This window comes from Streptopelia decaocto (genome assembly GCF_964273445.1).
Source record: "Streptopelia decaocto genome assembly, chromosome: 1".
NCBI lineage: Eukaryota > Metazoa > Chordata > Aves > Columbiformes > Columbidae > Streptopelia > Streptopelia decaocto.
Window position 1 is genome coordinate 84,104,912 of NC_138663.1, and position 70,309 is coordinate 84,175,220.

The 70,309-nt window shown below is 45.0% G+C and overlaps 4 protein-coding genes and 1 long non-coding RNA gene across 9 annotated transcripts in view; 2 read left to right on the plus strand and 3 right to left on the minus strand.

Annotated features, from left to right (window-relative positions):
* LOC309436710 overlaps positions 1–1,706 on the minus strand; it is a 17,864-nt gene extending 16,158 nt beyond the window's left edge. Inside the window, exon 1 of one of the 2 annotated variants that reach the window (XR_014183391.1) lies at positions 1,485–1,706. This is a non-coding gene — a long non-coding RNA (uncharacterized lncRNA). Of the gene's footprint in view, positions 695–1,484 lie in introns of those variants that run through there. The other variant, XR_014183392.1, reaches the window with a different exon arrangement.
* A 5,447-nt stretch (positions 1,707–7,153) lies between these two features.
* LOC309452946 (uncharacterized protein) lies at positions 7,154–19,121 on the minus strand (the record flags this gene model as incomplete). Its single annotated transcript, XM_082076050.1, has 6 exons — positions 14,383–19,121; positions 14,039–14,265; positions 13,572–13,683; positions 10,966–11,062; positions 9,644–9,812; positions 7,154–7,548 (listed from the first exon to the last, which is right to left on the minus strand). Exons 1-6 carry the CDS (start codon positions 14,463–14,465, stop codon positions 7,154–7,156), a joined length of 1,083 nt encoding a protein of 360 aa, XP_081932176.1. The 5' UTR covers positions 14,466–19,121.
* Positions 19,122–22,647: 3,526 nt separating this feature from the next.
* Positions 22,648–42,306, minus strand: LOC309436672 (oxidized low-density lipoprotein receptor 1-like). 4 transcript variants are annotated; one of them, XM_082046036.1, is made up of 7 exons: positions 41,681–42,306; positions 28,186–28,590; positions 26,605–26,703; positions 26,126–26,275; positions 24,590–24,741; positions 23,913–24,031; positions 22,648–23,645 (listed from the first exon to the last, which is right to left on the minus strand). In XM_082046036.1, the coding sequence occupies exons 2-7, from the start codon at positions 28,271–28,273 to the stop codon at positions 23,483–23,485; spliced, it is 771 nt and encodes a 256-aa protein (XP_081902162.1). In that variant the 5' UTR covers positions 28,274–28,590; positions 41,681–42,306; the 3' UTR covers positions 22,648–23,482. The 4 variants fall into 4 exon arrangements, with proteins under 4 accessions (XP_081902162.1, XP_081902161.1, XP_081902160.1 ...); XM_082046035.1 differs by lacking the exon at positions 41,681–42,306 and adding an exon at positions 33,729–35,653; XM_082046034.1 differs by lacking the exon at positions 41,681–42,306 and adding an exon at positions 29,008–29,117.
* TMEM52B (transmembrane protein 52B) lies at positions 32,246–35,772 on the plus strand. The gene is made up of 5 exons (XM_082046134.1): positions 32,246–32,322; positions 32,942–32,985; positions 33,920–33,958; positions 34,900–35,066; positions 35,516–35,772. Exons 1-5 carry the CDS (start codon positions 32,290–32,292, stop codon positions 35,764–35,766), a joined length of 534 nt encoding a protein of 177 aa, XP_081902260.1. The 5' UTR covers positions 32,246–32,289; the 3' UTR covers positions 35,767–35,772.
* Positions 42,307–45,515: 3,209 nt separating the features above from the next.
* On the plus strand, positions 45,516–54,847 carry GABARAPL1 (GABA type A receptor associated protein like 1). Its single transcript, XM_082047182.1, has 4 exons — positions 45,516–45,794; positions 49,533–49,611; positions 50,584–50,702; positions 52,123–54,847. The coding sequence occupies exons 1-4, from the start codon at positions 45,705–45,707 to the stop codon at positions 52,186–52,188; spliced, it is 354 nt and encodes a 117-aa protein (XP_081903308.1). The 5' UTR covers positions 45,516–45,704; the 3' UTR covers positions 52,189–54,847.
* Positions 54,848–70,309: the final 15,462 nt, after the last annotated feature.

The window sequence follows — 70,309 nt, forward strand, 5'->3', positions numbered from 1 at the left end:
TTTGCCTCATCAGCACGGCCTCCACTCTGTCAGCGAGAAAGGGGCTTTGTCCTCTTGAAAGATCCACAGGTTTTGCCAAAATGCAAAAAGCGCTTTGCAGCCTCTTCACAAAGTATGTTTAGTGCAGGGGTGTCAAACTCATTTGTAGCAAATGCAATTTTAGGACTGTATAAATGGAGGAGTAGTCACATTTCTAGACTCCTAAAATTACGTTTGGCCCTTTGAAGGCAACCGCGAGGCTGATGTGTCCCCCAGGGAAAATGAGTTTGACACCACGGCTTAGAGGAAAACAAGTTTGCTGTGAAGACAGTCAACAGATCTAATGGTAGTTAAGTCTTTCCTACAGCATCCTTTCAGCACGCAACATAGTTGAGTTAATATAATGTTAATATGCACAATTATGACAATAATCACAGCACAGGATAGCAGCTGAAACCAAATCTCATTATAGAAGCATGTGACATAAGAAATTCAAGGTCTTAGTCCTGCATCTACTTGGTGACTACAAAACCTCTCCCACTGACTGGCAAGTCACCTGGATCTCTTAGTCTTCTCCTACTCCAAGTGTTTTGACAAATACACAAACTGGGACAAAAGTGTCCTTCACTGGATGCCTGACTCATTTTCCACAGATCAGGGGCAACAGAACTGCTGGTAAATTCATTTTCCGTTTTCCCTCTCAGAAAAGAGATGTCACGACATGTAGCCAGCAAGTACTTGCTGAAATCTCAGAGCCACATATGAGGAAACCTGTGCATATTTAAAAAAAAAAAAGAAAAAAAAAAGGAGGTCTTCCCCACCTTTACCGGTCAATGCACAAAAAGGACATGTGAACATTGGTGAAGATGGGCTGTGAGATATTATGTGTAAGGTAATAATGTGTAATAAGCTCTGCACTTGACTCCTATAACTCAGCTCGCACTGGCACAGCCCCTTGCACTCACTGGCACTGAGCAGAGGGCAGCAGGCACACGCACCCTGCAGACCTTCGATGAGAACTGGCAGCCACAGCTCTCGTTTCACTCCTTCACAACTGCCCGTCAAAGAATTGATTAGACAAAACCGACCCCAAGCTTGTCTCATGAACAGCAGGAGAAAGAACTAAATACCTCAGCTGGAAAATAATTCTGGAAAATAAGCTCTCCAGCAGCCATTTCTTGAAATAATTTCAAAACCAGAGGCTTTTGGTTTTGGTTTTTGTTTCTTTTTGCTTGGTTTGTTGGTTGGATTTGTTCGTCTGGTTTTGTTAGGTTTGGGGTTTTTTGTTTTGTTTCAATTAGAGCAGGTGAGAAGCTCAAGCACGATTCAAGAGAGAGTACAAAGAACTCTCTGCAGCCTTAAAATGCTGTCATACTGGCCTCGTATGGCAAACAACATACACAGCTAAGACCAACACACTATTTCAGAAGAGTTATTACATGCATGCAGCATAATAGATACCATATAAGAGTAGACAAATAGAGTTAAGCATTAGTTCCTGTTACCTGTAATATGAATGGGTCACTAAGATTAGCAGAGCTTCGATGAACCACTCCTGCCAGCACGTGGTGACATTGTAGGCATCCTGAAGAGCTTCTCTAGTCTCGCTGTCTAAGACTGGAATTTAAGAATTATTAACAAAAAACCCCCGTCAAACAGCAAAAGCAGCTGTTGTATTAGCTACCAGTCTGAGCAGAAGCCCAAGTCGTTGACCAGTTTTTCACATCTGTTTCACAAACAACTACAAATAAATCACAGCTCCTATGCACTTGAAGAATCTGCACCTGTCTTGTCTTCGCTTTCCCAGAGCAAAGAGCACACCCCCCTCCCCTCTTCCCCCCTTCCTGCCCCTCTGCACACCACCTCCAGCCCCGCTACAACCCCACCTGCCCCCCGCCCAAACACATCCCCCCCACCCCCACCCCGCCCCTCGCCTGACAGAGCCCAAGACCTCCCGCTGCTGACAGCTACCTGCTCGGGGCCTGGGAGCAAGCGTCACCCAAATGGCACAACCGGCCCAGGCCCACCCACGGGAGACTCTGGGGCGCAAACCAGATGCAAACTCTTCCTTCCTTCCTTCCTTCCTTCCTTCCTTCCTTCCTTCCTTCCTTCCTTCCTTCCGTTTGTCCGTCCTTCCGTCCTTCCTGCCATCCCTCCTGGGCCCTAAGTGTCACCTCCCTCACCCACTTGTTGGGTTTTATTCTGAAAAAGAAAAGAGTGGTTTAAAATCTGGGCTCAGGTGTGTTGAAGACGGACAGCGTCAGCGACTTTCCCCTGGGGACAGAGTGCAAGGTTAGTGGCAACGTGTTTGGTTCTCACTTCAAAGCTTTTCTTTCGACACCTAGGTGAGAAGCAGAAGCCAAAGGTTCTGCCAAGGATGGGCACTGTCGAGCAGAAGACATCTGCAGAGGCAAGCCCGGAGGACGGCGCTCCTAAGCAGAGGAAGGGCCTTGTCGCAAGCTGCGTTTGAACATGCCGGTTGGTGCTGCTGGACTGGATTCCTTCCAGGGCACAGTCCCCCAGGGATCCGTACAGAGACTTGGCCACACCGGTCACTTGAGGAGGGTGACAGACGGTAAGCGCACAAATCATCTGGAGTCACAGCCAGGGTCCTGCTAGCGGTGAGGACAAGTGAACAGGGCTTGATCTTCTTGGTTTTTCGGCATCCTGCCTCTTGCCTTCTGCCCGGGGTGGACTAGGTGCCACTGCCTCTGCGGACTTGCTCTGGCTGGGACGGGGTTGACTGTTGGTGGTGGCAGCCGGCCTAGCACCGTGTTTGGCAGGGGTGGCTAAAGCGGTGTTGCTTACTGCAGCTGTGGTGTGGCTGTTGCTGCGAGTGCGGGCCTCCCGGAGCCGTGAGGTTGTCTCTTTTTCCTGCAGCGCTGAGGCTGGGGGTGTGCAAGAGGTTGGGAGGGTGGAGAGCAGGAGAGCGTCCGGGAAGTGGCCAAAGGGCCGTCCCCTGCTGTAGGCCAGCTGCGCCCACAGGCCCGGTGTTCCTTGCTGCTGCTGCTGCTGCTGCTGCTGCCTTTGTGGTGCAGGTCAGGGTTTCTGGGCGCATTGAAAACTGGAATTTCATTGAAAACTGGAATTTCTTGTGAGGCCAGGACCTCGGGCGGGCGTGAGATAAAACCTGAAGCAATAACTAAGTTAAGGCTGCTTCTCAGGCCATTTCATCTCCTAACCAACTTCCCCTGACACAAAAAGAGTTGCCCCTCTGATGTCCAGTAACATGTACTACAGCCACTTCTATTGGTGACAGCAGATTACGTAACACTTGTACCAACTGGTTCTTCATGAACCAATTCTTTACCCTTGCTGTTTATTAGACCCCATTCTTCCCAAATTTTCCCAAAGGTGTGCACTTCTCCAAATGCGTATCTAGAACCATTACGGATGGTACCTTCTTCTTCTTCTAACATTTGCAGTGCCTGATTGATGGCTTATAGCTGGCATGTTTGAGCTGACCAGTTATTAGGCAGCCTTCCCGTTTCTCTTATTTCACCACTCACACCTTCAACGATGGCACACCCATTGTGTCTTTTCCCCTGAATTACCCCTGAAGACCCATCTATGAAGAGGTGCAGCCCATTGCCACCTCCCCACAGGAAAGCAGCAGGGTTTAATTTCCTGCTTTCTCCCCCCAGAAGAGCAGTTGCTGCTGCAGCTTGCACACACTCTGGCCAACCTCGAGACACTGGGTCTAAGAGCTTAGATAAGTGTGCCACTGGTTCTCGCTTCCTCCCCAGCCCACTTGCTGCTGGAGCAGCGTGAGAGGCAGAACAGGCCTCCACTCTGTGCAAGCATTGCTCAGCAATAACAAAAACATCTCTGTATTATCAACACTGTTTTAAGCATCAATCAAAGACATAGTCCCATACTAGGTACCACAAAGAAAATTAACTCCAGCCCAGCCAAAACCAACACAAACTTCCAGGTAATACAATATCTTTCACATTTTCTCCTTGTCACCCCCCCAGGCAGTAACTGTGTTTCCACACCCAGAGCCTGTTAAAGGTTTCTCTCTAATATATAAGCTGGGGAATCTTCCACTAATATATTCCTTCCCCATATGCTTTTAATTCTTATTATCACAAACAGGAATTTATTCATAATTGTCTCTCCTTCCTCCCTGCTACCCCATTTATTACAACTCCGTCTTCAGTTCTGGATCTTTTTAGGGTAGAATTTAGAAGGGACAGGGGAGCTTCCGTTTCTGCTAAAAACTAGACCTCATTACCAATTACCACCATTACTTTACCAATTATATGCTCTTCTCCAATTTAAACACGTTTCCCACAAAAACAAACAAACCAAAAAACCAAAAAAACCCACCACAACACCAAAAACATTTTCAGCCCCTCTGATTTTCCAAAGTGTATTGAGTTTTCTTCCTTTAGTCATTTTCAACAGTTGCAGCCCTAGGGGTAAATATCCCAGATTTCCACAATAATAGCGTTCCATTTTCTCTCATTCTCTCACTTTTTTCACTGAGTTTGGTCTAAATCTTCTGTGTTTTTGTTTTGTTTTGTTCTTTTCCCTTCCAGTCTTTCACTTGCAACCAGTCAGTCTGCTTCAACTTTTCGCTTCTGTTCCCGACCATCATACACAAACATGACCACACTCAGAATTTCTGCAAATTCGTCCTGCCGACCTGGCACACGCTCTCTGAAGTACTTCCGTAGATCCACAAACACACTTGCTACCAGTCCACAAAGCTTTCCAAAAATCTTCCCCAGTCGGTGCTCCCCTGGCTTCTGTCTACATTCCTGCACTTCCGTTCAGTTTACCCTTATCTCCTCAAAAGCTTTTATCAGATTTTTAACCACTGTTTGGCAATTATCTCCATTTGTTTGATTATTATAATCTCAGTTAGAATCACCTTGGGCCCAGGTAGTCTCCCCCTGTCTGTGGGGTTAGTTCCACATTCTTTTAAATGATGTTTCTGGACAGACCAGCTCTCTCAGTAACAGGTTAACACCGGCTCAGAATGGATTATAGCCCCCCCCCCAAAATTAGAAAATAATGATGCTCATCGATCCCCATCTTCCCTTAAGAGTTTGATTTCCTCACATAATCAAATCCCCAGAGTGCCAGGGGGTGCATCCATGTAACACTGTAACACTGGAGGGCATTCACATGTACATCCCCCACTTCGCACTTCTTCCCCCACACACACATACACACCCACATCTGCTGCTGGCTGCGCTGCAAAATAACTTTAGCAATCCCAGGGTAAAGCCCAGCAAAAGCAGGAAGGACAACAAAGACGGTTGGGGAGGGAATCAAGAGGTGATACAGAGAGCAGAGACCAGCTCTGCAAGCACCTTAGTTAAATTACTCCCAACTGTGGCTAAAATTCTTTATCTAGGTTTTTATACTCGTTTTCGACCATCCTCTTTATGGTGGTCATATGCCAAATCACCCTATACGTACCAGTAATTCATTTGTCCAGGACATCTGTTTTCTAGGTGATTTTTAGTTACAATTTGCCAGTCTCCTCAATATAAGGTCATTGCATGCTTCTCTTGAAAAACTTGCTGTACCATAAATATTTTCCCGATTTTGCAATACCTCGGCCAAGGGCGTCCCCTTTTCTATGCCGAGTTTTATTTCCCATCACTAAGAAAATTCAGAGACACCCTTCCGTTGAGTCACGACGTTCAGAAGGAGCCCCTTGCTTTCTAATCTCCTTCAGAGAGGAGTTTAGGTGCGGCTGGATCCAATCCTAGTCTCAGACTTGGTCAACGGTTTATGTCTAAAGGATATTTTCCCATTCTCAAGAGAGACTCGAACACTGCTTTTATGTGCACTTTACACTGATCAGGCCACACACTTTGCACTCAAAAACATACTGCAGCAAGGGAGGGACTCGCACCCACCCTGGTGTGGAGGAAGATTTAAACGCCCCACAGTTTTTTTTACATACCAATTTAGATCTTTGCATAGCCAATTGTCAGTGGATCCGTATTTTGGCCAGAATATCACTCTCTCAAGGGCTATTTTTTCCAGACAAAACACAATACTTTATCATTTTCTATTTATCCTTCCTTTTTGTACATCACACGTTTCCCCGATACCTTAACATCCTCCCTAAAGGACTGTATGGAGGAATGTTACCGGTTTTCCTTTCTATTTCCCATTCGGAGTCCCGAGGCTTCTCCTTGCGCCTCGTCCCTCCTCTCAGAATGCCCCCGACCACCAAGGTAGTACTTAACAGTCTGATTTCTTACCTTGGTCCACGCACAAAGTCGCCCGCTCGCTCGTATCATGCTTCCCGCTTTTTCCTTGATCCTTTCGCCTATGGTTTGCAGGGATCCGCCTTCGTCCCTACAGCCCTGCAGTTTCTGTCTGTCCGTCCGTCCTGGAATCCCCACCGACCATCCAGAAGGCCACTGAAATCAACGGGGCGCGCCTTCCCGTCCTTTGGCGATAGGGACCCCCGAGATGACGACGTTGAGTCTCGGACGAGCCCCCAGACTTGTAGGAAACCATCATCTTGCCAACAGAATCGGCTCAGGCAGGATTTCTCAGCAAAGCATGTTTTATTAATGCTTTTGCGAAACGGGCCGTTCTACCTAAAAGTAGGCACACGCAATAGGGCAAAAAGCTTATACGCCCCCCCAAATGCCAGCTGCAAATTCCCTGCCCTGTGCCCCACGGGTTGGGTACTGCAGGCTTTCCGGACTGCCTGCCGCTTGCCTCAGTTTCCAGGATTCATTCATCTCATGCTAAGAAGGCCCTTCCCCTGCTGGATCTATTGCAAAGGTGGGTTCCTGGCTCTTGGGTTAGCCTTCCCTCTAGCTGCACTTGTTTTTGAAATGCAGGAATGAGTTTGCATTGCAGGATGAGTTGGAAGAGAGTTGGTTTGTGGGAAGGATTCCTAGTGTGCTGTGTGTCAATCCTTCCCCCCTGGCTGGGGTGAGGTGGCAGCTGGGTTGCAAAAGCAACATTGCTCCTTGAAGGGCTCCTTCCTTGCAGGGCTGCGGCAGAGGCGAGAGAGCGAGGCAGGTGTGCGGGGGGGCCGTGGGGGTTTGTCGGTGGGAAAAGCGGGGATCGAACCAGGGACCCATTTGACCAATCCGCGGGTCCGGCGCCCTGGCCGCTACGCCAGCGGGATCCCACGGCGGTAGAACGCACGGCGCCCCCTATAGGCCGCAGAGTGGCTGCGCGGCGGCTAAAGGCCGGGGGGGCGGTGGGCGGGGTGGGGCTGGAAGTGGGTGCCCTGCGGACCAGCGTCCCGCAACCTGGCCGCTCCTCTACCGCCATCCCCACCGCCGGGGGACGCCACAGTTCCCCCTACAAACCTCCGCCCGCCCGCTAAGCTCGGCCCATGCGGGGGGGCACCCACCGACTCGCTGCCTCCCACCACCACGCTACAACCCCCTCTGCCCCCCGCCCGAACACACACCCCCCACCCGCCCCTCGCCTGACAGAGCCCAAGACCTCCCGCTGCTGACAGCTCCCTGCTCGCGGCCTCAGCGGGCGCGCAGGCCGCTCTGCGGCCTATAGGGGGCGCCGTGCGTTCCACCGGCGTGGGATCACGCTGGTGTAGCGGCCAGGATGCCGGACCTGCGGATTGGTCAATCGCGTCCCCGGTAAGGGTCCCTGGTTCGATCCCCGGTTTTCCCACCGACAGACCCACCCCCCCACCCCCCCCCCCACGTCCCACCCACGCGCACCTGCCTCGCTCGCTCGCCTCTGCCTCAGCCCTGCAAGGAGCTTTTGAACGAGGAATGTTGTTTTTACAACTGATTTGGCACCTGAGCTCAGCGGGGGAAAGGATTGAGAGCCATCGGACTAGGAATCACAGAATCACACAAGGGATTGGAAGGGACCTCAGAAGATCATCTAGTCCAATCCCCCCGCCAGAGCAGGAACACTTACATGAGCTTACACAGGAATGTGTCCACGTGGGTTTTGAATGTCTCCAGAGAAGGAGACTCCTCAGTCTCCCTGGGCAGCCCGTTCCAGTGCTCTGTCAGCCTCACTGAGAAGTTGTTTCTTCTCCTATTTAAGTGGAACGTCCTGTGTTCCAGTTTGTACCCATTGCCCCATGTCTTATCATTGGTTGTCCCTGAGAAGAGCCTGGCTCCATCCTCGTGACACTCACCCTTTACATATTTATAAACATTAATGAGGTCACCCCTCAGTCTCCTCTTCTCCAAGCTAAAGAGACCCAGCTCCCTCAGCCTTTCCTCATTAGGGAGATGCTCCAGTCCCTTAATCAACTTCGTTGCCCTGCGCTGGAATCTCTCCAGCAGTTCCCTGTCCTTCTTGAACTGAGGGGCCCAGAACTGGACACAATATTTCAGATGCGGTCTCACCAGGGTAGAGTAGAGGGGCAGGAGAACCTCTTTCAACCTACTAACCGCCCCCCTTCTAATACACCCCAGGATGTCATTGGCCTTCTTGGCCACAAGGGCACAGTGCTGGCTCATGGTCATCCTGCTGTCCACCGGGACCCCCAGGTTCCTTTCACTGCTCTCTGACAGGTCATTCCCCAACTTATACTAGTACCTGGGGTTCTTCTTGCCCAGATGCAAGACTCTACACTTGCATTTGTTATATTTCATTAATGTTTTCCCCGCCCAACTCTCCAGCCTGTCCAGGTCTCGCTGGATGGCAGCACAGCCTTCTGGCGTGTCAGCCACTCCTCCCAGCTTGGTGTCATCAGCAAACTTGCTGACAGTCACTCTATTCCCTCATGCAAGTCATTGATGAATATATTGAATAGTACTGGTCCCAGTACCGACCCTTGAGGGACTCCACAGGCCTCCAAATAGACTCTGCCCCATTGATCACCACTCTCTGGCTTCTTTCCTTCAGCCAGTTCACAGTCCACATCACTACCCGATCGTCCAGACCACACTTCCTCAGTTTAGCTGTGAGGATGCTGTGGGAGACCGTGTCAAATGCTTCACTGAAATCAAGACAGACCACATCCACTGCTTTACCATCATCTGTCCACCTGGTTATGTCCTCATAAAAGTCTATGAGGTTGGTCAAGCACGACTTCCCTTTGGTGAAGCCATGTTGACTGCCCCTAATGACACTCTTATCCCTGATATGCCTTGAGATGGCACCAAGGATAAGTCGTTCCATCAGTTTCCCAGGGATGGAGGTGAGGCTGACCGGTCCGTAGTTACCCGGGTCCTCCTTCTTGCCCTTTTTGAAGACTGGAGTGACATTTGCTTTCCTCCAGTCCTCAGGCACCGCTCCCGTTTCCCATGACTTAGCAAAGATGATGGAGAGTGGCCTAGAAATGACCAGCCAGCTCCCTCAGCACCCACGGGTGCATCCCATCTGGACCCATGGATTTATGGATGTCCAGATTGCTTAATCGGTCCCTAACCCAGGCCCTCAGCCTTCCCTAGCCTGGAAGCACCAACACCCATGAAGGAGCGAGCTGTGGGCAATGTCCTGCTTTGCCTTCAGCGTCTCTCGCAATGTTAACTTGCAAATTTGTAGTGGGTGAGGGTGTGGAACTGCAAGCTGGGGATAACAGTTTTCCAGTGAACGTGAAGGAGAAGGACATTGAACTGCTGCCCATGCAAGCTGGTCTCAGAGGACACGTAGCAACTATTCACCTCACACCTGTCAATGCATTTGTTTAAAAAAAAAAAAAAACAGCCCAAAACCACTAAGGCAGGGCTATGTTTCTCACCTGCATAGATGTCGTCCTTTCCTGACTGGAACCTCTGGCCTCTTTGTGAAGCCTTTGGTTTCATTACTGGGTAGCGGAGGTTTGTTATCAGTCTTTGATTTGGCTTGTTGTAAGTGTATATTGAATCCTTCAATATTCTGAAGATCCTCTCTGGAACACCTTCAGAAGTCTGCAAAGAAAGGAAAGAAACACTTGTCTGCAGCTGCTCTTCACATGGAGTCCCCAAAAATGAAAGGAATGACAGGTTGCTTCTTGTTTCCCAAGGAGCTGTTTTGGAAGCAGATTGGGTGACAGAGTCTGGTACCAGCCTTTGGCCACCAGGGACACCTGCTTGGTGGTGTGCTCTAGGCCCTAAGTGTCACCTCCCTCACCCGCTTGATTTTTTTTTTTTTTTTGAACAGAGAAGAGCGGTTTAAAATCTGGGCTCAGGGGTGTGTTGCAGAGGGATGGCGTTACCGACTTCCCCCTGGCGTCAGAGCGCAATGTTCTCTAGGATATCTACTTTAGTCTTCTAGTGCACCACACGGGTGTGGATGTCAATGACTAAAGTCTGTGTTGAACTTGTATAAGGAAAAATGGAAAAAAAGAATAAGCCAATAAATGCCATCATTATTTTAAAGAAAGATGAGAAGGTCATTTTGCTTATGTCTCCAATAGAAAAGAACCACTGAACACTGACCCCCGTTCCTTCTCTACTCAGTGGGCAGAGCTGACAAGAGTTCCTCCTTCTCCTTCCCCCTCCTTTCTCCCAAGGTAAACAGTGTCACATTCAGTGCCATGTAGATTAATTTGCATTTCTGAATTGAACCATAACTCACCTTGGCACTGATTCAAGCAGAGAGAGGAACTGAGCAGCTCAGACATGGATGAGTATTCAAGGGTCCTGGCCTGACATCAACATCAGTGACATTTTCTTGATTTATCCTTTCATAGACTGAGATCTTTGTCGGCCAAAGTTCAGGCAGCTTACCAGAAATCCAACTACAGTCCTCACGTGTTAACAACATTTAGACTATCAAAGGAAGAATGCTCAAATTTTAAATTCATCCTTCGTTTGCAGAGAACAGCTGCAGAAACTGAATGCCTAACACAAGCTAGTGCAACAACACAGAAACGTCGAGAAGGAAAGAGAACACCCAACCGCCTGTTCTACTGGTTATTTTCTCCAGTACAGGAGAAACAACCACCAGCTCTGGAGAACAAACAGGTCAGGGCTATTGGTCCCACAAAAACGAGCATAAGAAATACTAAGGCAATTCCCCAGAGTCCAGTAACTCTCTTGCCCTCAAGCCAGGGTCGTGCCACAAAAACAAAACTCTTACCAAAGATTTTATCTTAGTTTGAACAGGTAAGTTGTGATGACGGAGATTCGCCAGGAGTCCTAAATATGGTATCATTACCTCATCTTCTGTGGTCTGACTGAAAACTCCAGGAAGTCAAACAAAGACTTTTAATTAAAGCATCCAGAAATTAGTTACCAGAATTTGGGGGTTGAGGGTGGGGTGCTTGGTGGACTCTACTTTGTTGCCGTGGGGGTGGGCAGGGGAGTGTGCTATTGTTTTGGTTTTTAACTAGACACCATTCTGCCAAGCCAAGCAAAATTCCGATTGCAATCCCCATAGTGTGGGCAGTTTTTAACTAAGCACATCTGGAAAATAAAAAAGTCTATCAGAGACCAGCACTATCAAAGGTCCTTTATTGCAGGTGCTTTTAAGAGTCACTAGATCTCGTACAAGGACCCTTGCACAAAAGGCATTTTAATGTAACATAAGTCTGTTCCTAATGACAAGCATGACTTTTCCCCTGGGTCTTCTCTTTGACAGCTCCCTGGGATATGCAGGTGGGCTAAGAGGCCAGTCACTGAAAGTCCCACAACCACTGCATTTGACAGGCTGTAACAACATGGTTTGCAAAGAAAAACCTCTGTTTACCTTGGAGGAAAAATGCCACAGCTCACTCTGGAGACCAGGTTAGTGCAATATGCTAATGGCCTTCAGAAAGTTTAGAAAATTAGCCAGGTGTTTCCCATGAGAGAAGATAACTGAGTGCACACTTACACATGATGCATTAGAAATGAAATTAATTCATTGACGTTGGCACCAGCACAAAAGACCTGAACATTGTAGGTTACCCTCTGCAGCAACTGGATACTCTGAGGAAATTCAAAGCTGTTCACATGTGTCTTTCCTATAGCATCTCACTGAAGAATGTTACCAGTTAGAAAGCTGAAAGGACAAATAAAAAGACATCACGACTGAATTAATTTTCAGACCCTGTGACGTTAACACAACAACTACACAAGCTGCTGTGAGCACACAGGGTCATGTCCTGACACTCCGAGGTACTTATTAAAAGCCCAAACAGATGGATAAGGTTTTCTTTTGACAGAGGCGTTACCTTTGTAGCCCATCCATTTCCCCCCTTTGCCTCATCAGCACGGCCTCCACTCTGTCAGCGAGAAAGGGGCTTTGTCCTCTTGAAAGATCCACAGGTTTTGCCAAAATGCAAAAAGCGCTTTGCAGCCTCTTCACAAAGTATGTTTAGTGCAGGGGTGTCAAACTCATTTGTAGCAAATGCAATTTTAGGACTGTATAAATGGAGGAGTAGTCACATTTCTAGACTCCTAAAATTACGTTTGGCCCTTTGAAGGCAACCGCGAGGCTGATGTGTCCCCCAGGGAAAATGAGTTTGACACCACGGCTTAGAGGAAAACAAGTTTGCTGTGAAGACAGTCAACAGATCTAATGGTAGTTAAGTCTTTCCTACAGCATCCTTTCAGCACGCAACATAGTTGAGTTAATATAATGTTAATATGCACAATTATGACAATAATCACAGCACAGGATAGCAGCTGAAACCAAATCTCATTATAGAAGCATGTGACATAAGAAATTCAAGGTCTTAGTCCTGCATCTACTTGGTGACTACAAAACCTCTCCCACTGACTGGCAAGTCACCTGGATCTCTTAGTCTTCTCCTACTCCAAGTGTTTTGACAAATACACAAACTGGGACAAAAGTGTCCTTCACTGGATGCCTGACTCATTTTCCACAGATCAGGGGCAACAGAACTGCTGGTAAATTCATTTTCCGTTTTCCCTCTCAGAAAAGAGATGTCACGACACGTAGCCAGCAAGTACTTGCTGAAATCTCAGAGCCACATATGAGGAAACCTGTGCATATTTAAAAAAAAAAAAGAAAAAAAAAAGGAGGTGTTCCCCACCTTTACCGGTCAATGCACAGAAAGGACATGTGAACATTGGTGAAGATGGGCTGTGAGATATTATGTGTAAGGTAATAATGTGTAATAAGCTCTGCACTTGACTCCTATAACTCAGCTCGCACTGGCACAGCCCCTTGCACTCACTGGCCCTGAGCAGAGGGCAGCAGGCACACGCACCCTGCAGACCTTCGATGAGAACTGGCAGCCACAGCTCTCGTTTCACTCCTTCACAACTGCCTGTCAAAGAATTGATTAGACAAAACCGACTCCAAGCTTGTCTCATGAACAGCAGGAGAAAGAACTAAATACCTCAGCTGGAAAATAATTCTGGAAAATAAGCTCTCCAGCAGCCATTTCTTGAAATAATTTCAAAACCAGAGGCTTTTGGTTTTGGTTTTTGTTTCTTTTTGCTTGGTTTGTTGGTTGGATTTGTTCGTCTGGTTTTGTTAGGTTTGGGGTTTTTTGTTTTATTTCAATTAGAGCAGGTGAGAAGCTCAAGCACGATTCAAGAGAGAGTACAAAGAACTCTCTGCAGCCTTAAAATGCTGTCATACTGGCCTCATATGGCAAACAACATACACAGCTAAGACCAACACACTATTTCAGAAGAGTTATTACATGCATGCAGCATAATAGATACCATATAAGAGTAGACTACTTATACTACCATATAAGAGTAGTAGAGTTAAGCATTAGTTCCTGTTACCTGTAATATGAATGGGTCACTAAGATTAGCAGAGCTTCGATGAACCACTCCTGCCAGCACGTGGTCACATTGTAGGCATCCTGAAGAGCTTCTCTAGTCTCACTGTCTAAGACTGGAATTTAAGAATTATTAACAAAAAACCCCCGTCAAACAGCAAAAGCAGCTGTTGTATTAGCTACCAATCTGAGCAGAAGCCCAAGTCGTTGACCAGTTTTTCACATCTGTTTCACAAACAACTACAAATAAATCACAGCTCCTATGCACTTGAAGAATCTGCACCTGTCTTGTCTTCGCTTTCCCAGAGCAAAGAGCACACCCCCCTCCCCTCTTCCCCCCTTCCTGCCCCTCTGCACACCACCTCCAGCCCCACTACAACCCCACCTGCCCCCCGCCCAAACACATCCCCCCCCACCCCCACCCCGCCCCTCGCCTGACAGAGCCCAAGACCTCCCGCTGCTGACAGCTACCTGCTCGGGGCCTGGGAGCAAGCGTCACCCAAATGGCACAACCGGCCCAGGCCCACCCACGGGAGACTCTGGGGCGCAAACCAGATGCAAACTCTTCCTTCCTTCCTTCCTTCCTTCCTTCCTTCCTTCCTTCCTTCCTTCCTTCCTTCCGTCCGTCCTTCCGTCCTTCCTGCCATCCCTCCTGGGCCCTAAGTGTCACCTCCCTCACCCACTTGTTGGGTTTTATTCTGAAAAAGAAAAGAGTGGTTTAAAATCTGGGCTCAGGTGTGTTGAAGACGGACAGCATTAGCGACTTTCCCCTGGGGACAGAGTGCAAGGTTAGTGGCAACGTGTTTGGTTCTCACTTCAAAGCTTTTCTTTCGACACCTAGGTGAGAAGCAGAAGCCAAAGGTTCTGCCAAGGATGGGCATTGTCGAGCAGAAGACATCTGCAGAGGCAAGCCCGGAGGACGGCGCTCCTAAGCAGAGGAAGGGCCTTGTCGCAAGCTGCGTTTGAACATGCCGGTTGGTGCTGCTGGACTGGATTCCTTCCAGGGCACAGTCCCCCAGGGATCCGTACAGAGACTTGGCCACACCGGTCACTTGAGGAGGGTGACAGACGGTAAGCGCACAAATCATCTGGAGTCACAGCCAGGGTCCTGCTAGTGGTGAGGACAAGTGAACAGGGCTTGATCTTCTTGGTTTTTCGGCATCCTGCCTCTTGCCTTCTGCCCGGGGTGGACTAGGTGCCACTGCCTCTGCGGACTTGCTCTGGCTGGGACGGGGTTGACTGTTGTTGGTGGCAGCCGGCCTAGCACCGTGTTTGGCAGGGGTGGCTAAAGTGGTGTTGCTTACTGCAGCTGTGGTGTGGCTGTTGCTGCGAGTGCGGGCCTCCCGGAGCCGTGAGGTTGTCTCTTTTTCCTGCAGCGCTGAGGCTGGGGGTGTGCAAGAGGTTGGGAGGGTGGAGAGCAGGAGAGCGTCCGGGAAGTGGCCAAAGGGCCGTCCCCTGCTGTAGGCCAGCTGCGCCCACAGGCCCGGTGTTCCTTGCTGCTGCTGCTGCTGCTGCCTTTGTGGTGCAGGTCAGGGTTTCTGGGCGCATTGAAAACTGGAATTTCATTGAAAACTGGAATTTCTTGTGAGGCCAGGACCTCGGGCGGGCGTGAGATAAAACCTGAAGCAATAACTAAGTTAAGGCTGCTTCTCAGGCCATTTCATCTCCTAACCAACTTCCCCTGACACAAAAAGAGTTGCCCCTCTGATATCCAGTAACATGTACTACAGCCACTTCTATTGGTGACAGCAGATTACGTAACACTTGTACCAACTGGTTCTTCATGAACCAATTCTTTACCCTTGCTGTTTATTAGACCCCATTCTTCCCAAATTTTCCCAAAGGTGTGCACTTCTCCAAATGCGTATCTAGAACCATTACGGATGGTACCTTCTTCTTCTTCTAACATTTGCAGTGCCTGATTGATGGCTTATAGCTGGCATGTTTGAGCTGACCAGTTATTAGGCAGCCTTCCCGTTTCTCTTATTTCACCACTCACACCTTCAACGATGGCACACCCATTGTGTCTTTTCCCCTGAATTACCCCTGAAGACCCATCTATGAAGAGGTGCAGCCCATTGCCACCTCCCCACAGGAAAGCAGCAGGGTTTAATTTCCTGCTTTCTCCCCCCAGAAGAGCAGTTGCTGCTGCAGCTTGCACACACTCTGGCCAACCTCGAGACACTGGGTCTAAGAGCTTAGATAAGTGTGCCACTGGTTCTCGCTTCCCCCCCAGCCCACTTGCTGCTGGAGCAGCGTGAGAGGCAGAACAGGCCTCCACTCTGTGCAAGCATTGCTCAGCAATAACAAAAACATCTCTGTATTATCAACACTGTTTTAAGCATCAATCAAAGACATAGTCCCATACTAGGTACCACAAAGAACATTAACTCCAGCCCAGCCAAAACCAACACAAACTTCCAGGTAATACAATATCTTTCACATTTTCTCCTTGTCACCCCCCCAGGCAGTAACTGTGTTTCCACACCCAGAGCCTGTTAAAGGTTTCTCTCTAATATATAAGCTGGGGAATCTTCCACTAATATATTCCTTCCCCATATGCTTTTAATTCTTATTATCACAAACAGGAATTTATTCATAATTGTCTCTCCTTCCTCCCTGCTACCCCATTTATTACAACTCTGTCTTCAGTTCTGGATCTTTTTAGGGTAGAATTTAGAAGGGATAGGGGAGCTTCCGTTTCTGCTAAAAACTAGACCTCATTACCAATTACCACCATTACTTTACCAATTATATGCTCTTCTACAATTTAAACACGTTTCCCCACAAAAACGAACAAACAAACAAACCAAAAAACCAAAAAACCAAAAAAACCCACCACAACACCAAAACCATTTTCAGCCCCTCTGATTTTCCAAAGTGTATTGAGTTTTCTTCCTTTAGTCATTTTCAACAGTTGCAGCCCTAGGGGTAAATATCCCAGATTTCCACAATAATAGCGTTCCATTTTCTCTCATTCTCTCACTTTTTTCACTGAGTTTGGTCTAAATCTTCTGCGTTTTTGTTTTGTTTTGTTCTTTTCCCTTCCAGTCTTTCACTTGCAACCAGTCAGTCTGCTTCAACTTTTCACTTCTGTTCCCAACCATCATACACAAACATGACCACACTCAGAATTTCTGGAAATTCTTCCTGCCAACCTGGCACATGCTCTCTGAAGTACTTCCGTAGATCCACAAACACACTTGCTACCAGTCCACAAAGCTTTCCAAAAATCTTCCCCAGTCGGTGCTCCCCTGGCTTCTGTCTACATTCCTGCACTTCCCTTCAGTTTACCCTTATCTCCTCAAAAGCTTTTATCAGATTTTTAACCACTGTTTGGCAATTATCTCCATTTGTTTGATTATTATAATCTCAATTAGAATCACACCAGGGCCAGGTAGTCTCCCCCTGTCTGTGGGGTTAGTTCCACATTCTTTTAAATGATGTTTCTGGACAGACCAGCTCTCTCAGTAACAGGTTAACACCGGCTCAGAATGGATTATAGCCCCCCCCCCAAAATTAGAAAATAATGATGCTCATCGATCCCCATCTTCCCTTAAGAGTTTGATTTCCTCACATAATCAAATCCCCAGAGTGCCAGGGGGTGCATCCATGTAACACTGTAACACTGGAGGGCATTCACATGTACATCCCCCGCTTCGCACTTCTTCCCCCACACACACATACACACGCACATCTGCTGCTGGCTGCGCTGCAAAATAACTTTAGCAATCCCAGGGTAAAGCCCAGCAAAAGCAGGAAGGACAACAAAGACGGTTGGGGAGGGACTCGAGGTGATACAGAGAGCAGAGACCAGCTCTGCAAGCACCTTAGTTGAGTTACTCCCAACTGTAGCTAAAATTCTTTATCTAGGTTTTTATACTCGTTTTCGACCATCCTCTTTATGGTGGTCATATGCCAAATCACCCTATACGTACCAGTAATTCATTTGTCCAGGACATCTGTTTTCTAGGTGATTTTTAGTTACAATTTGCCAGTCTCCTCAATATAAGGTCATTGCATGCTTCTCTTGAAAAACTTGCTGTACCATAAATATTTTCCCGATTTTGCAATACCTCGGCCAAGGGCGTCCCCTTTTCTATGCCGAGTTTTATTTCCCATCACTAAAAAAATTCAGAGACACCCTTCCGTTGAGTCACGACGTTCAGAAGGAGCCCCTTGCTTTCTAATCTCCTTCAGAGAGGAGTTTAGGTGCAGCTGGATCCAATCCTAGTCTCAGACTTGGTCAACGGTTTATGTCTAAAGGATATTTTCCCATTCTCAAGAGAGACTCGAACACTGCTTTCATGTGCACTTTACACTGATCAGGCCACACACTTTGCACTCAAAAACATACTGCAGCAAGGGAGGGACTCGCACCCACCCTGGTGTGGAGGAAGATTTAAACGCCCCACAGTTTTTTTTACATACCAATTTAGATCTTTGCATAGCCAATTGTCATTGGATCCGTATTTTGGCCAGAATATCACTCTCTCAAGTACTATTTTTTCCAGACAAAACACAATACTTTATCATTTTCTATTTATCCTTCCTTTTTGTACATCACACGTTTCCCCGATACCTTAACATCCTCCCTAAAGGACTGTATGGAGGAATGGTACCGGTTTTCCTTTCTATTTCCCATTCGGAGTCCCGAGGCTTCTCCTTGCGCCTCGTCCCTCCTCTCAGAATGCCCCCGACCACCAAGGTAGTACTCAACAGTCTGATTTCTTACCTTGGTCCACGCACAAAGTCGCCCGCTCGCTCGTATCGTGCTTCCCGCTTTTTCCTTTATCCTTTCGCCTATGGTTTGCAGGGATCCGCCTTCGTCCCTACAGCCCTGCAGTTTCTGTCTGTCCGTCCGTCCTGGAATCCCCACCGACCATCCAGAAGGCCACTGAAATCAACGGGGCGCGCCTTCCCGTCCTTTGGCGATAGGGACCCCCGAGATGACGACGTCGAGTCTCGGACGAGCCCCCAGACTTGTAGGAAACCATCATCTTGCCAACAGAATCGGCTCAGGCAGGATTTCTCAGCAAAGCATGTTTTATTAATGCTTTTGCGAAACGGGACGTTCTACCTAAAAGTAGGCACATGCAATAGGGCAAAAAGCTTATACGCTCCCCCAAATGCCAGCTGCAAATTCCCTGCCCTGTGCCTCACGGGTTGGGTACTGCAGGCTTTCTGGACTGCCTGCCGCTTGCCTCAGTTTCCAGGATTCATTCATCTCATGCTAAGAAGGCCCTTCCCCTGCTGGATCTATTGCAAAGGTGGGTTCCTGGCTCTTGGGTTAGCCTTCCCTCTAGCTGCACTTGATTTTGAAATGCAGGAATGAGTTTGCATTGCAGGATGAGTTGGAAGAGAGTTGGTTTGTGGGAAGGATTCCTAGTGTGCTGTGTGTCAATCCTTCCCCCCTGGCTGGGGTGAGGTGGCAGCTGAGTTGCAAAAGCAACATTCCTCCTTGAAGGGCTCCTTCCTTGCAGGGCTGCGGCAGAGGCGAGAGAGCGAGGCAGGTGTGCGGGGGGGCCGTGGGGGTTTGTCGGTGGGAAAAGCGGGGATCGAACCAGGGACCCATTTGACCAATCCGCGGGTCCGGCGCCCTGGCCGCTACGCCAGCGGGATCCCACGGCGGTGGAACGCACGGCGCCCCCTAGAGGCCGCAGAGTGGCTGCGCGGCGGCTAAAGGCCGGGGGGGCGGTGGGCGGGGTGGGGCTGGAAGTGGGTGCCCTGCGGACCAGCGTCCCGCGACCTGGCCGCTCCTCTACCGCCATCCCCACCGCCGGGGGACGCCACAGCTCCCCCTACAAACCTCCGCCCGCCCGCTAAGCTCGGCCCATGCGGGGGGGCACCCACCGACTCGCTGCCTCCCACCACCACGCTACAACCCCACCTGCCCCCCGCCCGAACACACACCCCCCACCCGCCCCTCGCCTGACAGAGCCCAAGACCTCCCGCTGCTGACAGCTACCTGCTCGCGGCCTCAGCGGGCGCGCACGCCGCTCTGCGGCCTATAGGGGGCGCCGTGCGTTCCACCGCCGTGGGATCACGCTGGTGTAGCGGCCAGGATGCCGGACCTGCGGATTGGTCAATCGCGTCCCCGGTAAGGGTCCCTGGTTCGATCCCCGGTTTTCCCACCGACAGACCCACCCCCCCCCCACGGCCCACCCCCCCGCACCTGCCTCGCTTTTTCGCCTCTGCCTCAGCCCTGCAAGGAGCTTTTGAACGAGGAATGTTGTTTTTACAACTGATTTGGCACCTGAGCTCAGCAGGGGAAAGGATTGAGAGCCATCGGACTAGGAATCACAGAATCACAGAATCTTAGGGATTGGAAGGGACCTCAAAAGATCATCTAGTCCAATCCCCCCGCCAGAGCAGGAACACTTACATGAGCTTACACAGGAATGTGTCCACGTGGGTTTTGAATGTCTCCAGAGAAGGAGACTCCTCAGTCTCCCTGGGCAGCCTGTTCCAGTGCTCTGTCAGCCTCACTGAGAAGAACTTTCTTCTCCTATTTGAGTGGAACCTCCTCTGTTCCAGTTTGTACCCATTGCCCCCTGTCTTATCATTGGTTGTCCCTGAGAAAAGCCTGGCTCCATCCTCGTGACACTCACCCTTTACAAATTTATAAACATTAATGAGGTCACCCCTCAGTCTCCTCTTCTCCAAACTAAAGAGACCCAGCTCCCTCATCCTTTCCTCATTAGGGAGATGCTCCAGTCCCTTAATCAACTTTGTTGCCCTGCCCTGGACTCTCTCCAGCAGTTCCCTGTCCTTCTTGAACTGAGGGGCCCAGAACTGGACACAATATTCCAGATGCGGTCTCACCAGGGTAGAGTAGAGGGGCAGGAGAACCTCTTTCAACCTACTAACCACCCCCCTTCTAATACACCCCAGGATGTCATTGGCCTTCTTTGCCACAAGGGCACAGTGATAGCTCATTGTCTTCCTGCTGTCCACCGGGACCCCCAGGTCCCTTTCACTGCTCTCTGACAGGTCATTCCCCAACTTACACTAGTACCTGGGGTTCTTCTTGCCCAGATGCAAGACTCTACACTTGCACTTGTTATATTTCATTAATGTTTTCCCCGCCCAACTCCATGTGTTAAAACAGCAGCCCTGTATGGGTTACTCTTTCCATCATTCATATCCTACCTCCGTCCGCTGTCGACCAGTCTGTGCTGGGATCCCATGTAGTACCTCTATGGCTGTTGAGACCCCATGGTTAGACTTAGGAAATGCAACGTTTCCAGACTGAGATAGCTGTGTGGCAGGACACTCTCTATTGTCCCTTCTCCTCTGACTTCTTCATACCCATAATTAAGATAATTGCCATACTGCTAAACCCTCATTTAAGTGAGAGATACAGCATACTTGTTGACTGCTGCTACTGCAAACTTATGATGCACAGCTTTATGTCTGAAATAGACATAATTAGATGGTTTCCGAAATAGAATCTTAGAATAGTTTTGGTTGGAAGAGACCTTCATGATCATCAAATCCAACCATAATCTAACTCCAGCACTAAACCATGGCCCTAAGAACCTCATCTAAATGCCTTTTATACACCTCCATGGATGGTGACTCAACCACTTCCCTGGGCAACTTGTTCCAATGCCTGACAACTCTTTCCATGAAGAATTTTTTCTTAATATCCAATCTAAACCTCTCCTGGTGCAGCTTGAGGCCATTTCCTCTTATCCTATGGCTTGCTACTGGAGAGTAGAGACCAACACCCTCCATGTTACAACCTCCTTTCAGGTAGTTGTAGACAGCAATAAGATCTTCCCTCAGCCTCCTTTTCTCCAGGCTAAACAGCCCCAGTTTCCTCAGCTTCTCCTCACCAGCACCGAGTACGGGGGCACAGTAACTTCTCTGGTCCTGCTGGCCACACTATTCCTGATACAAGCCAGGATGCTTTTTGGCCACCTGGGCACACTGCTGGCTCATGTTGAGCCGGCTGTCAGTCAACACCCCCAGATCCCTTTCTGCCAGGCAGCTTTCCAGCCACTCTTCCCCAAGCCTGTAGCTCTGCCTGAGGTTGTTGTGACCCAAGTGCAGGACCTGGCACTTGACCTTGTTAAACCTCATACAGTTGGCTTCAGCCCAACAATCCAGCCAGTCTAGATCCCTCTGTATGGCCTTCCTACCGCCAGCAGATCAACACTCCCACCCAGTTTGGTGCTATCTGCAAACTTACTAAGGGTGCACTCAATCCCTCATCCAGATTGTTGATAAAGAGATTAAACAGAACTGGCCCCAATACCGAGCCCTGGGGAACACCACTCGTGACCGGCCACCAACTGGATTTGGCTCTGTTCACCACAACTCTTTGGGCCCAGCCATCCAGCCAGTTCTTTATCCATCGCAGAGTACACTCATCCAGGCCCTGAGCTGCCAGTTTCTCCAGGGGAATGCTGTGGGATACGGTGGCAAAGGCTTTACTGGAGTCTAAGTAGACAACATCCACAGCCTTTTCCCCATCTACTAGGTGGATCACCTTGTCATAGAAGGAGATCAGGTTGGTCAAACAGGACCTGCCTTTCATAAACCCATGTTGACTGGGCCTGATTCCATGGTTTTCTTGTATGTGCCATGTGATGTTGCTCAGGATGATCTGCTCCATGACCTTCCCCAGCACCAAGGTCAGACTGACAGGCCTGTAGTTCCCCGGATCCTCCTTCAGGCCCTTCTTGTAGATGGGAGTCACATTAGCCAACTTCCAGTCAACTGGGACTTCCCCAATTAGCCAAGATTGCTGATAGATAATGGAAAGTGGCTTAAATTAAATACCCACACCTTCCCCAACTTACAGTTCAATTTTCATTGAAAGGCTCAAATTAGTGCAAAATATACACAGAAACAAAAGATAAACTTGACTGCTCCTGGGAGATTTCAAAGATCTCTATTGTTTGCTAGTGCCATAGAGAGAGATGCTCTCTCTGATGCAGTCTTCTCTTTGAACAGCCTCTTAAACGGCAGTGAAGTGGCAGGAGGTTTTGCATCATTAAAGACCCTGTATTTGATGGTTGTTGAGCCTACTGCACAGTGACTTATGAAAAAGACACACTACACAGAAAAGGTCAGTAGCAGCAATAGTTATTTCATTTGTGAAATTCTGCAACAGAATGGAAAATGGATTTTAGAAATCGAAGAACTGGATCAGATGTGGCATGGATAATTATCAAGACAGATGCCTTAGAGGAATGCACCTTCCCCCTAACACACAATGCAGCAGAACAATCCACTAGCAGCTGGACTGGCATTCCTGGGCATTAAATGTTGCTGACTTTCCTCATTAAAGATGTGTTCTGCATTTACCTTCTGTTCTTTGACCCATAAGGCATATAATCCCATTTGAAAGCTTTTCTCTCTAACTAGGAGAATTATATATACATTTATTTGTCTTTTAATGCAGGCTCTGATTCTGTTGCACTTTCTAGTTATCAGTTGGTGGGGAGTGAAATTAAATATTTGGAAATGTGTTGTAAACTGGGAGCTCACATCTGTGAATACCCAATGGATGGATTTTGAAAACACGATCTGTTGCTCTAACAAACATTTGTTGATTCCTGTTTCTGGGAGATAGGTATGAATCTTTAAAGTAAAGTTCTGTAATCATATACTTATTCTTGTTTCATTTAGAAAGGAATTTATGAGGAGTGGATCGAAGTCATTACACAAGAATGCAAAGGTTAAAAGAAGAAAGAGGGAATTAAGTTGTTGAAGAAAAAGCCCAAGAGGAGTCTGGCTGTTGTGCATCACCGGAGGGCAAGTTCAGCTTAGATTATCCGTGATGTTACATTAACCTGAGCTCAGACTAGTTTTCTCTGTCACAAACCCTGGACAAGCCCTGGGGCAGAACTCGCTCCCACAGTGGCATATCCCAGGACAGGGCTCCCTGCAGAGCCCTGCACACTAGTGCCTCTCCAAGTAGCTGACTTGCTCAACCATGGCAGGATCCACCACTTTCTCACAAATGTAAAATTTGTACTCGCTGCACCGTGCAGTGTCTATGTTTGCACCTTGAAACCACACACAATCTAGGAAAGGACTTGAGCTGGCTCGTTGGAGCTGAAACCTGTGAAAAAAGAGCAGATATATTAATGGAAAAAGTAACAGGCTGATACAGTAATTCCTGACTGCTGCTACCCATTTGACCCACAACAGAATACAAGATCTCTGATGGGGGCTTGCCTAGGCTGATAAGTGTGAGTGATGGGTAACCTGTCTGCTGGCAAGCAGGTGAGGGGACAGGTGATTACTGAGTGATGTTTAAAGTTTGCTGTTTCTGGCCCGTAATAAATACGCCTGGACATGGTCTGCTCCTATCTGTGCATCGACTTACAGATCACGGGAGAAACCTGATCCATCCTCCCAAAGCCAGGGCCCCTCCGATCCATTGCGAGACAGCCCAATCCAGAAGGAGTAAGAACTGTAAGACTGTGCTGATTCCGTGGTGAAGTCCTGTATGGAAATAAATGCAAAGCCTATGAATCACATCCCTGCTTCAGTCATAATGGCCTATTGGAAAAGGAGAGAAGGAAATGAAAGCGAGCTGAGTTCTTCACAGAGAAGAACTCTTCTGTCAATGCTTTATCTGCTGCTTCATCATGTGGAAGACTAGACCAGGGGGCAGGCCAAGCCAGCAGACTTTCTAGTTGTGGACAGCATGAAGCTGAAGGCCAGGATTCTGATGTTTGCTAGCCAGTTTTCTCCAGCAGGACAACAAAAGAGTTGCCGTCCAGCACTAGCTCAGTTATATTTGCTCTGAGATGAAGATCTCTATGTAGGCCCAAGCTGGTGTGTCTCAGTTCACTTCCCTGCAGTCAGAAGAGATGTACTAGGGAGGGTGCAGCCACAGTACAGGTAGAGAGGCTCCAAAGAGGCATGGACAGTTTTTGCCACTTGGTCCAGCACATGCATGCCATAGCATACTGCCCAGTGTGAGGATGGAGTGGCTGTTCAGGCCACAGTAAAATGCAGAGTGTGAAACTAGTAAGAAGGAGAAAAAAAAATCTTTACCAGCTCTTCCTTACTCTCTATCTTAAGAAGTCTGGACTCCAGAGCTGAGCATCTATCCTTGCTTTCTTGCCAAGTTTTCCATTCATTTGAAAAGTGGTAGCAGTTCTCCCCATACTGTAGCCAGTTCTTAGGACAAGGAATACATTTATGCCCTTGAAAACAAAAAAACACCTGATAAGGCTTGTTGGTGACAGCAGTCTCTAGTGGTCTAGTGGATCCCTGCAGGATCCCTAGAGTAATGCAGAGTCAATCACAGAGGAGCAACAATTCCTCCTTCATTCTGCAGCTAAACTAATGTCTTCATTGGAGACTTAATAAATCCAGTTAGCAGAAGACCAGAAAAAACACTTCTAAATGAAAATCAGAAAAAGAAACCATAAAGACTTTTTTGAATCTGACCAGTAAACCTGGAGGGTGCTAGTAAAACACAAATAGAGGAAATTTGGAAGGTTGATCCATATTCAGAGACGTGGATCTAGGTGGACGGAAAAGGAAAACTGGACTTTCAGTCATATGGGTACATCTCTATTTACATGAACTTATTTTTAACTTCTTGTTGACATCAGAGTCAGCTCTTCCCTTCTATATGCTTTACAAGGCAATTTAATTTTCCTGGTAGCATTTTGTATCTGCTGTGGATTCAGTGCGCAGACAGTGACGGCCAGCCAAAGTGTAAGATAATGAGTCCATTGCTATAAAAGAAAATACCTTTTTGACATCTGCACTTTGACTTTTTTCTGCCACATTATTCTGTTAGCTGCCTTTTGGGAGCCTGAGTAATACTGAAACCAGAAAGAACTCAAAATGTTGGGTTTTTCTTTCACTCTTGCACCATTTGAGGAACTCAATTTCTAGTTGGAAACTGAAATAATCACAGGCAGTAAAAAAGACCTGCCAAAGAAAATATTTCTGATATTTCTGGGAACTAGGTTCTAACTATGGGGTGAATCATATTAATTGCTCTATAGTTCGCATGACCATTTTATATTGTAACAAAACAGTGCCAGCTGGGAATGCCAGGACTTAATGCTGGATGGTAACAGATAGCACAGCACAGTGAACTTGATTCTTACAAGTAGCTTCTGGTTTATACCAAATTCAAATGTAGTATTTACAAAGATAATAACCTTGCCATTCTCTCACATGACATTAATTTATTATGATTCTTTTCCTTCTGCTAGATGATAATTTAGCATATTCACCTCACATATCATTAAACTTCCACATCACTGTTTTGCACAAGGAAAATAATACCCTCAGCCTATAGCCTGTAAACTGTTAAAGCCAGAGATTATGATCGTGTTTGGTAGAGAGTAGCAGTTTTTCCACTGCTGCATCCACTACAGCATAACAGAACAAATCTGTCTGGAGGACTCAAAGCATTCCAGACAAAGCCAACAGGAATTTTCTATCACATTATTAATTATAATTCATTGAAACTGACTGTGAAAGATGGAATGGTATCATCTATGAATTTACCTCGTAGAAACACTCCTTTTTTAAAACAAAAACAAAACCACAAAACCAACTATGTACCTCTAGAGGTGGCAAGTTGCTTTACAGTCTCTGTCAAGTTCAAATTCTGAGCCTGGAGGAGCTCCAGCTGCTGGCTGAGGCTTTCCATAATTGCCTTTTGCAGAGTGAAGTTTTCATCCCTTTCATGCACAAGGTGGCAAACAAGGATTACTTGAATCACAGTGAAACAAGAATAAAATAGTTCCATTAATATTAAAGCTAAACTACTCAATGCAACCTGAATAAACTCACATAAGACACATGTACCTCCCCATGACTGAATATACTTGGCCCACGTACAGATTGTGCACAACTATGAATAAGACATACTACATCCCGATGTCAAAAGCTGGGGGATCTTTTGAGTAGGGAAACTCTTCCAGCAAGGGACACTTTTTAATGTCATTAATCTCCTAGGTTAATCCTTCTCTTTAACTAATTTCCTAGACATCTAGTTGTTCCTACTGAAATCTGAGCACCCCTGCTGTGACCATACTTACACCTGGCAGTCAGGACTCCTGCAGTTACCACTGAACTTAGGCAGAAGACCCCAAGAGCCACTGTAGCCAGTCGCCAACAAGAAGACAGCCCAGGGGAATCTGGGATAGACAAAAAGAAGGAAAGCAGCAAGAACAGCCATGTCTCATTTTTATATCTGCAGCTCATGCATTGCACCAGTAGTCTGCCCAGTGAACTGATGAGTTTCAGACCTGTATGTGGCATTACATTATGAAAATTGTCTCATTGTTTAGCTATGGCCATTCCTCCTTAGCAGCTGGGGGAAATGAGCAAGCGATGGAGACTAGCTTACAGGAGCTTTTACGAGAAAATGAATTGGACAACGTGGCTGAAATTTTCACATGCAGCCAGCTATTGGGGTATTTTTCCTTTTGAGTGCCTAAACCACCAAATCAGCATTTAATTCACCTTTTCAGAAAATAACCTCAGAATCAGTCACCAATGAAAGACAGGTTCCTGTAAAGTAATCTGAAATTAGGGCATACAGACGAGAGCAAGACCACATACCTGCAGCTACACAGAAACACAGTCTCACACTTGGAAATGTACGCACCCATTCTTGCAATGTGGGCAGATGCAAACACCCATGTAAATTCACACAGAGCCCCAAAACACAGAGGAAATGATTGCTTCCAATGTAAGACTTTTCTTTTATTAGACTCCACTATGAAATTCCCATGGGAATACTTATGTTAAAGTCATCCACATGAATAAATGGCATACCAGCCTGCAGTATTTATGCCTTTATCCCCTGTGATCCCTAACTCCTTAACCAAACAGTTGAGAGGAAACCTCCTACATTACTGGGAGTTCAGCTTCAGGCTCCAAGTGTAAAACTCAAGGACCTCTCAAAAAAGAGAATGAGTGAGAAAAGTGAGAATCACTAGCTAGCCAATAGCACAAATCTTATTCATAAAGAGCTCTTTAATCCATTAGATTATTAACAAATTTATCAAATTCATCTCCAGATGTTTAGTCAGGCTGGAATATAACACGTCTGTGCTTTGCTACTACCTTTAATACACAGCGATTATAAAGCACTAATGCATAGCATGAAGAATACACATTTGGGATCAGCCACATTCCTCCCTTCCTCTGTGAAGCTATGTAGCATACTTTTTATGATATTTAAGTATAAAAGGTATTTGTCTGTCTATTCCTTCCCTTGAGAGAAAATATATTTTTCCCTAGCATTTACTTCAGTTAGTCAGATTTAAATGAATAAAGCTGAAAGGCAAGATCCCTTAGGCAGATTACTTCACTAACTTCCAGAAGCTGACACTTAATGTCTAACTGGAACAGGATAATTTTTACATAACTGTATCCCACAACCTTAATTGTATCTCTCATCTCAAATCTAAACAGATTTTCCACATCCTCTACTCTTACATTCTTTTTAATCTCCTGCCTCCTTTTTTATCTCCTGCCTCTTAGCCCAAAGGGGTCCAAGAAGCCATGATGCTTCTTGGCAGATGACATCCTGCTCTGAGTGTCAGATAAAGAAGTGTTCTCCAAGGTGAGAGTTTGCCTTGGAGAGAAATGTCCCCCAACACCACCATTACCTTTTGCTCTGGCAGTCTGGAGCTCCTGGTCCTGGGATTTTCCCAGTGTCGTGAACCTCAGGTCTGCATATGTCACTTCTGCTGTCATTTCTGGCAAGGTTACAGGAGAATTCAAAAGTTTGGTTGATCCCACAGGAGAAACAGGGATAAGGTTCTGGATGGAGTCAAATGATTCAGTGTCATTGGGAGTGAACAGGGTGATTCATGTAAAAGTCAGAAGGGTTTTCTGGCTCATACTGAAGGATTTCATGACACAGCGATACTGGGGGTTGTTTACATGCAGCAGAGTCCCAGAGTAGTATTTGAATCTCCTGCATGCAAAAATGCTGTGGGGCACAAATATCTCACAGTTCTCAGCTCCAGGAACAGATGCATAGAGTTACCCAATTTGGGGGTACATCCACTCTGCAGAAAGAAAAAGAAGGAAGAAGAGAGGTAAAGTGAAAATGACATTAATTTTGTATTAAGTCTAAACAATTCCTCAAAGACTTTCAGCAGCAGGGGTTGTTTCCTGGCTTTATTATACAGTGATTAATATTCAGTAAATTAAGCCTGAAGGGCTCCTCAGTCTCTCAAGTGTCACAGGAGGACTGGAGGTAAAATGAAGTGACAAACATACTGATCTTTGCTTATTGCTTGTAAGCACATCACACTTTTCCTAACACGGTAGCACATAGACTTGTAACAGCCATTACCCATTCTTAGGACACAAACAAACGAATCCAGGTTTCCCAGCTGCCATTCCAACTATGCACTAGAAAAGGGAATGAGCCAAAGAAATCTCCTCAACTAATGGGAAGTCTGGGTAGAAGGTTCACGTACCAGAGTATGATGCTTTGCTCCTGGACTAGCTCTGGCCTGAAAGCAATCCAGGCAAAGTCACGTGCAACAATTTCTTCCTTTTAGCAAGAGTGATTAACAGGGCACAGCACCATGCCATTGAACTAAGGCTGCTGTTGCTTCCAACTTGTCACCCTGAGGACGTGCACCACGCTTCCTTAGGCTTTGAGCACTAGGAACAAGATGGAGAAACTTTTCTGGTATTTCTAGGTCTGCTGGCAGAATGACAGGAAGGTGACCTGAACTTTCAGTTTTATTTCATATGGCTTTACTGCACACAGCTCAAGGTCTCACCAGCTCTTAATTTGGGAAAAAGGGTGAACACCAGGTAGCACAGAATACTACCCTGAGTGCTGTGTCTCACTAGGGGCTTTGACAGCCTCTGCCAATCCCAGGCTGCTGGAGATCCAGGCTCCCCTGGTACAGGGCAGAAGGCGTTCCCAGAGTTTTATCTTAGAGTAGAAAAGTTGAGCACAGTGACTTACACTCCAGCAACTAGGCAAACACATATAGACCATTAAATCTTAATTTCCCTGTCTCTAGTCAGCTGCTGCTTTTGAACTCTCTGTCACATTTTCTGTCAAGAGGAGGTAACAACCCTTATATCATCAGTGGAAAGAACATGAAATGTGGAAGGGAAGTGTTCTGCTTCTTTATGCGCAGTGTATTCACAAATAATCTGGTTTTGTTTCACAAACAATGGAAGCCTTTTGGATTATCATAATCCACTATAAAATACATGAAATCTTTGACAATGTCTCAGTGCACCCACGAAAGTATGAGAGGTCCTCGTGACCCCCAAATGTGTCCCCATATTTTACATTTCCAAATGCCCATGGGGAAGTATTGGGTATGGCTAAACAAACTGCCTCTAGTGGAATACTCCTTTGAAGAGTAACAGGGAACAAGCAGCAATTCTCATCATGGTACAACAGGAATTTTCAGCTCATTAAGAAGTTTTACTCCCAGTTAGGATCATGCTACCCAGGAAATAAAAGTTAGAACAAGCTTGAGACACATCCCTCAACACAAAACCAGCACAGAGAAGAAGAGAGAACAGAAGTATTTCCTGTCCATACCACAGTCTGCTTTCTCTGTCATCCAAGAAAGGACATATTCAAATCACAAAGCTTACTATGGAATGGACCCTTAGATTGTAAACAATTGCAAAGAACAGAGAAAAGTCAACAATGGGATATTTTTGTTTGTTTTAGCAGTTCTGTAAGACTCTGATCACATTTTTAAATACTTTTGAAAGGTGGCAAGCGGGAAATATGAAAAAGTCATTTCAATATAACGTAAAACAAAGGAGAATAAGATATTGAAATAATTGAGGCAAAATGCCAGATGAATGTGGAGAAATTTCAACTGTTGTTGGATGATAGGCTAGCAGGGCCATATGTGGATTACTGAAAACACAGTTTTAATAGCAATGCCATAGAAATAGAAAAAGAATGACCAATAAGTTTCAGCAAGAATGAGTTATGATGTGTTTTTGGAGTGGTCACTGTTTCGTGTCACAGTGCTGCTTTTTCTTTTGAGTATTTTTTAATCCCTTTTTAAAATATTTCTCCTGATCCATAGAGTTGATGAAATTTGTGTAAGACTGAATTTCAGTTAAAAATCAAGTGCTAATCTATTGAATTGCCACACTGATAATAAAAAGCCCATGAAAAACACTGGTAATTTGCACTCATTCACATTGAATCCCACCAGTTTTAAAAGCTGTACATACAAGAAAGACTATTTTACAGTTCTGCTATCATACACAAAAGAATTTAAGGAGAAGGAGACAAAAATAATATTGGCCAATTCCCATGTAAATACAAAGTTATTAGCTCACGTTTCTGTGTCTCTTGTATGTCCATCAGAACTCAGAAATATTTTTCCAGTAGTAGACTAGTATGGATAGATAGATAGATAGATAGATAGATAGATAGATAGATAGACAGACAGACAGATTATAAAGAAATTCAAGCTAAGGCATGTTTATAGTGCATTTTTATAATTAGAGAGTGGTAAATGGCTTTTAGCCTGCCTTGGGAGAATACATAATGTTCATGAATCCATTGGTTCTGCTCTACAACTCTAACAGGCATCACGAAGGCTAATGATTCACCAGTTTAATGTGAACGCATTGTGACTGCAACATGGGGCAACAAGTTTCTCTAGTTGCTCTCCTGCCCTTAACATATATTTATGCACCAGTCCCAGGTGGTTCACAAACACAAATAGTAACACATTACTACAGAGCATTTTTTTCTATTATCTCAGCTATTCAAGGAGAAGGTGAACACAATTATATGCATGTAACATTCTGAATAGCCACGAGCAGTAACAGAAATCTAAAGCAGTTCTACGAGAGAGAAAATGAATGGGTCATTGAATAGAACCTACGAATGTAACCACCTGTAGAACAAATAGCATCCAGAATAGGAGAATCAACATGTATGCCCTGTGATGCAAAGTACTGGGGGTACCTGTGAGTAAACAGACTGACAGTTGCAGGACTGACAGAGCAGGGTACTACCAGGTAAGCGGAATGATTGCAGAGCCTTAAAATTGGAGATATGAGAGGTGTTGCATATGCATATATGTGTATATATCTTGCATTCATACACATATAACTACACTTGTAACGTACACTCTGGATGTTGATCATATGGCTATAGTCAATAGCTAATGTGAGTGCAGGAGCAGAAAAGGTAGTGGAGGAGGGAGAGGAAGCTGAACTCCATTTAAACAGGTCAATAACATGACCTTCAACCCACCCCCCTCAGGGTAGAGGCGGGGAGAGGAATAATTGGAAATGAACAAACTCAGAGACCCTTTCTGCTCTCAGAAGGGAAGGGTCAGGTGTGCAGAGACCTCATTATGCCCTTCACTGAACTACTACAACATCTAAAGTAAGAACTTGTAGCCACCACTTTTCTCCTGATCTGACTGGAAAGCTTTAGAGATCCCTTCAAAAAAGGGAGAGAAGCAGGACAAGAAAATAACAGAAGGAGACAGGCAGAAACAAACAGAAATTGCCAGAGAGGGAAAGAGAGAAAGCAAAAACCTGAAGGCCAGAGAAGAATAGGCCCAGGGGAGGTCACAAAGAGGAAGAAAAGTCTAGATTCAACGCACAACAAGGAATCTACTCCTTCTCCTGGTCAGTGGATTGGTGAGGATGAACTGAAACTAGAAAGGACACGAAGACATCAAGTAGCTTGAGACACCAAGAGGCCACAGAACCACACAACTGGGATTCGTAGCTGAGTCATGATCTGCTTTGTTTTAGGGTGTTTCTTACAGGTAAGTCTAAGAATTCCTTTTTATGGGGTCTCTGCTCAGTTATGGAGTTACCTTGGAACAACGGAGGGGTATTAGCAATTGACAATCACAATAATTTCCCTGATACTAGAAAGAACTAAACATATAAAAGGCAAACGCACAGAAGAGAAGAATACTTGCTGCTATTTCAGGGAGGGTAACGCAGAGGTTAAGGTGCCAAGGAAAAGGGATGAGAAGGGGAGGAGTGCTGGCAGGAGAAAGCAAAATTCGAGTGTGGGTATAGTGTAAAGCACGACATTTAAAGGTTCTTAATAAATGAGCATGGAGAAGGATCTACATCTAGCATGACATGGCTTTTGTGGGGAAAGGGAAACTGGTGAGGTTGAAGGTAAGTCTGGGTCTGTGCTGGGAACAGTGCTAAGTAGGATAGTAATGGGAAGTCAGCATATGAAACAATGCAGTTGGTATCACACTAACTTCAAATCTACAGCAGAATATATGATGGAAAAAACAGAAGATACATAACAATAAGTCCTTACTGTAAGAGATTCAGACTGGTAATAATTTAGTGACAGAGATGAAAGTTGCCTATGACAAAGAATTCATTCTACCTGTGTCTTGTCTGTTTTTCTCCTTCTAGTTCCCCCAGGTGAGGGGTGAGGAAGGCTGTCTCAACACTGAACTGTGAGTATTTGTTGATCTCGCACTCTCTTAAGAAGACAATGAAGGACAAAGGCAGTAGACATCAGTGTTACAACATGGTGGCTGACACAAAATCTTACTTTAATTGCAACTAGTGAAAACTCACATAAAATTTCCATTGCTTTGAATGTGAAATGTATTATTTACTATCTATTCAACATACTGATCATGTGGTACTGTTCCTGCTACCGATTTGGATAACTGTAATGGTTAAGAGCTTTCTGGTGTAATTTTGATTGACTAAGATTATAAATTTTTAATTGACCTTTCCTTGAAAAATGATTTTAAATATAGTGTTTTAGTGAATATTCCTCTTGGTGATGTCATTTGAAGAATAACAGAATGGTGATGTCATAGGAATAACAGAAATCAAGACAAAACAAATGTGAAAAATTGTCTAGGAGGATTCTTTTTTGACTAAAATGTCTTTAAAAATGCACAGGCAGGTTTACTAGCTAAACTAAAGAAACATACAACACAGCATCCAAAATATATCCACAGGGCCAGAAAGAAACCAAAGAGAATGTCAGAAACAAAAACAAAACAACAAACAAACAAAACCCAGTCAGGGTTGGGTGGACTAAATTGTGAAAAATATATATAAAAGAAGGGAAATTCAGAAATTATAACATGATGCAGATCCCTAAGGTTTACAAACAGAATTGAGCAGGCACAAATATCAGGGAAACAATAAAGAGATCAAGCCAAAGAGAGGGCAAACTCACCTAACAGGGAGACTGATGAAGTTGGACAACTGTCTCCTCCAAGAAGCATGATGAGTTTCTCATCATTGTGCCATTTAGAAGCTGAAATGTAAATGAGGAGTGTGATGGGAGCTGGAAGAGCATGCAGTAGGGATCTTCCCGTTTACTTGGCATTCTGTGGTTAACTGTGTGTTGTACCCTCTCCTCCTCAGCTGCTCAGGTACAGAGTGGGACCGCTTGTGGTATATCTGGTAAGATGACATATGTTTACTTTAAATAGCTGCATCACTGGACAATTCCAGTAGCAAAACAGTGGCATTAAATGTGACCCGCTCCAGTGTGATGCCACCCCCACTTTCCCTTGGGACACTCTAATTATCTACATTAGCAAGGCAACCCCTTCACTATCATGTAATCTTTAACAAATGTTGACTTGCCAGCCTCCTTTTTTATTACAAATATTAATTTAGTCAGGTGAAAAGTATTAATAAAGCATTTGTGGCAGAACATGCCTTTTAAATGCCTGTTTTAAAGTAATTTCAGTCTGATTCCTTAGTAATTCTCAACAGGAAAAAATGAAAAATGTTGATAGTAGTTGGACATCTATGAGACTGCATTAATAAGAGCATAGCCAGTAGATTGAGAGATATGATTTTTCATCTGTGCTTATCACTCATGAGGTCACATCTGGAATACGTAGTCTAGTCTTATTCCAGTCTTGGTCTGACAAATGGAGCAAGTTCACTAGAGAGCCATTATGGTCAGGGGTCCAGAAGATATGATGTATGTGGAGGGGCTGAAAGGAGCAGGTTTGTTCAGCCTGGAGGAGGCTAAGAGGGCAACCTAATTGCAGTTTTCCACTCCCTAAATTGGATCTACAGAAAAGACAGAGACAGAGTCTTATCAGAGGTGCCCTGCAGAAGTAGATGAGGTGACTGGCCAAGATGCATCCAGGGAAATTCTGATTGGACAGAAGATAAAAATGCTTCCCCCAAGGGTGATGCAGCACTGGAACGGGTGCCCAGCGGGTACATGGGATCTCCATCTCTGAAGACTGTTCAAACTCTGCTGGACAAGGCTCCAAATGACCATGCCTGTCTTTAAGATTAGACCTACTTCAAGCAGGGTGAGACCTTAAAGGTCCCCTGCAAACATAGTCTTACAGTCCTAATGTAATCCTCTCCATTTCCAGGGTGGTGGTGGTGATCGGTGGGCTGCTGCTCCTGTGTGGCTTGGTTTCCATCTGTGTGAGATGCTGTTTTCATTGCCGTCAGACAGGGGAGGAATCGGGACCTCAGCCCTACGAGGTCACCGTCATTGCTTTTGATCATGACAGCACCCTCCAGAGCACCATTACCTGTGAGTTGGCTTTGACAGGCTGGGGACTTCAGCACAGCCCAACGTGAGGGGCTGCACTGTAAAAAGCCCAGATGGTCGCACCCTAAGGCTGGCAGAGGGAAGTTCATGGCAAGATGCAGGGAAAAGAGCATCTGTACATAGTACAAGGTAAAGTGCTCACCAGGCTTCACATAGCAAATGCAGCCAGATGGTGAATCAGCTGTGAGACATGTTTGGGTGGAATTAGGGCAGCTATGGGCCTTGGTGGCATTTGAGGAAGGAGTAACTGTGGGATGTTGCTGATGAGGTTTCAACACTCCCCCCTTATAGTGAAGGATGGAGGTCCAGGAAAAGGAAAATATTCAGGGTGTGGGGAGAAAAAGCCCTGAGGGCTGCAGATATACTTGTCCTCCTCTTACCACCTGGTGCTTCCAGGATGAGGCGAACAGCTTTTCTTTCCTCCCTTCCAGCTCTCCATTCCGTATTTGGGCCTGCTGCCAGGAGGATATTAGCAGTGGCACACTCCCACAACGTTGTGCAGGGAACAGCGACGCTCTCAACATCAGACACTCCTCCGGTCTATGAAGAAGCTCTGCGCATGAGCCGATTCACAGTCGCCAAGGCAGGGCAGAAAGTGCCAGACCTGGACCCAGTGCCGGAGGAAAAACTGCAGGCGTCTGCTGAGGGCAAGGATGCCCAGCCAGACCTCCCAGGACACTAGTGCTGTTTTTTGCTGAATGACAAATACAGAACAGTTACATGCAGAGACTAATTCTGAGCAGGGTTAGGAATACCAGATTAACCTGCTTAGTCTAATGAGAAAAGGAAAAAAAAAAAAGAGACTAAGTTAGTTTCAGATCCAGCATATTTTGACACTTCCTTGAGATAATTAACAATTGGCCTTTCCCATGTCCATTTATTACACACACACACATCACTAATATCACCCTTTGCACAAAAAAGTAGGCAGCAGGATCAAGGTGCTGAGCCACTTTGCAGGCCAGTGACCTGCAGTGAGATTACACAATCTGCATGCAAACAAAAGATAGCATACATTTGGTAGCATGTGCAGTATAGTGCCCTAAATTCACTACAAGATATATAGAATGAATACAGACTGGTTCTGAATATAATATGTAGCAATTCTGAATTAGCAGTTACAAGGTCATATATTTTAATTTAAAAATATATGTGCGATAAGAGATCAAACAAGGGGAGAAGGAGGAATACTAGCCCTGAAGTAAAGTTCAATTGTATCTTAGTTACATTCATATTGTGTCATTTATTATTCTTAATGTCGCTGTCAAAAGCAGATTAAATTAAATAAGACCATTTAAAATTTTTAAGCCATTTCTCGTATAGAAATAGTTTGTGAGTCTTTCCTGATTGGTACAAGTACTTTGAATCATCCAGAAATATTAACCAAACTGTTTGGATGAACACAGCTATGGACCGTCTGTAAAATATTTTCTTGGACTAAATACTCATGAGAAGGTGACTGTTGAATGACAACAGTATTGTCTCTACCCCAGGTCCAGCAACTGAAAACATTAAAGCAGAAAGACATCCAATATCAAAAATTTAAGCAGTCATGAATGAATTGCATGTATGTGTTAATGTTGATGTGAATGCACAGGTGACCAATATCACATGTTTCTGAAGTGCCTGCATGGTCCTTCCTACTGCAGTACCCAAATTCTCAGTGCCCTTAGTAGGCTGATCTTCACAACGCTCCTGTGGAAATACTGGAAATATGGTTGTTCTGTGGATAAAGGGAACAAGGACTTTAGCAGTGCTAACTTTGGCCTTTTCAAGCAATTGCTGGGGGAAATCCCATGGGCAAGACTGCTTGAAGGAAAAGGGGCCCAAGGTAGCTGGGTGGCATTCAGGGATTGCTTCTTCCATGCTCAGGATCAGAGCATCCCCACATGTAGGAAGTCAAGGAAGGGAGCCAGGAGGCCTGCGTGGTTGAATAGGGATCTGTTGGGTATGCTCAAGCAGAAGAGGAGAGTTTACAGGTCATGGAAGCAGGGGCTGGCCACTTGGGAGGAGTATAAGGCTGCTGTTAGAGGATGTGGGAAGGCAGCTAGGATAGCCAAGGCCTCCTTAGAATTACAGCTGGTGAGAGGGGTCAAGGACAGCAAAAAGAACTTTTTCAAATACATAGCAGATAAAACTAATACCAGAGGCAATGTAGGCCCACTGATGAATGGGGTGGGTGCCCTGGTGGCAGAAGATACAGAGAAGGCAGAATTACTGAATGCCTTCTTTGTCTCTGTCTACTCTGCCGGAGGCTGTCCTGGGGAGCCCTGTACCCCTGAGACCCCGGATGAAGCCAGGTCAATGGAGGAGTTTGCTTTAGTCGATGAGGACTGGGTTAGGGAGCAATTGAATAGTCTGGACATCCATAAATCCATGGGTCCAGATAGGATGCATCCGTGGGTGCTGAGGGAGCTGGCTGAAGTCATTGCTGGACCGCTCTCCATCATCTTTGCCAAGTCTTGGGAAACGGGAGAGGTGCCCGAGGATTGGAGGAAAGCAAATGTCACTCCAGCCTTCAAAAAGGGCAAGAAGGAGGAACCGGGTAATTATAGACCTGTCAGCCTCACCTCTGTCCCTGGGAAAGTAATGGAACAGCTTGTCCTTGGTGCCATCTCAAGGCATATCAAGGATAAGAGGGTTATTAGGGGCGGTCAGCATGGCTTTACCAAGGGTAAGTCATGCTTGACCAACCTCATAGCCTTTTATGAGAACGTAACAAGGTGTATGGATGATGGCAGAGTGGTGGATGTGGTCTACCTTGACTTCAGTAAAGCCTTTGAAACAGTCTCCCACAGCATCCTCACAGCTAAGTTGAGGAGGTGTGGTCTAGACAATAGTGAGGTGGGTTGCAAACTGGCTTAAGGAGAGAAGCCAGAGAGTGGTAGTCAATGGTGCAGAGTCTAGTTGGAGGCCAGTATCTAGTGGAGTGCCTCAGGGGTCAGTACTGGGGCCAGTATTATTCAATATATTCATTAACGATTTAGATGAGGGAATAGAGTGTACTATCAGCAAGTTTGCTGATGACACTAAGCTGGGAGGAGTGGCTGACACGCCAGAAGGCTGTGCTGCCATCCAGCGAGACCTGGACAGGCTGGAGAGTTGGGCGGGGAATAATCTAATGAAATTTAACAAGGGAAAGTGTAGAGTCCTGCATCTGGGCAGGAACAACCCCAGGTTCCAGTATAGGTTGGGAAATTACATATTAGAGAGCAGTGTAGGGGAAAGGGACCTGGGGGTCCTGGTGGACAACAGGATGACCATGAGACAGCACTGTGCCCTTGTGGCCAGGAAGGCCAATGGCATCCTGGGCTGTATTAGAAGGGGGGTGGTTAGTAGATCGAGAGAGGTCCTCCTTCCCCTCTACTCTGCCCTGGTGAGACCGCATCTGGAATATTGTGTCCCGTTCTGGGCCCCTCAGTTCAAGAAGGACAGGGAACTGCTGGAGAGGGTCAGCGCAGGGCAACAAAGATGATTAAGGGAGTGGAGCATCTCCCTTATGAAGAAAGGCTGAGGGAGCTGGGTCTCTTTAGTTTGGAGGAGACTGAGGGGTGATCTTATTAATGTTTATAAATATATAAAGGGTGAGTGCCACGAGGATGGAACCAGGCTCTTCTCGGTGGCAAACAATGATAGGACAAGGGGTAATGGGATCAAGCTGGAACACAAGAGGTTCCACTTAAATTTGAGAAAAAACTTCTTCTCAGTGAGGGTGACAGAACACTGGAACAGGCTGCCCAGTTTGGTTGTGGAGTCTCCTTCTCTGGAGACATTCAAAACCCACCTGGACATGTTCCTGTGCGACCTCACCTAGGCGTTCCTGCTCCAGCAGGGGGATTGGACTAGATGATCTTTTGAGGTCCCTTCCAATCCCAAACATACTGTGATACTGTGAAGGACCAAGTCCCCAGATATGTTAAGGAACGTATCTGCTGTTGAGATTACAGCCATGGGAAATTTTAGAGAAGACTGATAAGACAGGTTTAGGGATAGCGTAAAGCAGAAGTGAATAAAAAAAAAAACCCTTTGATCGTGTCCCAGACCTTGTCCAGTCACAGGAATTTTGTATCCAAGGGAATTTAATGAGGGTCTTTATTTCCTAGTTCACAAGCTTCTTCCTGAATTGCCAATGGTACCTAACTGTACCATTAATGAGTGAATAAACTGGAATGGTATAAATAAATAAGTGACATATGAGGTTATGTGTCTTCTGCTATACAGCACACTTTAAATAATAATAACAGCTGTTTGTAGAACATCTACTAGAGACCTATTTCATTAGGTGATCTCTGAAGTCCAGTTCAAGCCTGACTTCTCCACCAAGCTGCAGAACATTTCCTAGAAGGCTCTTGTCTATACCACAGTAAAAGCCCAAAGCAAGCAGAGACTTTTGGGTTTGCTGAACATGCATCAAACACTATCAAGCCCCTAAATTTCCTGGAAGACTTCACAGTCATTTCAGTGGGAACATACCATTCCCCTGCCACCTCCACCCCTCTCCTCCTGCCATCGAGTCCCAAGCTGTGCATACTTGTCACACAAGAGGGCAGCCCTGCCCCGCAGGAATGCATCATTGTTAATAATTTGCAATAATAATCACACCGTGTTCTTTTTTTTTCCTAAGACACAATAAAAAAGGAAGTTTTAAAATTCTTAGTTTGCCCTCCTCTGCATCAAGTCACCTCCGCTACTTCTTCTCTCAGTTTCAAGGGGAAAAGTTACAGGTCACTTGTACCCAGAGCTGGGTATTACGTGCCGATTTCAGCGTATTTCCCTTGACCAGAGCCAGTGTTGTTTACCACTCCTGTTCCTTCCTGTCTCCTCACATGCTTCTTTGCTTGTCTGTCTCTTAGTTGTTAGGTGCTAGAGTAGGTACCCTCAAGTATTTTTTTTTTTTTTTACTGGCAAGACATCCAAAATATTTCAAGTAACGATAATTATAGGTATAACTTCACTTGCTCAGGTATTGTTTCATACTAAACTGACTTCAGATGAGCACTTGGAACCCACAGGACATGATAAAGCACCAGATTAAAATGAGCAAATAAACAGAAACCTGTCTGTAAAGCTACAGACACTCTATTTAACCCTAGAAGGCTGTGTAGAAAAGCAAAGACCAGGTGTCAGTACTGGAAACACTTCACTCTCGCCCTCAGATCTGTTATGATTCAAAGACATTCTCCCTTCACAAACAATTCAAAAATAAGGACAAAGTCAGTAAGGATGACATTACTTTGTGAAAAAGCAGGACTACACCCAATAAAAATACAGCAAGTTTACTTATTTATGGAGGTAAACTGCTACTTGGTACTGCAATTTACTGTTATTTAGCTAGGTTTTTTTTTACTCCGTGAGCAGTGGTTCCATCTTGCTGTTGAGTCTGGACATTGAATACACATTGTGTATTGTGTTACATTGGCCAATAAGCACTTTGAAATCTTTTATGCTTTCAGATTGAAAATTTAACATTAAGTATTATTAAACAGAAATAATGGATACTTTCACGCAATATTTAAACAAATGTCCAAGTAGCAACTGTTTTGCCCATGCTTAAGAGCAACAGGGACATGAATTGCTCACAAATACAGAAAATCATACATTAGAAAATAAAAGAGATGTTTCTGTTAATCATTAAATAATTTTAGGGTCAGTTCAGGTGCTGTGTACCATCACTGATGGCAAGTTAGCTGCAGTGGACTATCTATGTTCTGCAGAGCACTCCGATATCCTGCACAACAAGGGAAAGAATACCATCAAAAGTTTTTCTCTTTAGTTATGAATAATTAAGTATCTGCATCCAAAGATCCCCAGGCACTTTACAGACTTCAACCATGTTGTCATGCTACCTATTCATCAGACAAGCCTTAGTATTCCATCTGTAGATGAGGAAAATGGTGCACAAAGTACTGAAGATAACTATATCATAACCAAGTCACTGACCCTTGGCTCAGCTTCTGCTCAACCCTTGACCAAACAATGGGAAATGGGTAGGACCCAAGCAAGCATAGGACAAGTGATACCAAAGGACGAAGAGCAGCCGGCCTCTACTGGCTACCTTTAGCGTACACATGGAGGAATTTGGGCTGGAAACACACGAGGACAAACAAGAATACACCAACACCAGGTACCGCAAAGGAATTGTCCATGCCAGCCTTAGGTTCCCCTAGAACATGTGGTACTTGAGAAAGACTGGTCTTCAGAAACACCACACTGGCCCCACTGTTGTGTTGCTCCTTTGTTTTCACAGCACCATAAGTAATGATACCCATCCCCAACAGGCCACTCCAAACCCTTGGCCAGAACAAAGGGATCTCAGACTTGTGTTATTCACATCTGGAGTTTTGCCCCATACTGCTACTTTTCATCAAACCATCTCCTCAATCTCCTTATAACATCATTTGTATGCATTTAAGCAACTTCAGCTGAGGCTGTGCCAGGCAATCGGTCTGGGAGAAATTAGCAGATTTTTTTGTAAAAAATAAGCTGTAGAAAATAGAGCAGTGAGACAGCAGTTCAACATAAACAATACAGATCCATTTCCTAGAGGAAAGGAAAACAACTACACAATTAGCCACTGTTTGCTGGGAGTGACTAACCTTGTGCCCTCATCCAGGGCCAATGTGCCTGTACTGGCTCTGACGCTGTGATAGATCCAGAGCCAAGTGAAACTGGTGACCAGTCACGAGTGGTGCAGGAGAGTTGCCAGGCAAGGACTGAAGAGTTATCCATGTGCCATGGATGGCATCAAACAGAAAAGAATCACAAGGGACTTCAGGTATGCCTTCTGTGGTTTAATTACCATTCAGACTACAAAGTAGGAGTTTTCTGACAAGAGAGGCTTTGATATGCTGGAACCACACTAGAGATATATTAAAAAGAAAAAAAGAAAAATAATCAGCCTATGGAGGTACAAATGGAATATGTACCCGAGGGCAGGTACTAATAAAAGAAATATCCAAGGGAATCCAGAGCTATAGGCAGCTGAAGAGTAGCTCCGGGGGAGTTCCCAGGAGTTATCCACCTGGATGTCATCTGCAAGAAACATAGGGCAAATAATGGATATTTTTATCCTTAATTCACAGAATTTTAGCCAGTTTTGTAGGTATACATAAGCCAGCTTCACTTCACAGTAGCACACTGCAGAGCTTCTAGCAGACCCCCTGGAGCATGGGCTGCAAATCCTGCCCCCAGATTCTGTATGAATATTTTTATCTCCTGCTTCTATGGCTACGGCACTGGCAACGCTTGGGGAATCCCTTTTAAAGTGAACCTCTGTCTACAGGAACTGCACACACTTGACGCTTAGAGCTATTCTGACACTCTAAGTTGAGAAACGGTATATTGTTTTGACACTCTGAGACACTTTGTGCTTGCATTCTAGGGTAGGAAAACTAGCCAACCTCATTTCCAGTTTCTCCCTCTAGCACATGAACCCAGAATGTGGGGTTTGTCACATGCCCATGGGTTGACATTTTAATAGGAACTCTAAGTCAGATGATTAGCTGTTTGTCGCTGCTTCTGCGTGTATCATCTTCCTGCCTGCTGCTGTGCCAGTGACGTTATTGTTGTTATTGAGCTGGAGCAGAGGGCTGGGAATTCAGTGCCTGAAGTGGGAGGAGTGAGGCTTGTGGCTGCACAACCAGGGCTGCATGATCAGGGCAGGAAGAGTTCAGTAAGGAGATTTGTGATCCTCACATGGGATTTGTTGGGGAAGGAGATGTCCCCTAGAAATGCTCTCACAGGACAAGTCTTTGATCAGACTGTGGAGAATCCTGAAACTACTGTCTGATTTGTCAACAGAAATTCAAACTAGATGATAGCTCATCCGCCTTGTGTAGAGTCCTGGAGATGGAAACACTGATTTACAGGAGAATGGGAGTTTGAGATCAGTCTGTTAAAATCGCCATAATGGCTTGGTGGTGGGGTGAAACAACCTAGAAAATTTCCTTTCTTTTGTCCTTGAGGAAGAGGCATTTACATCACTACAGACCTTCAACACACTTCAGTAACTGCTACCCTGCAGGCAGTTAGGAAGCAAGGAGGCCAAACACAAGTATTATAGAAAGGCGCAATGCCATGAAACCAGAATTTTCCCCAGGTCTGAACCCTGGGATTCCTTCAGTCTAGGTTAATCACTATGGCACTACACAAAAAATAATGCCTTCCTTCTGACTCACCCTTCTGAGATTCTCTGACACTACCTGCAACCATGGGGAAATGTTCACATGTCCTAGGACAGACAGAAACAAGTTGATGATGCTTCCTGCACAAACCTTATGCATATGAACTAGTGAGGGTTGGGACACACTGGTCTATGCCAGTCCCACTGTGGGCTGCTCTGTCCTTAAGAGATTCGGGTGTGCACATGTTGCAGCTGACCATTGGGCTGTGCAGGCCACACTACACCATACTGAGTAGTAAAACCTTAGACACTAAAGCACCTCCCAGAGTTTTGGGGGACACACTAGGGCCATCCAAAAGTAGATGTCGTGGTTCAAGCTAGAAGAATCCTACCCTGACATGCCTGTTTATTGCCACTGACCACAAAGCAGTTTAAAGTGACAGGTTCAGCAGTACATGCCTACATTGTAAGTGTAGGTGTGGTTTCTATCCCATGCCCATTTACATTTCTGTGCTAGGCAAAAATATCTGGGAACTGCCACCACCTGAGCATGTCTCAAATTAGGTAAATGTATTTCCTCCATAACTCTCCTACATACATGCAAGATGAGAGACTACAGTGCACCAGGGTTTGGAGAGCGAGCATTACTACAAGGCCTCAGTTCAAGAAGCAGTGTGCTACTGAGTGGAAAGGTGGGTGGTGGCCAGTATATCAAACAGCTCTCTGCAATGCACAGGGCACAAGCTAGCACCCTGGATCTGCTGTGGTGATTTGCAATATACCCTTCCTACACCTGGTGCTGGCATGAGTCCCACCCTGGAGGCAAATTAGGTGTGCATATTGTTATGTAGGGATAAAGCCACCACTACTATGAGTTTCTTGGGGCAGCCTAAAGGATTTATATGAGTACTTATAGAACGAGACCAAGGCTTTATGTTGCCCTGATCCTGTTTTTATCATTAAGGAGCTTGTTCTTCAGTCTCTTCTGGATTTTTTCCATTCTAGCCACACTGTAGAAGCAGAGTGCCACCGAAACAGCAGCAATGTCTTTTCCTACACTTGTTCATTCTGGCTCAACACACCGGCACAGGGTTGAGTGAGATCTGGGAAACCTGGGTCCTCTCACCTCTGCCACTGGTGTGGCCTTGGAGAGTCACCTTATGCATCAGAGGCAGTTTGCTGTCCCACTCAGCCTCTACTACTATACTAGTGCCTCCTTGGAAAAGTTCTCTTATCTGGATGAAGCATGCAATGAAATAATTATTTGATACACTCCCATTCATTATCCCCAGGGTAGCAGCAATTATTTTTGTGCTGGTTTGAGCATGCTGATCCATTCATTAATACCTTTTCTTTTGCTGGTCACTAAATAACTGTAAGCCAAACTACTCCTATCAAAAAAAAACCCAAAGACATTCCAAGTATGTGACAGCTGAGTAGCTGGGCTAAAATTGTCTGGCTATTTTGGCTTGTTTGCAGACAATTCCCTTTAGCTGCCTGTTGTTTGTAACGTGCATCTGGTCTGGCACACTATGTGACACACTTTCTGCCCCTTGTTGTTTAACCGAGGCGTTATAAACAGAATAATCCAGATCCAACAGCGACAGGGACGGTCAGGAAAAGCACTGGGTTTTTTTGGTTTTGCATCTCACAGCCACTTAAAGAATAAGTTAGGCTCATCACCCCCCGTTTTAGACATGTGGAGGCTGATGCATTCAAGACTCACAGGTGGACAGCAAGCCCCGGACCCCTGCCGAGGCCCGCTCCCACGCACGGAGCACCGCCCCACACCGCTGCTCTGCTGGGTAGAGAGGGAGGAGCAACGCGGCCATCCCCGCAGTCCCGGGTGGATTATGTGCCTGCTCACGCTGTATTTATAAACCCTGAGTCATGCTGGGGTTGGGGGTGGGGAGAAGGCGGTGCGGTGTCGGTCAATCGTATGTTTACTTGCTGCCCTATTAAAAAAAAAAAAGAAAAAACTAATTATTTTTAATCTTTATTTATTTTGTTATTTATTGACGCGCAATAAATCAATGCACAAACAAAAATATGCGACCTTGCGCGGTGGAGGGGCGGAACGCGGCGCGGCGTCGCCGCCCTCACTCGTCGCCCCCGCTGCGCCACGCCTCCCCCTGTCACGCGTGGGTTTGGAAGGTGGGACACCCCTTCTGGCCCCCCCTCCCCGATGCGTGAAGGGCCCTTACCTTCCCCCCCCCCCCCCCCCCCCCCCTCGTCCTTCTCGGGCGATGTAGACCCCAACCCCTCCCGCAGACAGCTAGAGCCCCCACCCCGACCGCACCGTCACGGCGGGGGGAGGTTTTTGTGTGGGGGAGTGTGTGTGTGCGCCTCCCCGTGACGTCACAGCGCCCAATTTTCCCTTTGCTCCCGCCGCACGGCTCGGGATTGCACTGCGCTTGCGGGGGTGTCCGCCGAGTACCCGGCCGTAGGGGACACAGCCCGGCGACAGCCCTCGGTAGGCGAGGTGACAGCCCGGCAGCATGAAGTTCCAGTACAAGGAAGACCACCCGTTCGAGTACAGGAAAAAAGAAGGGGAGAAAATCAGGAAGAAATATCCCGACAGAGTCCCTGTGAGTGTGGGCTGCGAGGGCAGCGGCGGCGATCGCCGCCTTTGTTTTTCTTTGGCGGCTGTCGCCTGCTTCTTTCTTTATATTCTGTCAAGGCCAAAGAAATTGAGTTAGTAACGATGTTTGTTATCTTGATGTTGTGATTCTGATTCCCGGCTGCTGTTCTCTTTAGTGCAAAGCAATGGCTGTTTGTTATGTACGAAGGTCTATATCGGCGGGTGGGTGCGGGGTGTAATACATCCTTTTTCTCTGGGATCCGCAGTAACTCGACAGCGAGAATGCTGCTGATCTTTTTCTGGCAGCCTGCGTGCGTGGGGTTGGGGAGTGGGGAAGGAGCTTACCATTAGCTCTGTAAAAATGGAGGAGAACAATGAGTGAGTTAACCGGGTGCTCCTCATAGAAAACAAGGTCTGTATCCATGTCACCTGATACTTTCCCATTATTTTTATTTTACCTTTTTTTGGCCTGTCTTTTTGATGCAATCTTGCTCTGTTCTTTTCCTTTGCATGAGAGAAGAATGATACTTCTCAGGCTTTCTTCCCTCCTGTTTAATCATCCTGTGGAAAAAACGTGACTTGAAAAACAAGGTCATCTTCTCTCTCAACTTTGCTTCCTCATCCTTAGGTCTCTTCAGAGTGCCTGTGGAAAACTTCTAGCTTTATAATTACTACTAGTAATTAAAAAAAAAAAAAAGGAAATGACAAATCAAATTAATTGTGATTTTTTTTTTTTTATTGTTCCTTTTTAAATGAATGTTTTGCAAATGTTCTTTCTTTCCATCCCCACTGGAGAGGTCTGTCCTAGATCTACTGCCCAGGGGTACTGAATGTAAAATAACTTTCACTACCCTGTAAATCTAAGGACAAGGGGAACAGTTAGCACTACATGTTTTCCCTGCAGGTTAGCACCATTTTTGATCTTGGGAGTGGCCCTCAACTGGACTTGAAAAATGTTTTTGGGAGGCAGTATTCAGGTGCACTTGTCCTAACTGTTTTTGGGACCCCTGGCATAGCACAGCAGGTTGAGCATGCAGCGAGTCAGTGGTGAAGTGTGTGCGGTTCTGTGTTTTAAGATGAGGACCTCAGAGGGCTCTGTAGATCAGGAGTGAGACAAGCTGTAAACTGAGGATTAGTATGACAGATTGTACAGCAGATCATGATAGATGTGTCTGGGAGAGCTGTGTGGGAGCCTGGGACCAGTCCCGGTCTGGCAAGAGAGAAGTCAAGATAGAGGAACATCAGCAGATCTTTATGGGGAAAGCCAGGACCAAAATAGCAAGATGTGCTGTAGTTAAAGATAAATGAAAATGGCACATGGCAAGGCCCAGATGTGAATTGTCGGGGGTAGCATCTTGTCAGAGCTGCATACGGAGCAAATGAATGCAGTATACGACTGTTCTTTGCATCACTTCTTTGGCTGCCCTTCCCGACAGCAAGATGCTTGAAGATGACGTCCATTTGGCTGCCTACACTGCAGTGCCCTGGTACATCTCAGCATTTTGCTGAAATTATACTGTTGGCACGGTCCCACATTACCACAGTCACCACCCAGCAACCACAGACATACAGACAAACTGTTTCTGCCCTTTGGATTTTCTTAGTGGATTTGTTTCTGTGTGTGAAGGATTTAGTGCTTCAGAAGAGATACCTGTGTTATCAGGCAAACTGACTACAGTTGATAGTCACATTAGCAGGGTACCTCCATTCCATCTCTGCCTCTTTGCAAGAAGGACATCTCTCTTAAACTCAGTGATGATCTGATATAAATCTTTCCTGGGGGCTTAGAAGCCCCAGCACTCTCACCTCTTCCTCATAGGCATGACTTCTTTTTCTTTATTAGCTAATGACCACACTATAAACCACCCTTTTGAGTCAGGTTGGTCACATTAGTGCTGCTAGCTAGCAGTTCTGCTTGTCAGTAGTTTTTGAAATTAGAGGCAAGAACTAAAGGTGTCTCTCCGCTTCAATTTATTGTGTTAGATATTGCCTTGTTGGATGCACAGGTAAAAAAAAATGTGCAAAATGCTGTTGCTGTTAGCCTGCACCTGTTCAATGAGATTGTGGAACTGTCCTTCCTTCACAGCACTTACCAACTGCATCTTGTATGGAAATGCATGTCCTACCACAAACTGCCTGAAGGAGTCTTGTACTAATTGAGATGCTTGCAGTTGTTGAAGTAGCAGACGTGACCATGTTTCTATTTTAAAAACAAATGTAGAATTTTCAGGGGATTTGGCTGTGTTGGCAGCATCTGGATCATAGTAGAGAGATGTCTAAGCTAGCACCTCTGTGGTGTGACGTGCTTTGCAGATACTTACTTGGGTCTAGAAGGAGTTGTGTACTTTGCCCAGACTAAATACACCAAGATCATCATCTTAACATATTTTTCTCTGGAACAGTGTCTCAATGATGTGACAACACCATTTTGCTTCCAGAGAAGGCTTAATCCACAGCCGGTCAGCCTTTTCTGTTACACAACAGATACAGTTGCTGCTTTGGGTTGCCAAAGAGCTAAGGGATGCGTGGATCCCTTAGAAATTAGTCCAACCATGTCTCACATGGAGTATTTTAATTATAGAGTCTAATGGAATTAAAAACTTGAGGAGGTTCAGAAGATCCAGCTTCTTGTTTAAATGGTCAAAATGGCTTCTGCAGAATAGCAAGCCACACAGATTGAATCATGGAATATAGCTCTTAGCAGTTCAAAAATGCGTATGACAAAACCAACCAACCAAACAAAAAACTGCCTTCATTTTTTTTCCTGCATGAACCCAGTAGTTCTGTGGAAACATACCTCCAGTATTTGGAAAGGTTTTCAAGGATTTTAATGGAAGTTGCTCAGGTCATTTTGGAATACTTCCTGCTTCTGAGGTAAACATTTTGCCTAACTCTGGTAAAAAGAAAATTCCTGTGGCAGAAGATCCCTTAGTCTGTTTGACCTTAAAGGTGCTGAGCTTCATATTTTTCTGTCATAGCAACATTAGAATATAATGAGAATTACTGTTTTCTGTCAAAGCTGTCTGTGGTTCCAGTTAGCCAGATGGTAGCCTGTTTTAAAATTATTAGATATTTATATGAATAAGGAAGTGTCCATAAGTGTATGAAGTAGGGAAAACAAACTCACAGGATATGAATTTCAAAGTAAAAGGTAGCTACTGAAGAATTGGGGTTAAAAACCAAACCAAACCAAACCAAATCAAAAAAACAACAACAAGAAAACATTCCCCAATGAGCTGTAGTTCCTTTTAAATTATTTCCTTCATTCTAGAGCACTTGCTATTGGTGAATGCAGAAATTAGGATGTGGGACTACTGGGAGTAGGGCTGATTTTGTGCGAGGTAGTTCAGAACTGTAACCTGGAAACAGTTCAACTTCCTTGTGATACTTCTTGTGTTGATGTGTTAGACTCCTGGCAGCTCCTTTATACAAAATTAACTTGTGCGGGTACCATCAAGGTGACCTGATTTTTTTTTCCTTGGCTATTATGGTTTATTTTTATGTCTGTTCCAGTCTCCATGTTTCACTCACTGTGCTTACTGCTGCAGTCTTAGGCTCCCAGCACAGCTATTGCCAGTGATTTTAAGTCTTCTTCTCACCTACCTGTTCTTTAATGTCAGGTATTTGTTATAACATAAATAAATTTCTAATCTGAAGGGTAATATCTTTTTCCACTGATGCTTTTTGGTCCATTTCATTTTATGATACTCATGGGTCATTTCTTGCTTTTTCTTACACTCTCCAGGTAATTGTGGAAAAAGCACCAAAAGCCAGAGTACCTGATTTAGACAAAAGGAAGTATCTTGTGCCTTCTGACCTCACAGGTAACTAAATCTACCTCCTTTCTTCCTGATTTTCAGTGAGAAGGTCTCAGAAGTGCTTTTCACTCTCTGATCAGCATGAGGAAGATATCCAGGCAGGCTCAACATCTTGTCATTGACCCAGTTTACCTGGCTGTCCTTCTTATATTTACATACTTTACAGCCTGGATTACTACATGCAGCATTCTCTGAGATCTTTTGAGGCATGCCACTGGCTTAACTAACATGCATGTGTCACAGCTGACTTCTACCCATGATGAAAATGACTGAATTGTGTATCATAGGCAGTAGCATAATCATCAGTCAATGATAACCTAGCTGCAGAGTTGCCAGAGGCTGTAACCTTCTTGCAGGAAGAGACAGGTGCTTAAAATAGTCCCATTGTTTTCTACCCCTGTGTTTGGAGTCATGGCTACAAAGTTCCTTTTCTGAATGGTCATGTCCATTTTTGTCTGTGTTTACCTTTGTTTTCATTTGAGAACATGAATGAGTTAAAGGAACAGCATTTCTTTTTCTTGCAGTATGTAATGGCTTGCGGAATGCATTCTTGTGCAACATAGCTCAAGCAACTACTGAGGGATTTGTTTTCCAGAGTGATATGACCATTTGCGCCAAGGCTAAATTCTCTAAGGTGCTTTGGATCTATAGGATGTAAAGGTTAAGCTAGTTAGAGGTCTTCCCACCAGTCCCTGCAGTAGAGCATTTCGTACCATAGCAGGTAGAGTTTGGATCTAGAGTGTACAGGGCCTGAGGCATGTACCTGAGAAACTGCCAGCTCTGAGGGCAATAGGTGCTAATATGGTTACAGTAGTGAAATTACTGCTCTGTTTCCCACATTGTTCATTTTCCCCTACTTTTTACACACAGAATGTGACTTCCACCATCAAAACAAAACAACGGTAAAAACAAACAAACAAAAAACCCCAACAACACATTCTTTCTGCATCTAAGGCATTCTTCTCTGTTCCTCTTCAGTTGGCCAATTCTACTTCTTAATCCGAAAGCGGATCCACCTGAGGCCAGAAGATGCCCTGTTCTTCTTTGTCAATAATACGATCCCTCCCACCAGTGCTACCATGGGCCAGCTGTATGAGGTAAGCCTGCCCCATCTTTTTCTCCTTTTGTTGGAGTCCCCAGAAGGATGGATATCCTAACTGAGGGACAACTGAGCACTACTACACTGACAGCGGATGCAGCTTGGTCAAACATGGACCCTCTTGGCCTGGGCTATATCCCATCATCTGTTTAGGGAAGTTCCATCCTGCAGTTATAAAGAGGAGCCTGGGGAGCCTCATCATTTTAATTATTTGTTTGCTACATGAAAGCGTTGTTCTATCAGGTGGGGAATAGTTGCTGCAGCAGTGATAAGTTGGTCCAACAATCTTTAAGAAAGTATTGAAATAAACTACTTATATTTCAGATAAAATATTGTGTCTGGGGTGAAGGGTGTAGCACGCACACTAGCCTTCCTGTTTATACAGAAGTAATTTCTTTTTAGCCAGTAAAAGAACACAGTATCACTGGGCAACCGTCCATGTATACATACCTCATCAAGGAACACTATTCTTTGTTGAAAATTACTTTTTCATAGCTTGTATGGTATATGTGAGTCTCTTGTAGGACACTGTGAACATTGCTGCCCCCATTTTTGCTGAGCAGTGTTATTTGATTGACTTTAAAGGCATATTGTGCCCATCAGAGGAACGTTCCTCAATTACATAGCCATTATATCATGGCTGGTTTGCAGCCTGGATTGATTTCTCCATGGTTTCTCCTTCTACTGTGTTTGTGTGTTTTAACAGGAGAGCTCCAGTATGGTTCTGTGAGCCCTATTTGACCTGTCCCTTTTTGACAATAACTGAACACTTTGTATGTGGACTGATTAAGATAACATAAGATTAACACACGCAGGGAGCTTTCCAAATCTGGACATGTTGCAGGAAGGTATGTCTGACTGTCCAGAGCTGAAATCAGAACTCTGTTCCTGGCACTCTGCAGACTTCTTGTGTCAGTGTCATCAGTGTCATCTCAGCTTTACTGCTCATATATAAAAACAGGACTAGAAATATAGCCACTTGTCAAAGTGTTCTAAAAAACAACAAATATAACCACATTTACCAAATACTGAAGTATCTAGAGGTGATTTTTGACCTGTTAAAGCTTTCCAAGTCTCTCCTCTCAATCTTAAGGCCTTACCAGCACTGAGATTCTGCTGCACATCCTGCAACAGTCAGAGCTGTTCCTGTTGCACATTTGCAGAACCCTCAGGCTGTGGATCTTAAAGTAAATTCATTCTGTCCAGAAATGTGATTTGCTTGAACTTAGCGGTAGAGCTATGGCCAGAGAGAAGGGGTTGCTATATGCTCTCTTTGGTATGAGGAAGCCTTTGATGTACAGGGGGAGAAAGAGAGGTCATGCCCTCTTGTTGTTAAAATAATCTCTTGTTTGGGCTTTTTCACATGTAGTGAGTTACAGGACTTTGGTTTGTTACTTTCTCCCTTTCTCTCCTTGCAGGATAACCATGAGGAGGACTATTTTCTCTATGTGGCCTACAGTGATGAGAGCGTCTATGGCAAGTGAGCACCAGCCCCTCAGGCATGCAGGCGAGATAGACTGATGGAATGGATTTGGGGGGGAGTGTTGAAGAGGAGGAAGGAGGATGCCTGAGAAGAGGGGAAGAGAACTGGAAGTGAACCACATGCACAATGCCATCATCTTCCATGCATTAATTATAATCGTTATTTTTTAAATTGAGGGGAGGGAGGGTAGGGGGACAGTGTGTGAAAGGGTGAACTGAAAGGCTAACGAAGGGTTCTGTGCTGAGGGATGGAGAGACTCCACTGTCTGTAGTTCTCTTGACACAGCTGGAAGTAGTTAGCCAGTGCTGGAGTCTACTAGACAAGCCAGTGTGGTGGAGCTCCAGGAGAGTGACTGGGCAGGATGGCCATTTTTCTGTAACCCTTTCATTGGATGAAGAAGGCATGCCATGTATTGTACACTGACCTTTGTCACGCCTTGCCCATTGGCATGGGCTGCACTCCTGTGAGCATTCAGTGAGCTGTGAAATACTTCACTCTGCCCACAGAAGGCTGTCAGTCCTCACTCCAGCTGCTAGCTGTGAAGCTTTCCAAGAGTATTGTGTTTCCCATCACTTCCATCAGTATTAGAAGGGCTACTTCTAAGGCCTGGGCACTCAGCAGCAGTGAGATGCGAAGGTTGGGGAAAAGAAGGAAGGACCTTATTTTTTTTTTTCCTTTCTTGCTTTAATTGCAAGTGCTGGACAGAAAAATTTGAGACAACCCTTTTATTCTTTTCGGTGAAGCCAACTGATAAACTCATAAGCACAGGGCTAGAAAGGACCTCAAGAAAATGACTAGCCCACTCCAGATCTGAGACAGGACTGAGTATACCGAACATGTCCACCATGGCTGCTCATCTAACTTGTTCATAGTCAACTCCACAGAGGCAGATCCTGGAAGCTGCGAAGATTGTCTGTTCAGTTCCTAGCTAGCCTACAAGTGAGAGCTTTTCTTGCTAATTAACTTTAGCCTCCCTTGCTGTGCATTAAAGCAACTAACTACTAATGGTCTTGTTATTGCTGAACACAGAAAATTATCTATCAGTGTTGTCCTTGTATCAGTCTTTTGCAGATTTGAAAATGGCGGAAGTCCTGTGGGTTTAGTCTTCCCTTCCATGTCTCATCCCTGTACAGCCCTTGCACTACATGCACAAGCGGAAGAAATCAGTCTCTCCATGTGTGTCTTGCTGGCTTTTTGTGATTGGACAACAGTGCCACCCTTTGCCACAAGAGAAATGCTTTTAGACTTGAAGGGGAAGGGGAATGGATTCTCTATAAATTTTGTTTTATTTTATTTTAAGCCAGTGTTTTTCTTAGAAAGGTGCCAGATACATGCTGTCCTGTGCAAGCTTTATGCTGTCATGTCAAAGCAGTTTCTTCCCAGTGGCACAAAGAGCAGATTTTCCCATAACTTCCATAACTCTGATGAAGGGATGGAGTTTGGGGATTGAGCTGACTTTCAGGAAAATTCTGGGGTTTTATCTAAAAATCAGAGAACTGGACCCGAGTTACTGTAAACATTCCTACATTTAAGAGAGGGACCAAGAGGGAGGAAAGGAGAAGAAGGTTGAAGAAGACAGGCAGATTCCAAAATAAGCTGAAGGTGTTTGCTCTATTTATGTGAAGTTAGATATCAATTCTCTGTGTTCCTCAGGAGTGAGAAATCAAGATGAGTGCTCTTCTGCTTGTGGGAGAGAGGAAATCAGGTTTCAGCCTTCTCAGCCTGTTGTTCCGTGGAAGTAGACAGAGTAAAGGAGCAGGCTAGGAAGTGTGAAGTGGGAGTAACTGGCAGAACTCTGTGAAGGTCAGGGAAGGCAGCTTAGAGGGGCAGAAGGATCACTGCCCATGTGGTATGTGAAGTAGCAGAAGGAGAGAAGGGAGGGACTGCAAAGGATGTAGACAGGGTAGTTGCAATGGGCAGACAGAAAGTGAGGGAACAAAGGATGAAATGGTTAGGTTAGTATTGCCCAGTTTTTGATCCTGAACTTCAGGTTTGTTGTTCCATCATGCATTTATCTGGAATAAATGCATTTGGATGAGTTATACCTACTGCCAACTTAGGTAACTTCAGTATCTGTCTTCAGTGCTCCGTCGTCTCTTTTTGGCCCACTCTCCTCCAATTACCAGGCTCTTCTGCCATTGTTGGGTGCAATTTTGCATCAGTGTCTTGTTTTAGGAAGCTCTGAATGTTCTGAAGCAGACAACAGACACAGGAGGCTTTCTAGAGTAAAATACAAGATGCGGGCAGGTGGTGTGCATCTCTGTGCTGCTCTCCCACTTGCTCACACACGCGCTGCCAAGCATGTGGTTGTGTGTGGTCTCAGATGAGCCCATGCTTAGGCACACTCTGGGGAGAAAGAGTTGGCATCTAGGGTGCTCGATTTTGTGCTCAGACCTCCCCTCCCTCTGCTGGGTTTATAAGTGACATGTGTGGGACTAATCTCAGCTGTTTGTTACATGTAGAGTTACAGTTTAATTTAGTTATTTTACCGTTCTTTTAACTGGATTGTGGCATTTACTTCTGTTTTTGCGCTAGTCTGATATTGTATGAGGTAATGATGGTAATTCTTTTTTGTGTTGGTTAGCTGCAGGTTCTTGTAAAATAAAGTTCATACTACTTGAGCTAAAACAACCAATCAATAAAGATGCATTTGAAAGTCACAGGCTTGGTCCAAAATATGTGCTTATAAATAGGGGAGCAGCTTTGTCAGAACTTTTTGCCGCTGCTTTTTCCCAGAACCCCAAATTTCCTCTGTCCTGTCTACCAGGACAAGCCACATCCCTTCTTTTTTTGGTTATGTTGTCACATGCACACACTTGGCCATGTGTTTCTGTGCCACCAATGTGCACTTTAATTAGACCTAGATGACATGAGAAGGTCTTAAAAAGTGTAGTGGATGCACTGAGACATTCTCTGCCATTTTAAGGTCCTGAACAGTCCTAGCAAGTTGACAGGGCCCCAAGGGCACCACCAGCCCTGACTGTCCCTGCTAGGCCCTCAGGGTCACCTGTCACCCTGCCCATGGACCAGGACCACGTAATGCTGTCAGCCCCGACGATGCCACAGCAGGGTGGTGATGCCAGCTTACCACAGCCCTGACCAGCCCTAGGCCCTGGACAAGCCAGGACCACAGGGCCCAGCCTTGGCCCATCCCTCTCTCCACAGCCCTGCCATCACCAGGCATGGGCCTGGGTCTGATCCTGACCCCAGCCTGCAGGTGGGATTCCTGTCTTGACCTGCCTCATCACCATGATGAGCTTTGTGGTCAGGGCTTGTGTTTGGATCTGGCCACCATCCCTGGGCCTTTCCAGGTCCCACATCGGGTGCTGTAGGATGGGTCCCGTGGTTCCCTGTGGGCCATTGTCCCTCAGGGAGCCACCAGCCCTCACTGTCTCATGACAGCTCAGGCTGAGGTGGGATTCCCATGGGCAGAGGGCATGGGAGGGATCCTGGGATGCCCTCTAAAGACAGGAAAAGCAAAGATAAGGGAATCTGTGGCTCATTGAAAAGTAAGTCTGCAGTGGTGACAGATCTAGGCTGCTTGTCCTTGTGGATATTTGTGTGCTGAGAGGAAAGGAGTCCTGCTGGGAGCTGGCGAGACCAGCAGCCACCATTTGCTCAGCGCTGTAACTCCGCATCAGGTACTGTCGGCACACAGGGAGGAAAGGGACATGTGCTGTCATCTGAGAAAGCAGCAAGAGATATGCCACTTCTTCCGCCTTCTCGTCACCTGCGATTTTGTGCAGGTGCCACCGACCAGAGCAGCAGAAAAGGGCCATGCCAATGCTGCGGAGGGGCGACTGTCAGCTGTCCCCCTGCCACACACTGAGTGAGAGAGTTGCACAGAGCGCTGAAGTCAAGAATTGTGGCACTAAAATTCACAGGAATAAAACTTGCTAGGCCAAATAGATCTTCTTTTCCCCACTGCATACGGGTTGGAGCCGAAGTATGAGCTTTTGTTGCTGTTGCTGAGGGAGACAGTAATTCATCCTGCACTGTGTAAACTCAGAGCCTGCCCATAGCAGCAGTTTCTATGCTCATGTCCACCAATGTGAATGAAACAAGCTCCCGCTGTAAGGCAGAAGGGTGCTGTGCTTCCTGACAGATGGTCAGAGATCATCTGAAAGCTTACACTATCAGCTGAAATAATTTTAATATCCGCTTCAAACATAGTGCATGTTTTGCTGTCTAGGTTGTGGTATCATCTGCTGAGTCACATAGAAAACCACCATGGAGTTGTATCTGAATAAGCAGGCCTCTTCCACTGCCCCTCTCACCCCTTTTCTGAGAAAATGGTGTACCAGTGATGTTTGTATGCCTTGTACCTGCCATGCTGCTTTTTTGTTTGTGTCAGTGCCGTCACTGAGAGAAACAGCAGTCAGGCACATTTACTGAATGTGGTTTGCCTGATCCGTGTGTAAAATATTAGCCTGTGCTCAAAGACCGTCACCTTTATTCTGTGGGTTATGGAAATGGGCTTGGAGCAAGGCCTGGGGTAAACTAGAGGCTCAGCTGTTTAAGAGAGGTTAAGTAATTAATACTGTGTCTTGGTCACTATCACTGCACCTGGGATCCTCTCTGCAGTCATCCTGATGTTTGCTTTGGAAGAAAGCATCCTCCTGGAGCAGAGACTACCTGAGGAAAAAGATGGCCTGAGTCATTAGAGTCACACAACATCACTGTGAAGAGTATCTGTTATCTTAACAACAGGTCCCAAATTATGCTAAAACCTGGTGTTTTCACTTCCCATAAAACAGTCATGTCTGAGATGAAAGAAACACTGATTAAAACAGAAATAAGACTACCAGAGGGAGAAACTCCAGCTAATTCCTGTCACTCAACCTTGAATGAACAGTCCCCCATGATGAGCCACAGAGTGTGACTAGAGGCAGAGACTGACTGCTGGCAGGGCACTCGCAGGCCTGACACAGACAGAGCATGGCTGGCCACAAACAGCAGCTGTCCCAGCTTGTGCTGCCAGTCTGTAGGAGGATGTTGGAAGTCCCATGGCATTTGTGTTCCTGGATGCTCGTATGAGTCCCAAAGCACAGGTCGTACCTGAATATATATGTGATACAGGAATTAGTTAATATTCTCCTGAAAAAGCTGGATCTTGTGGTACCTTTCTGTACAATAAGAGTCTGATTCTCCCTAATTTTGCACTCTGGCCAATATCATCTGGATGTTACATTGTTCTTTGAGAATTAAAAGACTGTTAAAAAATGCTAGAAGTAGTGATACATGGAAGCAGCAGGATAACATAAAGATCCGCGTTTTCAAGTGAGGGCATTGCTAGAACTGCATTAAGGTTGAATGGCCTAGATTGTTAGCTGAAGGAAAAACTGATCTGATTCATCCCTGGTCTACTGCTCCCCCCACCTCAGCTTAGAGGATTTGTTTTGCCACAAACCTCTCTGATCATCTTGAGCAGTCTCCTGCAGTGTCCACACACTGCTCAGCAACCTAGAGCGCTTTCAGGAGGTAGCAGTCCCTGTTACCTTTAGCAGGACATTCTCCTCGCCTTTGGTGTACCTTGAGACTGGCTCTGCCTCTTCTCTCTTCCCATATCCTATTATTCCTCCAGTAGCACCTGCCCTTTTTTCCCCTCAGGGTACAGTGAGATTAGCAGGAATTGAAAGGTTTCCTTAGCCTTTAATGTCATTGCCTGCCCAGCCACCTTCTCTCCCACAGGAGGCAGCAGAAGGCTGACGTGTGCTCTCATGCAGCAGCATCACCTACCTCCATTAACTGAAGTTCAAAGACACTTAACCGCCAAATGTACAGTGAACAGGGCTGAGAATGCCTCACATCAAATAGGCTTTAAACTGTAAGCTACTTCCTGCACCTTATGCTGGAAATACCACATCATGGTCACCCCATGCACACTCGTACACACATACGCACATTCTCCACCATGCCTCAGACCACATCAAAGGCACATAACATCTTTGTATGCTGCATTGGCCACATCATGGATATTACCATGTCAAAACCCACTCTGTGACTTCAGTTGTACCCCACACAACAGTGAATTTACAGGCATTCCCATGATACATTGTCAAAAACCATGCGCTTCCTATACCGAGCCTTGTATCGCAGCAGATATGCAAAACATACCAGTCTGATCATGTTTACCAGAAGCACATGTTAGCAGAAGGGATGCGAGGGAGAAAATTATATGCACTACACACTTAGAATATAGTTCAACTCTCCACACAGACAGCAAGTTTGGAAAACAGTGCAAAAAGGAAAGAAAAATGAAGACGCACATACACACTGAACATGAGGCTTTACAGGCCTGGAATTCAGCCACTCTGGCAAGTGTAGTGTATACAGGCAATCAAAAAAGAAATACAGCAAAATATATGCCTGTGCATACTGGCTTTCACCCAGCCCTTAGTGCACAATGTATATTTCTCCGCCATCCTAATATGTATTCAGTGCAACTGGAGCAAACAGCCATGTGCCGAAAATGGACACTGAGAAATGGAAATCAATAGGGAAATGCAGGATGGAAAAAATGCACAGGCTAATACACAGTCATGGCTTTAGTGCAAGATTAAAAGCAGGAGGGAAAAGGAACCTGGAGCACTAAGAAAAGGTACTGCAGTATACAGCCACTAAGCTGCTTCTTATCTATGGAATGCAAAAGAAGACAAGAAAGCATCAGTTCACAGGAAACCTTGGAGGAAAGGAGCCCACTACCTACAGCCATATTTGAGAGGTGAAGAAACAGCAGCCTCTGTCCCTCTATCCTTTGCAACTGAAGGTAAAAATTAGAGTCTGGAAAAGCAGGACCCTTCTGATCAGGACTGGGTTGTCGTGGGAGAACAGGAGGGAGGCAAATCAGGGCTATCAGCAGTTTATGGAGAGCAGATGGAATCAGGAGCCTGGTGGAGCAAGATGTGGGAGGAGAGTAAGAACAGACTGGTGAAGGGACTGCAGGGTATGAGTGAACCCAGCAGAATTGTGTGGGAAGCACAGAACTGGAATAACACAGTGGATCCAAGGCAGGAGTAAAAAGATACCGACAGCTTAAACTAATGCCAAAGGTATTGCAGAAAAAGCCTCTCCTAGATTGGGCAGGTGTTGGCTCAGCCTGTGCATTCAAACTGCTGCCACTACCAGTAGAACCGCAGCTGCGTGTAGGATTCATTCACAAAGCTGAGTATCTGGTAAAGCTGTGGCTATTTACCTACCTATCTCTCAGTTTAGTCCTTTTGTGCATAGTCATTACAGCAGCCATTGGAGCTCCCTGTGACTGCTGTGCTACCTCAGTGATATCAATTAACCTCTTTGACCCTGAGTGGACAGTGCTGGGGGACATCCTAAATGCCTTTTCCTTACATCATACATTAAATGGGTGAGGGAATGAACAGGTATGCTCCTTCTTAAGAGGTATTCTGAACCCAAGAGCAAAATAAACATGTAATTAAAGGAGTGGTATCACTATGCAGATATGAAGAGCAATAGTGTCAAATATTTAAGAGAGAACAAGAAGAAGACAATGGGCAAAACCAGCCTATTAGAATGAGAGTAAAGAAAGGCAGGATCAAGCTGTAATGCACTATGTAAGAATGTGTATTAAAATGTCAGAGGAGATGTTAATGCAGATTAGAATCTGAAATAGGTATTTTTCCATTTTACTGTGGTTGTTCAGATGTAACATTGGAATATTTCAGGTCTTACTCACAGTTCATTTGTTCCGAGGGGCATACAACAGAAAATGAACAGTGACAGATCTGATCATATTTCATTAGTTTGCATTTTATTACTTCACACTTATATAATGGGTTCTATATGAGAGTCTTCGTACTTCCAAAAATACAGATCTATTCAGCCTCACAGCAGCGCAGTGGGGTAGCTCTTGCTGTCTCCAGCCAGCTGCTTGGGATGTTGAGGTGCAGAGATGGGGACTGGCTTACCTGAAGGCCCTACGATGAATCAGAAGCAAAGTTAGAAAACAAGCCTTGTCCTCCTGATCTCTAGCACCTCTAATAACAGGAATACACTCATTACATGGTAAAATTGGAATGTGAATTCTGTATATTCATATTATTTTTCATTAGTGAAAGAAATTCCTTATCATCTTTGGGAACACAGCATCGTAACATTTTGATGTTCTGCCATTTGCAGACTGGAAAAGCTCTGATTTCTTTGCCAGAACCAGCAGCAAGAAGGTAGCTCCTACTCTTGACACGCTGCCAAGAAAACACTGCTGAATTGTCTTTGGGCAACAGCCCTTTTCAAAGCTCATTGATACATTTATCAGTGCCCTCTTTCTCTGGAACAAAAAACAAATTACAGTGCAAGCCTGGAAAAAAAAAAGTGGATTTTCCTCTTGCCATTTGCTTTTTGTTGGATTTTCTGGCAACTTGCAAGCATTTAGTATCTGTTTTTCTATTTTATTATGAATGTTTCATAGAATCTGCAAAATGATTCAAATTATTTTCAAGCCTAAATGTCATTTTGAAAGAATTTAGGCACTCACTCTTGAAAATGCTGAAATAAGCACAACACTGTAGTCACAGACTTTCAGTAATATTTGGGTTTGTAGAATTTTTAAATACACAGATGACAAAGCAGACAGAAATATGGATTTTTTTTGAACTATATAGCTGCATGTGTCTGTGGTTGTCCAAATTAAAACAAACAAACAACAACAACAAACCTCCATAAGACACTTTTGGAAATGTTAGCCTTTTGGGATAGCATTTCCTGGCAGGGGAAAAAAAAAAAAAAAGAATGAAAGAAAGAACATTTTGAAATCTATACATTTGCTGTGGATGTCATAGAGGTGAGTGTTAGAGTGTTTCACTGTTAGAGAAAAATGTCATCCAGGGTCTTGGGTGCAAAAGATGAGAAAGCACTTATTCAGTGGTAGAGGCTCAAGTTCCTATGGCTACTTGATAAAATAGAGAAGGAACATTAAGTTAACATCACTGCAGTGACTGAGATATCTTTGCTTCTTATAAAAGGTTTCAGTTGATTTTGACTTGAGGACGCCCTGTAAGAAAACTGCATTTCCTGAACTCAGCCACAGAGGAAAATATTGTTTATTTAAACTGCCTATTCCAGAAGGCAGAATCAAGTGCATATTTGGACCAACTTCCGAGCTCTAGAAAAATCACAAAGCTGCTAAGGCAGTTACATATTTTAGCATACTCTTATAGTGATTTTAGCATAGTCTTTTAATGCAATATTCTCATATTTTCCCAGAAAGCAGAAAACACATCCAAGTAGCTCATTCCAGGTAGCATGAGCTGCAATTTGGTGTAGTGCACTGACACTTCTCTGGACTCAGGCGTTGCAGGTTGGTTGCTCCCACAGCATGGACATTTTCTTCTCTTTCTGCAGTTGTTGTTGTGTTGTCTAGACTACAAAAATCTCCTTGAAGGTACCTCCCTGCAAAGGATTCCTGGTCAAAGCCTGCCTTCCAGAGAGGATCTGAACATGCCACCTGGTCTATGTCAAAGAAGTTCCTTTTCCCTAGGTTTCCTGCAGCAGAGACTCAGACACGGATTCCAGAAATTATTCTAAAATAAATAATTTATTTGCAAGGTACAGCTAGAGTGGCTCAAGCTGGATCCCTCCTGAAGAGGGACCTCAGCAGAAAAAAACCTTGGACAATTATACCCCCACAATCCAAGCACACACCCCTCATGCGTGACCCTGGGCTAATTGCAAAATTAGAGTTTAATGTCTCCTCGTTCTTCGTTGGATCTCTTCATTTTCATCAGGCGCGCTGTCAGTCAAAGTTCTCACCTTCAGTTGCTATTTTGCACCTGCAGCTGGAGAAAATATGTTCATGGTAATAACCAAAACATTCCCCTATTAGATGCCATTCTGTTCCTTTATCTCTAAGGATGCAGCTCCCTTATCTTCTAGCTCTATGGCCCTTTTTACTTAACAAAGCAGAAAGTTCAAAGTTTCACAGATTGCAGAAGTTATGCCAAGCAAACTTACTGATGCAAAGTGAACTCTACAGAAGCAAATTCTAGATGAAGCAGTATACCGAATAACTCAATAAGCTAAGGCAGTCTGTTCCCTAACATCTAGCAGCATATTCTTGAACAAGACAATAAAGAAACAATTTTTAAATGAAAGTAAGATGTGCTGGGCAATTTAGGGTGAGGTAGCCACAGAAACCCAACCAACCAACCAAAACCCCACAACCAAACAAAAAACCAAAACCCAAAACACACACAAACACACACAAATCCCCACAAAAACCAAAAAACAACAAACACAAAGAACACTCGGTGACTTCAGATCTAAGATTTCTTTACTAAGGGAGATGGTTTCAGCAGGTGACTGGCAATTTCTGGCTGTGAAAGGTGCACAGTTATACACACACTCTCTGCGGAACACACACACCACAATCAAAAACTCCAGTATGACCGTGAGTGGCACCACGGACTCAGGACAACAACACTGTATTGAGCATAACTGGTAGCATTTCTGTAACACGGGGCTGCAGGGCTGCCGTGTGTGGTAGGAGTCAGTGAGCTGCCCCACGCCTGTCACTGCCACTTCCAGCTAACTCTGAAAGGGATGTGAATAGCCTATGGTGCTCCAGAAACCTCAGCTTGTCAGAGCCACTCAGAAGATCTATAGCAGAGCATTTCGCATGCTTGCTCAAACAGATTTAAGAAAGAGTAGCACCTATAAAACGGAGGAGATTTGGGAGGAGACACATGGAGGAAAACATGGCTGGGGATGTGGCTAGAGATGCTCCATGCCAGAGCAGGGACAAGCCTGAGGGACTGTGGCATATGGAGAACCCATACCAGAGCAGGGACACCCCCAAAGGGACTGCATCTTGTGGGTGGCTCATGCCAGAGCAAAGGGAAGCGAGGAAAATGCATGGACTGGCAGAGAGAAACCATTATGTTCCAACCTCAGCCTCCTGCATTGCCCATCACATCCCTGAAGGGACTGGGAAAGATTGAGTGTAATGCATGACAAAAACAAGGGAAGCTGTGACCAGGAAGGGGTGGGAGCAGTGCTTGACTGAAGTTGAGCTGGGGCAAAGAGGAAGAAAGGTGTTTCCCTAACTGTTTGTTTAGTTTTTTACTCTTTCTTTTTTTTCTCAATATTCAAATTGGTAATCAAAGGCTTGCGCTAGCTGACAATAGATTAAATAAATTTCCCCAAGTCGAGACTGCTTTGGCCATGACAAATATGTTTACTCCAGCTGGTAAAAGTATCCAAGATTTGCTTGCTGGCCCAGCTTGTACATGTAACTGTTCCAGCTCAAGCTTAGGCTTCTGTATGATGCTGTACTTCTGGGGATGTGATTCCTTCCCTCAGCGACAATTGTTTTCACTGCTTGTTGGAGATGGCCGGTAAGTCATCAATTACCTGATTTTTCAGGCCAGCCCAGGCTATTTTAGCTTTCTCCATATGTAAAGACAAGTAATAGCCTTTTCTGGGGCCATTAGTATGTTACAAGGGTGTAAAGTTGCTTAGAGTTCCTCTGTGCTTTTTGTTTCTTTTGTTGCATACCTGAATCATTTGGAACAGGGCAGATGTAGTTCAGAGCTATGAGTGAGCTTTCCCCATAACAGCTATTTGTGCTTTTGTTGTTTTCCCCAGTACACACCAGAACCTTCTGAAATGTTAGAGCTGACAAAGCAGTTCAGGTCTCATTTTGTCTGAGTGATAGTTTTGGGCAAGTTTCACCACATGACAAGCCTAGCCTCCATTTCCAAAGGATCTCAAAGCAATCTACAGTCATCTTACTTAGGGAAAGGCAGCTGCTTTATGAGCTGCAGAAAACAATCATAGATCAGCTAGCTACAGGTAGAAAAAGCGACATAATCATCAGGTCTCTGAAGCAGGAGGCAGGGGGATGGTGTCTCCTAGAACTGGGTCAACACTTTCATAGACTCATCCACTTTTAGAAATCCTGAAGATAATTTACTATTATTCATAAGCTTAGTTTGAAAATTATTTTCTGTCTCCAAATAGCATGTTCTTTCATTTGAAATCTGAAAGATGTAAGCCATGTGTATTGTGGAAGTTTTAAAAGCAGAAAAATGGAAGGGTGAATTATATAATAACAGAAAAAAATTATATATCCTTGCTGCAATTTAGGGATAGTGTGTTTTCTGGGGAGTTTTGTACTGCCTCTGAAAAAGTACAGAAAAAGAGACGGGGTGAATCAATCTAACACAGTGTGAGACCGAAACCTCCCAGATACTCTGGTTTTCCACTTTCAGAGAGTTGTTATAGTAAGAATTTTCTATTAAAGAATGTTTCAGTCAAATAACTCAAATATCCACTGTTCATGCAAGATACTTATTTGTCTGCCAGATGGGGTGTAGGTGTTGTGAATCTCCAAAGTGTAGTAGAGAGATTACAAAGTCATCCAATGGGACAAATTCAGTAATGTTAGTGCCTGACCCAAGACTACAGCATTAAGTAGGATTCACGGCTATGAGATTTAGAGGCTGTAACCAAAACTTGACTCTCATGGAATTACAGTGTAAAGGAGAATAACTTCATCCTTCCAGCTTGGTAAAAATGGGTCCTAACTAATAAACTCCTCTGGGGCAAGAAGTAGCAATGAGTTTCTAAAGAATAGGAAAGAGCATCAAAGGAGGCATAAAGGATTTACACTGGAAGAAAAATATTAAATGCTTGGCCCTGCTTTCACTGGCACTGCTGAAGAGCTTCAGTGTGGTTTCTATGAGAGCAGACTCTGGATCCAAAGCGGAGAAAAGATTCTGCTCTAGGCTACATTTGCAGCAATGAGTTTGGTAGAGCCACACAGGGGCAACTGACACTGACAGTAACATCTTGCCTTGCCCGTGACCATCAGCTTAAAATCTCTCTCCTTCTCCAGCATAAGAACAAGTAAATTGATAAAATCACGTTTCCTTTATGTTAATGGAAACTGTTCGAAGCAACTCCTTTCCTTTTTTTTTTAATTTTTTTTTTTTATTTTGGTTTTTGGTTTTGTTTTTGTTTTTTTTCCTGGAGACTGTAACACTTTTTAAACATACTCAAATACATTTGCATCAAAATACTAGGGAGCTTCTTCTGCCAAACCTGTGCATCATTAGTATATATTATTCAATTTACTTTTTGTACAAGGAGATAATAATAGATTTCATAACGATCTCATTTAGTTGTAATTTGCAAACAAAACCAGAAGAACCAAATTAATTAGCAGGTCAGACTCACCTTATTTGAAGACAACTGACAAGACTCCAGTGAAAGAGTAAGAAAAATTTAAAAGGTAATGATTTTAGCCTTTTGCTGAACAAGATGAAGGAAAACAAAAACAAATTAATTAAAAATACCAAAATACAAGTCTGCAGAAATATTATGTTTAATTGGAAGTTTATTTCAAATAAATTACTCACTGTTAATTACTGTTGCTAAGCATGTTTTAGCAGTTCAAAGTGCTAAGAACTGCCAGGTCTGGCAGAATGGTGCTCATACACATCTGTTCCTGTAGGAGGCTGATAAGCCAGGGTTATTTTACGCGCATGATATTTTCTTCTTTCCAAAATAGCTGAATAAAATAACAACTACTCTTAGAATTTCTCAGATGATAATCAAGTTGAAAGTTCCACCCCAAACCAGAACCATGAGTAATGGAATAAATGGGTATTTTGCCCATCCAATACCCAAAATGCTTTGTTTCCAATCAGAAAACCTGTTCTTCTCCAAAGTTCAGTGAAAAAAAGTCCTCCCTTTCTTGGTGGGAGTCAAAATGAACCCAAGAAAGCTTTATGGTTGTTGTCTGTGGGTCTCCATTATGAATGATTCAGCCTATGAATGGTGCCACCGTTCTTCACTTCCCATTTCAGTCAGCATCATCTATGTCAGGCTGGGTAGATCCCTCCTGAGGACAGCCAGCTTGAAAGAATACGAAGCAAGGTTGCTGCTTCTTTGTTTTTGTACTGTCAGTGGACCCAGCTGTGAAATTATGCAAGATTTAGAAAGGAAGCTGGGAACTAGATGGAAAAAACATGTTCTGATTGAACTGATGTTTCATGACAGGTCTTATTGACCATCAAAGCAGATATGAGACGCTTGGCTGGGTCTGACATATGTCACTATGTCAGGGTGTTCACAGCCCTCAAAACCTTGTTCCCTGAAAAATATATCAAATTATTAACAGACAGTTGTTAACAGCTCCTGAGAGCATCCTCCCCTACATTTCCAAGCAACTCCCCCTTCAGTGGATGTCTGCACAGCATTAACTATCATAGATGGTCCAAAGAAGTCACATCACAGTGAAAAAATATCTTCTGCTTTTGTGATTAATATTATTAAGCAAAATAGACTACAGATACAAATTCTTTAAAAAGAATTGGATCATCTGAACTTTTAAAATCTCTCTCAAGGTTTCCCCCTCGCCTCTGACACTATGTACACAGCAGGACTGCTTCAAATTGCATCATATACCATAAGAAAAATTGAGCCACTTTTAGGCTGAATTTAACACACTGCAGGCAGCATAGAACAGAAAGCCAACAAGGTTTCTGCCAAGTCAGTCATTAGGAGGGACTGTCAGATGGCATAATGCTTGAATGGGTATTGTCAAAAGTATCCGAGTTTAGATGTCAGTCTTGCAAAATTACAAATGACGAGCAAGTACGTGATGTCTGTGGCAGCCTGATTCTTGTAACAATAGCTCACATGTGACTGCTTTAGAAAACATGAACTAAATCTATATACATTCTCTTTTGTGGCTCACCCTCTCCTGGGCTAGGAACACATCTTTCTCACATTGCTGCCTTCTTAAAATGCATTTTGATCTCTATGCTCCCTGAAGCACTGGGGACTAAGGGTCAAAATACTTTTTCTCGGTGCAGACATGCTCCTTCCCTGTCCCCATCTCTCTGACAACCAGTGGAGTAGCTCAGCAATGCATGGCGCCTTAAGAGAAGGCTGTGCTAAAATATTTATTTTTGTGTCAGAATGTGTAAACACTGGTTTTCATTTCAGAGCCCAAATACTATCCCACCCTTCCAGTGCTGTCAATATAATTTATGGATCTAAAAGCTGATTATGGAAAGGTCACAAGTGTTACAATCTGCAAAGGTAAAGCAAACCCATTCCTTTCATTCCTCAGGCTCTACAGGGAGAACAAGGCACAAATTTCGTGTGGCAAGAAAAGACTGGTGTATTCATGACGTACTATCATACATATTAAACAGGAGAGTGCTCCTCGGAGTCTGAAAAAACAGACGAGAAGACTTTACGTGCCAAGAATCCTGCCTGATTTTCTTTACATTCTGCTAGGAAGAAATATGGAAAACAATAATATTTATCAAAAGGTATTTGAAGCACCTCTGCTGTTCTTTTCATATGCTGTGTTAGTTTTTGTAACTCAAAGTAAATAGCTGTTAAAGGAAACTAATGAACATAAAGGACTAACGTTTCCGAAGTATGTATTAATGCTTCTGAACTGATTACACTTTTAAAATAAACTCCTTTCGTACCCATACAATAAGCAGGGTCACAGACAAGTTCTCTGATTGGAGTGTGACTTGCAGCCTGTGGTGTAGGGCTGAAGCTGCTGTTTATTCTTTACTGTAAGGCACAAAAAATCTCAGAGAATTGCTGTGATGGCTGCTAAAAAATTTTAAATCCTTCTAAGGCAATCAAGATTAGTATTTTGCAAAGCAGAGGGTCTAGCACTACTGTAAAATTTTTTTATCTGGTATGTCACAACCTTCAGTATTATTCTTAGTTGTGTGATTTTCTCTACCTTATTGATGAGGGGTTTGCTTTAGAAAGCCCTTTGTTCACAAATATGATCTAGCCCTTATATGTAGCCAAATGAATAGAGGTCATCTGTTCTGAAAGTAGCCTAGCATCCTATGCCATCCTGTTGCACTTGAAATCTGAAATTGGAAGACATCTTTTATTGTTAACTTTTCTAATCTTACTATAAATGGCACATAAATAAGTGGTCCCTCATTTTCTTCTCTGGGTACTCTTGGAGTTTGTAGGGATTCAGCATGGAAAGGGCAAATAGGTGAGCCATACCAGGCTCTGCTCCATCATAAAAGTTTATATACAACAGACAAAAAGTAAGGCTGATGCACTCAATATACTCCTAAGAGAAAGCCCAAGAACTGTAGTTGCTGCTGTAGTTTGCACTGTCAGACATGAATACATCTCAGTACTGCTTCATGGCCCTGGGAATGGTGGTTAACAGGCAAAGAGGGTGAGACTTAGCTTAAGAACTCATGGCCACTGTACTGGGAGCTTGGGTAGGCAGAGGGGAGACAAGGAGAAGAACAAGGGCCATATCAGTAACACAGTCCTGACTACTGAAAATACCGTTATAAAAGCCTTTGCCCAAGCCTTGAGACAGAACATTCCTCCTTCCTTTTGGAAGGGACCATGCCCAAAGGCACCCACCTCCCAAAGCAGGCTTTGTAAAAGCGCAAAATAACAAACAAGGATAACCTTGAAAACAAAAGAAACTCAGATTTCACCTGGTGGGTAGCCTAAAATCTCCTCTGAGTGCTCTACCCTGGCAAGCTGATCCTTCCCTGGTCCAGTTCTGCATTTTTTTCACTGATTCCCTGCAATAAGCACCCTCAGCCCCCAGAAGGCATGAGGCTGTGCTAGGAGTCTGCACCCAGAGCATATCACCTTCCTCTGCTCTGGTGTCCTGGGCCTCCTTTGCTGTGTGACCCACTGCCTGCCTCATCTCACCTTCTGGAAGCTGAGCACGTCCAGCCAGCTCTGGGGAAGGTGCCACCTCCCCTCTGCTCAGTGCGGCTCCCTTGATGGAGCAGGCTGCAGCAGGGATGAGGTAGCAAGGCAGTCTTTCATGTCCTCACATCTCTGTCATCTGTCTACCATCTCCTTTTATAATCCATGGTCGTTCAGCATACCACTAGCAAGGCCACACATTGTACAGCATTGGTCTATGTAGGTTTGGGACAGACAAAGACATTGGAAAGATTTTTAGACTTACTATCACTCCATGGTAATATAGACCCTGTCTAAGAAGAACTCCAGGCATCCTCAAACAAGAATTTGTTTTTTCAAACAAATATCCCTTCGAAATACAGAAATCTAGTCATGTTTTATTTAACCTTCTAGCCTTATGATCTTTGAACCGGGCTAGAAATGTCTGAATCCTGAAGAAAATTAGTTGAATATGTACCTAAATGGATTTTGTCAGAATTTCTTGGAAAATTATTTGCTTTCCTATTAAACTATGCATGGCAGCTGAATGCAGAAGGTATCTTAGAATAAATTACGCAGTCATAGAATCATGTAATCGTAGAATCATATAATAGTTTGGGTTGGAAGGGACCTTTAAAGTTCATCTAGTCCAAGGCCCCTGCAATGAACATCTTCAACTAGATCAGGTTGCTCAGAGCTCTGTCCAACCTGGCATTGAATGTTTCCAGGGATGGGGCTTCTACCACCTCTATGGGCAACCTGGGCGAGTGTTTCACCACTCTCATTGTAAAAAAAATTCTTCCTCATATTTAGCGTGAATCTCCCCTCTTTTAATTTGAAACTATTACCTCTTGTCCTATTGTAAGAGATCCTGCTAAAATATCTGTCCTCCTCTTTCTTACAGAGCCCTTTTAACTACTAGAAGGCTGCAATAAGATCTCCCTGGAGCCTTCTCTTCTCCAGACTGAAGAACCCCAATGCTCTCAGTCTGCTCTCATAGAAGAGCTGTTCCAGCCCTTTGATCATCTTTGTGACCCTCCTCTGGCCCCTCTCCAACAAGTCCATGTCTTTCCTCTACTGAGGACTCCAGAGCTGGTTGCAGGGCTCCAGATGGTGTCTCATCAGAGCAGAGTAGAGGGGCAGAATCACCTCCCTCAACCTGCAGGCCAAACAAATAGTCCTATGTTAACCTTGTATTAAGATTATTGCAAGATGCAGTAATGTTAAAATAAAATAGAATGGAGTTTAGGAGAGAGAACCTGGGGTTTCGGTTCCAGGGAAGCACCTCAGCTGCAATGGTAGCTTGGATCCAGCAGGATGCAACTGAGTCTGGGCTCTTGGCTGGGACCTGTCCAGTGCCCTCAGGTCAGGGCAGCCTTTCCTTTACGTTGGGTTAGACAGTGGAGAGCTGGGAGAACACCACCACCCCAGAGTGTCCAGGGAGAAGACAG

Bases quoted from the DNA above. Each gene is read 5' to 3' on its own strand.
- TMEM52B (XM_082046134.1), top strand. From the start codon at position 32,290: ATGATCTGCTTTGTTTTAGGGTGTTTCTTACAG. The intron at 33,959-34,899 runs GTAAGATGACAT...CTCCATTTCCAG, and splicing joins GACCGCTTGTGGTATATCTG to GGTGGTGGTGGTGATCGGTG. The intron at 35,067-35,515 runs GTGAGTTGGCTT...CCTCCCTTCCAG, and splicing joins CCTCCAGAGCACCATTACCT to CTCTCCATTCCGTATTTGGG.
- GABARAPL1 (XM_082047182.1), top strand. From the start codon at position 45,705: ATGAAGTTCCAGTACAAGGAAGACCACCCGTTCGAGTACAGGAAAAAA. The intron at 49,612-50,583 runs GTAACTAAATCT...GTTCCTCTTCAG, and splicing joins TGTGCCTTCTGACCTCACAG to TTGGCCAATTCTACTTCTTA. The intron at 50,703-52,122 runs GTAAGCCTGCCC...CTCTCCTTGCAG, and splicing joins CCATGGGCCAGCTGTATGAG to GATAACCATGAGGAGGACTA.
- LOC309436672 (XM_082046036.1), bottom strand. From the start codon at position 28,273: ATGACAGCAGAAGTGACATATGCAGACCTGAGGTTCACGACACTGGGA. The intron at 26,276-26,604 runs GTAAGTATGGTC...CTGTGATTCAAG, and splicing joins AGGAGTCCTGACTGCCAGGT to TAATCCTTGTTTGCCACCTT. The intron at 23,646-23,912 runs GTAAGTCGATGC...CTTTTTTCACAG, and splicing joins TCAGGTTTCTCCCGTGATCT to GTTTCAGCTCCAACGAGCCA.